Source organism: Perca flavescens, chromosome 5, assembly GCF_004354835.1.
Source record: "Perca flavescens isolate YP-PL-M2 chromosome 5, PFLA_1.0, whole genome shotgun sequence".
Lineage (NCBI taxonomy): Eukaryota > Metazoa > Chordata > Actinopteri > Perciformes > Percidae > Perca > Perca flavescens.
In genome coordinates, this window is record NC_041335.1 from 37,884,706 (window position 1) to 37,949,705 (window position 65,000).

The window sequence follows — 65,000 nt, forward strand, 5'->3', positions numbered from 1 at the left end:
CGGTAACTGTGCTACGGGAGGGTGTTTGATCTCGGTCTCAGTCGATATCTGCTCCGTGCTTTACACCGTGGACATACAGGGGGGAGGGTACTTTGGGGAACTGTTCTCGGGTAAATCAAAAGCAATATTTGACCAATACGGAGAGGAGGAAGAGACCTGAATATAGGAACGGTAATGTAATGTCATGTAAGTATGTTATATGTATTCTATATTTAAGTTGTGTAAGTGTTGTGTGAGCTACACTGCTGTGTATGCATAGCTGTTTGTTTTTTTATGTATTAATAAGATATTGTGAAGTATGTTTATCTGTGTTTTGTTTGCCCCCCCAACGGTGCACACACAGTGTTGTTGACTGACCCCACTCATTAGGTGTACTGGCTGGCTGGCTTGTTGTTAAAATTCTTGTTAGAAATGGGCTGTTTGCAGGTTAAAAATTCTCCTGTGAGTTTAAAAAGCAATCGCTGCTTTTTAAAAAAAAAAAAAAAAAGTTTTAAATCCAAGTAAAAAGGTTGCCATCGAAGGTTTTTTAAAAGAAGTTTAAAAGCTGAGCTCTTTTCTACGTTTTGCCATAAACAATGGCTTCCTCAGGACAGAATCCAAGGTTAGGGTTAGGTGCTTTGTGTATGTTTTGGATGTATTAATAAGATATTGTGAAGTATATAAGCGTTATGCTTCTGCCTGCTCCTTCTCAAACGTATCTGTTGATTAGCTCTTTGGTCAAATCGGTTGGTTGGTTGGTTGGTTGATTTCTGTTTGTGTTATCTCTGTGTTTTGGTTTTTGATTTTCTTCTTTAATATGCTAGAATTAGAATTTAAAAAAAAATACAAATCCAATTAAAATCTGTTAATTTCCTCCATGCTGATTGGCTAGAAGACTTTGGAACTGCTTTGATTCAATACTTAACTGTGATTTTTATATATATATATATATACACCGTTTTGTTATAAATGAGCTGCTAAAAGTAAGAAGTTAATTTGCCTCAAGTCTTGAGTTCTCTATTTATGTTGCTGTCACTTTAAGTTTTTACGTGAGCGGTAGTTAGGAAGTAAACTAACGCTACAAACTAAAGGTTCAGTGATTCATGGTTGTAGTGTAGCAAGCCAACTACAGCTACATTTGCCTACATTTATGCCTAGAGTAGCATCGTTGGTATGTATTCATTGACTGTTTTTTAAATAATTACATAGGTTCATAGATCATTAGTTTGATGTCAGTGTTATTTTGTGTTAAGTCTATATTACAAATGTCCGTGATCGCTGGCTTTGGTGCTGTGACTAGCGTTGCATGGTTGCTAGGCAACTATAAGTCACAGGACAGGCTACACTCGTACGAATGAACGTAATATTGTTTACATGTAAAAATATCTTTGTACGGCATAATCACTATCAGTTTAATAGTTATGAATTATATTGTGTAACGGTAGAAAGGAAATATTTGAATTGATTAAATTGCATTCTGAACAGAGGCTATATAGTATGTTAAAAGCTAGCGTAGAATTGATTAGTCTGTTTTTGTATGTTAGGCTACAGTTTCACACTTTCCTTGAAACGTCAATAAACCTGTGGACGTGGAAACGTCTTCTTCAGAGTGTTGATGTTAGGAGAGAGTTTAGCTGGCTGTCAGTATAGAGCAATACCGAAGACGGCACAAACGTGAAGGCAAAAAAAACAGCCAACAAACAGCATATTACACTAAGCAGTCTCTCCAGAAAAACGTGATTATGCGATCGCATAATTCAACGCATAATCAGCCAAAGTCCGCATATTTAAGCGTAATTTTTTTCAAATATGCCGCACTTTAGCCGCATAAATTGCCGATTTCTGCGCAAAATACGCGGGTTTTGCATGATTTCATAATCCCTGCATTTTCGCTGCAAAAAAGTCCCATAATATATCTTAGCAGAAAGTTGAAAAATGTTGCGTTTACTTCACACAAGAGCTGCCATTTTCCCCTGTTGTTGTTTTGCAAGTTCCCGAAATTTCATCGCATAACATTGCATAAATATCCCGCATATTCCATCGCATTTTTAAGAAAACGTGCCGCACAATCAAGGATTTTTTTCCCCGCAACAATCACAAAAAAACACTGCATTTTTCTGGAAGGACTGACTAAGAGATGGTTACTTCCCTTAACCCTTGTGCTGTCTTCCCATCAACCTCAGTCTGTTTTATCATTTTTTGGGGCATTTTAGGCCTTTTATTTATACAGGACAGCTGAAGACATGAAACATGTGAGAGAGAGAGAGGGGAGAATGACATGCAGAAAAGGGCCGTAGGGCGGAGTCGAACCTGTGGCTGCTGCGTCGAGGAGTACACCTCTATATATGTGCACCTGCTCTACCAGCTGAGCTACCCGGGCGCCCGACCCGGTCTGTTTTGCCTGTTTTAAAGCACAGTGTAAATTATCACCCAATTCGGTGTTACATCTTCTTGGCTACCTTCATTCCAACTCATCACTGCTAGTTTTATATGGTCAATAAACCTAATTCGTATTAAATAATGCCTAATTTTTTTAGTTACAAACTCCTGATATTATGAATTATTTTAGCTAATAGTTAAGATCAGTTAAGATTATGTTGATTCATACTTACAGCCTGTTTTGTGTATGTTATTTTTGGAGCAATTTAGTTGAAAGAAACCCGTGTTGCTGATATGTGCTTTGGTCAAATCGATTGATGGATTGATGATTTTGTTAGAAATTTGAATTAGAAAAATAGAAATCCAATCAAAATCGGTTAATTTCCTCCGTGTTGATTGGCTAGAAGACTTTGGAACAGCTTTTATTCAATAGGCCTACTTAAAGGGCTACGCCACAGTTTGTTGAAATAGGGCTTATCACGGTCTCCCCTAGCTGTAGATAGGTGGGGTCTCCTCTAGCTGTAGATAGGTGGGGTCTCCCCTAGCTGTAGATAGGTGGGGTCTCCTCTAGCTGTAGATAGGTGGGGTCTCCCCTAGCTGTAGATAGGTGGGGTCTCCTCTAGCTGTAGATAGGTGGGGTCTCCCCTAGCTGTAGATAGGTGGGGTCTCCTCCAGCTGTAGATAGGTGGGGTCTCCTCTAGCTGTAGATAGGTGGGGTCTCCCCTAGCTGTAGATAGGTGGGGTCTCCCCTAGCTGTAGATAGGTGGGGTCTCTCCTCTAGCTGTAGATAGGTGGGGTCTCCTCTAGCTGGAGATAGGTGGGGTCTCCCCTAGCTGTAGATAGGTGGGGTCTCTCCTCTAGCTGTAGATAGGTGGGGTCTCCTCTAGCTGGAGATAGGTGGGGTCTCCTCTAGCTGGAGATAGGTGGGGTCTCCCCTAGCTGGAGATAGGTGGGGTCTCCCCTAGCTGTAGATAGGTGGGGTCTCCTCTAGCTGTAGATAGGTGAGGTCTCCTCTAGCTGTAGATAGGTGGGGTCTCCCCTAGCTGTAGATAGGTGGGGTCTCTCCTCTAGCTGGAGATAGGTGGGGTCTCTCCTCTAGCTGTAGATAGGTGGGGTCTCCCCTAGCTGTAGATAGGTGGGGTCTCCTCTAGCTGGAGATAGGTGGGGTCTCCTCTAGCTGTAGATAGGTGGGGTCTCCCCTAGCTGTAGATAGGTGGGGTCTCCTCTAGCTGTAGATAGGTGGGGTCTCCCCTAGCTGTAGATAGGTGGGGTCTCTCCTCTAGCTGGAGATAGGTGGGGTCTCCTCTAGCTGTAGATAGGTGGGGTCTCTCCTCTAGCTGTAGATAGGTGGGGTCTCTCCTCTAGCTGGAGATAGGTGGGGTCTCTCCTCTAGCTGTAGATAGGTGGGGTCTCCCCTAGCTGTAGATAGGTGGGGTCTCCCCTCTAGCTGGAGATAGGTGGGGTCTCCCCTAGCTGTAGATAGGTGGGGTCTCCCCTAGCTGTAGATAGGTGGGGTCTCCTCTAGCTGTAGATAGGTTGGGTCTCCCCTAGCTGTAGATAGGTGGGGTCTCTCCTCTAGCTGGAGATAGGTGGGGTCTCCCCTAGCTGTAGATAGGTGGGGTCTCCTCTAGCTGTAGATAGGTGGGGTCTCCCCTAGCTGTAGATAGGTGGGGTCTCTCCTCTAGCTGTAGATAGGTGGGGTCTCTCCTCTAGCTGTAGATAGGTGGGGTCTCTCCTCTAGCTGTAGATAGGTGGGGTCTCCTCTAGCTGGAGATAGGTGGGGTCTCCTCTAGCTGGAGATAGGTGGGGTCTCCCCTAGCTGGAGATAGGTGGGGTCTCTCCTCTAGCTGGAGATAGGTGGGGTCTCCTCTAGCTGGAGATAGGTGGGGTCTCCTCTAGCTGGAGATAGGTGGGGTCTCCTCTAGCTGTAGATCGGTGGGGTTTCCTAGCTGTAGATAGGTGGGGTCTCCTCTAGCTGTAGATAGGTGGGGTCTCCCCTAGCTGTAGATAGGTGGGGTCTCCTCTAGCTGTAGATAGGTGGGGTCTCCTCCAGCTGTAGATAGGTGGGGTCTCCTCTAGCTGTAGATAGGTGGGGTCTCCTCTAGCTGTAGATCGGTGGGGTTTCCCCTAGCTGTAGATAAGTGGGGTCTCCTCTAGCTGTAGATAGGTGGGGTCTCCTCTAGCTGTAGATAGGTGGGGTCTCCTCTAGCTGTAGATCGGTGGGGTTTCCCCTAGCTGTAGATAGGTGGGGTCTCCTCTAGCTGTAGATAGGTGGGGTCTCCCCTAGCTGTAGATAGGTGGGGTCTCCTCTAGCTGTAGATAGGTGGGGTCTCCTCCAGCTGTAGATAGGTGGGGTCTCCTCTAGCTGTAGATAGGTGGGGTCTCCCCTAGCTGTAGATAGGTGGGGTCTCCTCTAGCTGTAGATAGGTGGGGTCTCCTCTAGCTGTAGATAGGTGGGGTCTCCCCTAGCTGTAGATAGGTGGGGTCTCCTCTAGCTGTAGATAGGTGGGGTCTCCTCTAGCTGTAGATAGGTGGGGTCTCTCCTCTAGCTGGAGATAGGTGGGGTCTCCTCTAGCTGGAGATAGGTGGGGTCTCCCCTAGCTGGAGATAGGTGGGGTCTCCCCTAGCTGTAGATAGGTGGGGTCTCCTCTAGCTGTAGATAGGTGGGGTCTCCTCTAGCTGTAGATAGGTGGGGTCTCCTCTAGTTGTAGATAGGTGGGGTCTCCTCCAGCTGTAGATAGGTGGGGTCTCCTCTAGCTGTAGATAGGTGGGGTCTCCTCTAGCTGGAGATAGGTGGGGTCTCCCCTAGCTGTAGATAGGTGGGGTCTCCCCTAGCTGTAGATAGGTGGGGTCTCCTCTAGCTGTAGATAGGTGGGGTCTCCTCCAGCTGTAGATAGGTGGGGTCTCCCCTAGCTGTAGATAGGTGGGGTCTCCTCTAGCTGTAGATAGGTGGGGTCTCTCCTCTAGCTGGAGATAGGTGGGGTCTCCCCTAGCTGTAGATAGGTGGGGTCTCCCCTAGCTGTAGATAGGTGGGGTCTCCTCTAGCTGTAGATAGGTGGGGTCTCCTCTAGTTGTAGATAGGTGGGGTCTCCTCCAGCTGTAGATAGGTGGGGTCTCCTCTAGCTGTAGATAGGTGGGGTCTCCTCTAGCTGTAGATGGGTGGGGTTTCCCCTAGCTGTAGATAGGTGGGGTCTCCTCTAGCTGTAGATAGGTGGGGTCTCCCCTAGCTGTAGATAGGTGGGGTCTCCTCTAGCTGTAGATAGGTGGGGTCTCCTCTAGTTGTAGATAGGTGGGGTCTCCTCCAGCTGTAGATAGGTGGGGTCTCCTCTAGCTGTAGATAGGTGGGGTCTCCTCTAGCTGTAGATCGGTGGGGTTTCCCCTAGCTGTAGATAGGTGGGGTCTCCTCTAGCTGTAGATAGGTGGGGTCTCCCCTAGCTGTAGATAGGTGGGGTCTCCTCTAGCTGTAGATAGGTGGGGTCTCCCCTAGCTGTAGATAGGTGGGGTCTCCTCTAGCTGTAGATAGGTGGGGTCTCCTCCAGCTGTAGATAGGTGGGGTCTCCTCTAGCTGTAGATAGGTGGGGTCTCCCCTAGCTGTAGATAGGTGGGGTCTCTCCTCTAGCTGTAGATAGGTGGGGTCTCCTCTAGCTGTAGATAGGTGGGGTCTCTCCTCTAGCTGTAGATAGGTGGGGTCTCTCCTCTAGCTGGAGATAGGTGGGGTCTCCTCTAGCTGTAGATAGGTGGGGTCTCTCCTCTAGCTGTAGATAGGTGGGGTCTCCTCTAGCTGGAGATAGGTGGGGTCTCCCCTAGCTGGAGATAGGTGGGGTCTCTCCTCTAGCTGGAGATAGGTGGGGTCTCCTCTAGCTGGAGATAGGTGGGGTCTCCTCTAGCTGTAGATAGGTGGGGTCTCCTCCAGCTGTAGATAGGTGGGGTCTCCTCCAGCTGTAGATAGGTGGGGTCTCCTCTAGCTGTAGATAGGTGGGGTCTCCTCTAGCTGTAGATCGGTGGGGTTTCCCCTAGCTGTAGATAGGTGGGGTCTCCTCTAGCTGTAGATAGGTGGGGTCTCCTCTAGCTGTAGATAGGTGGGGTCTCTCCTCTAGCTGTAGGTAGGTGGGGTCTCCCCTAGCTGTAGATAGGTGGGGTCTCTCCTCTAGCTGTAGATAGGTGGGGTCTCCTCTAGCTGTAGATAGGTGGGGTCTCCTCTAGCTGTAGATCGGTGGGGTTTCCCCTAGCTGTAGGTAGGTGGGGTCTCCCCTAGCTGTAGATAGGTGGGGTCTCCCCTAGCTGTAGATAGGTGGGGTCTCCTCTAGCTGTAGATAGGTGGGGTCTCTCCTCTAGCTGTAGATAGGTGGGGTCTCCTCTAGCTGTAGATAGGTGGGGTCTCTCCTCTAGCTGGAGATAGGTGGGGTCTCCCCTAACCCTAACCCCTAAAAAGACTACTGTCAATGTTAGGGAGTAGGAGAGTGTTTTCTTTCTTGCTGTTGACAAGATTCATTTATTTGTCAATTACTTTGTGACATGACTAAAATCTACATATCTGAGATGGGAAAATGTGTTTTATTAATTTTACCATTTTGTAAAGAATTTTACCATGAATGCCTGTTAGTTAATTTGCATCATACCTAAATTTATATCTATTCTATATAAGCTATAGACAAATTAACAATCTCAACTTAATTTAGCATCAGCTTGGAGCCAGAAACACACATAATTCTTTTTATATAATTGTGAATAAATTCAGGCGTCACGGGGTTAAACTAAATCCCTTTTTGTTTGAGCAGCAGGTGCACAGAAGACTTGAAGTCCCATTAGATCAGCCCCGGGGGGATTCAGATCTGGGATCAGCTGTTGCTCCTGGCTCCTCCTCTGCTCCTCCTCTGCTCCTCCTCTGCTCTCGGGGGCTGAGACACTCGAGGAGGCAGAAACCACCGGGACCTCAGGGCTTCGTGACGGGCTCCAACACCAACCGAGGTACCCTCTCTTTGACTCTATGAATTATTATTATTATTATTATTATTATTATTATTATTATTATTATTACGGTCATACACTCTGGGAGTCTTTATCACACGCACTAAGCTCTGCTCCAACCATAGCTGTATGCTATATGCTATAATCAGAAATGGGCTTTTTACCCAAGTTTATGATGCTATTTTTTGAGGTTGATGTTGCTTTTTTTGAGGGTTTTTGGCCATTTGTGTGTGTGACTGTGTTGTTCTGAGTGTGTGTGTGTGTCTGTGAGAGAGTCTGTGTGTGTGTGTGTGTGTTTGTGTGTGTGTGTGTGTGTGAGAGTCTGTGTGTATGTGAGTGTGTGCGTGTGACTGTGTGTCTGAGTGAGGGATTGAGTGTGTGAGTGAGATTCTGTGTGAGTCTGTGTGTGTGTGTGTGTGTGTGTGTGTGTGTGTGTGTGTGTGTGTGTGTGTGTGTGTGTGTGTTTGTAGTGTTTTGTCAACATTTCTGTTGCTTTTTATTTTTTTTTTTTTTTTTTTTTTGTCGCCTTATTCCAGTTTCTTTTTGACACTTTTTTTCCGTGTTTTGGTCGCATTTGTGGAAGTTATTTTTTTTTTTAAGTTTTAGTTTTTTTGTAGCCTGTTTTAACAATTATTTTTGATAGTTTTTTTTTTTTTTTTTTAAACGTTTCTGTTGCTTTTTATCTGATTTTTGGAGTCAGCTTTTCCTTTTCTCAACACATGGGACATCCCGTGACCTCCCGAGATAGTTGGAGACCTCCAGACGTGATGAAAGGTGAATGCTGAAGATGCTAACAGTCCGTATAGTTATTGTTTTTGCCTCCTCCGTCTACATCAACAGAGCAGATCGATACTGGACCCACTTAGAGATATTTATGGATCAATTATTAATCGTGGTCTTAGGACAACGCAGCCTCATAGAAACAAATCAATGTGCACCTCTCTCGTAAATACACTTAAACATAATTAATAATACATAAAGCGCTAAGCCTGGCAACAAAGAACATGGCATGTTTTTATGTTTTGTTATTTCACTGTCAAACTTTTCACTGTAAATGTACAGTAATATATAAGGCAGCTTCCCCAGTAAACTACTGTTTTTTTCATATGTGTGACTGTGTGTGTGACTGTGTGTGTGTGTGTGTGTGTATGTGTGTGTGTGTGTGTGTGTGTGTGTGTCTGTGTGTGTGTGTGTGTGTGTGTGTGTGTGTGTGTGTGTGTGTGTGTCTGTGTGTGTGTGTGTTTGTCTGTCTGTCTGTGTGTGTGTGTCTGTGTGTCTGTCTGTGTGTGTGTGTGTGTGTGTGTGTGTGTGTGTGTGTGTGTGTTTCTGTCTGTGTTTGTGTCCATGTGTTTCTGTCTGTGTGTGTTTGTGTGTGTGTGTGTGTGTGTCTGTCTGTGTGTGTGTCTGTCTGTGTGTGTGTTTCTGTGTGTGTGTGTGTGTGTGTGTGTGTGTGTGTGTGTGTGTGTGTGTGTGTGTTTCTGTCTGTGTTTGTGTGTGTCCATGTGTTTCTGTCTGTGTGTGTGTGTGTGTGTGTGTGTGTGTGTGTATGTGTCCGTGTGTTTCTGTCTGTGTGTGTGTATGTGTGTATATGTGTGTGTGTGTGTGTTTTCCTGCCTTTTCCTTTATTTTCCCAAGATGCATTGGTGTTAACATAAACACCTATAATCTGTAACATTTGCAGATAGCGCTGTAATGTTATTATTTTCTCCCAGAATGCATTGCCATTTACAGAACGATCCTGTATAACATGAAAACAGTAAGATACTGTGAGATTTAAGCTGCACATTTACAACAAAGGTTACAGAGTTACAGTTACATGTTTTAAGAAACCTAATAAATGTCGTGTGTGTTTAGCAGAATGGGTCGAGGTGAAGACACGGGACACTTGACTCGGCCCGTCCGCAGGCAGAAGACGCAGCAGGAGCCTCTGGAAGTGGAACCCCTGTTCCTTCGCTTCCTCCGGACGTTCAAGGAAATCCTTAAATTTGTTCTCTTCAGCTACACGGTGCTGTTTGGGGCTCTGCTCCTGGCCAGATGGACCACTTACTTCATGGTGGGAAAGTGACAAGAAACGGACTGTTGTCGGACTTTGGAGAGCTCGTTCATAGGCGTAGATTTCAGGGATGGTGCAGGGGATATGTCCCCCTCAATATTTAGTAGAGGTAGATTTGTGTCTCCTCCCCCACCATCAAAAGATATGAAAGACAACCCACTCGCCAAAAGAAGAAGAAATAACCAATCAAGGGGCTCAAAACGTATGTTGTGTGCACAAATGTACAGAAATCTAGAACGGTGTCCCATTCAGGGGGCTTAAAGGTCTCATGGCATGAAAATTTCACTTTATGAGGTTTTTTTTAACATTAATATGAGTTCCCCCAGCCTGCCTATGGTCCCCCAGTGGCTAGAAATGGTGATAGGTGTAAACCGAGCCCTGGGTATCCTGCTCTGCCTTTTGAGAAAATGAAAGCGCAGATGGGCCAATCAGGAATCTTCTCCTTATGAGGTCATAAGGGGAAAGGTTACCTCCCCTTTCTCTGCATTGCCCGCCCAGAGAATTTGCCCCCCCATGAGAGAGAGAGAGAGACATCATGGCTTTCAAATGAGCAAAGTGGCAGTTGGTCAAGACCACACCCCCCCACCCTCCACCTTGCCCCCCCTCTCTCTCCTCCAGAAATGGTACATCCTAAGGAAAGCTCATTGTGGGACTGGCTCTAGTGGCTGTAATTCTACACCAAGGCTGAATTTCGGGAAAGAGACTTCAGATACAGTATTAGGGGACCACTAAGGTCTATATAAAAGAGACTTCAGATACAGTATTAGGGGACCACTAAGGTCTATATAAAAGAGACTTCAGATACAGTATTAGAGGACCACTAAGGTCTATATAAAAGAGACTTCAGATACAGTATTAGGGGACCTCTAAGGTCTATATAAAAGAGACTTCAGATACAGTATTAGAGGACCACTAAGGTCTATATAAAAGAGACTTCAGATAAAGTATTAGGGGACCACTAAGGTCTATATAAAAGAGACTTCAGATACAGTATTAGGGGACCACTAAGGCCTATTTAAAAGAGACTTCAGATACAGTATTAGGGGACCACTAAGGTCTATATAAAAGAGACTTCAGATACAGTATTAGGGGACCACTAAAGTCTATATAAAAGAGACCAGATACAGTATTAGGGGACCAGTAAGGCCTATATAAAAGAGACTTCAGATACAGTATTAGGGGACCACTAAGGTCTATATAAAAGAGACCAGATACAGTATTAGGGGACCACTAAGGTCTATATAAAAGAAACTTCAGATACAGTATTAGGGGACCACTAAGGTCTATATAAAAGAGACTTCAGATACAGTATTAGGGGACCACTAAGGCCTATATAAAAGCATCCAAAGAGCACCACGTCATGGGACCTTTAAAACGTGTACGGTAAACAAGAACTGTGTCCCATTCAGGGGGCCAGGGGCGGACTGGAACAAAAACTCGTCCCTCTGCACTTTCGTCCGTTACCGGCCCAATTTCAGACGGGGACATTATTCGCTTTATAATTGGAAAAACCACGCTCACATGAGATTATGGCAGCGGCAGCATGAGGCGAACTTACAGGCTTTCATAATTACATAATACACACACTGAAGCAATTCATAACTACCATGGCACCATCTTATAATAGATGGACATGCTTGCATATTTAAAACATATTACTACATACTTAAACACCCAAAACACCAAAGTAAAAAGACATAGAGAAGCAGACGCAAGCTTTTATTTTGAAAAGTAGAAGCCTGAGGGCACCAGACTGGAGGATCCAGGCTGCAGCCGTACAGTCTTGCATATTTCTGTCAAACTAGTGTTTTTTATTTTTTCCAGCGGCCCAAATTGGCCCCGTGAGTTCATCGGCCCTTCTGGTATTTGCCAGAACTGCCATATTGCCAGTCTGCCTATACGGAAATCTAGAACTGTGTCTAGTTTTGTGCTACACCAGCGGCGTTAAAGAACACAACAGGGGCCAGAAAAATAAAGATAGATTTATGTAGATTTAAATTTTTGGAGCTTCTGGCTTTAACAAGGTCTCCTTCGCTAACAGATTTGTTGTTGAGATGTTCATGATTCCTAAAAAAGAAATCCCTAAACACATGATGTCCTGAACATGCAGAACGTTTTGAATAGTACAGGATCAAAATCATTTCCTTTGTGTAAATAAAGACAGTTAACACAATAAATTGTTGCAGAAAAACTCACCAGAAGGCATGAATGAATTGAAGTGTTTTACGCTCCAAATTTTGGTAATAATTTGTAACCCCCAATATTGAAACCAAACCTACGCGCTAGAGCTCGTTAATGATGTTGATCAGGCAGACCGTGTCTGGATTTATGGGCAAAGCAGTTACTCTATTATTAATGTCTCGGCACACAACAATAAGAGCTGGATCGGTTATTTACGGCTAGATTTAACTGTAAACAACGCTACACTTAAAGGGGCCCTGCCACACAAAACCATTTTTACTTGCATTTATTGAAATCTGTCAGGTCCATATGTGTGTTTGTGTTATGTTGTGAATGTAAAATTTAACTGCTACCTCCTCTGTCAGCTCTAGCCACTGAACAGAAATAAGCAGAGAAATCAGACCAATCACAACAGCTGGTCAGTCTGAAATCATGCTGCCTGAGCTCATTACTATTCATTAGCTCGCCCAGTTGGGCTGGGTAAAGGATTCTGACAGCCAGGCTCTCGTTGGCTAGCTGTTAGCCAATCAGATTCAAACAGCTTAGCTTGTTGAATTTTAATGAGAACTGGCAGGAATCGAGCCGAGTCTTCCTGCAGACTTTCTATACCACGCTAGAATGGCTTGAAACAAGGTTACCAAGGTTACAGAGTCCATGGTAGACCTTCAGACATCACCACAAAGTCAGGAAATACGTGTGGCAGGGCACCTTTAACTGTCATGTTACCGGCCGGTGGGAGCCTAATTTCTTTGGATATTATACGAATAGGTGTGCATAAGTTTTTGTACAATATCATACAAACCAATTCACGAGAATGTGATTTAGATTTCCCCCCATATACAGCAGCTATATGCACTATTTCAAGCCAATTGATAATAAAAAAATGCCTAAAATCTGTACATCATTTGGGGAAAAAACATTATTATTGGCGAGGAATAGAATCATCCTGTAGATCCGACATCCTGTTTTGTATTTTAATGTTCTCCAATTGTCTTTATCAACCTTAAACCCAGCAAATATTAAGGAGTTTCACTGCTGACACAATCACATCTGTAGTTTGGCTCATTTTGTCCGGGCCAAAGGCAAAACCAGGAATGCACCTAATCCAGGACACGGAGAAGCAGCGTTGAGTTTTTATGCTCCACATATCTGGAGCAAATTCCCAGAAAACTACAGGTCCGCTGCAACTCTCAGTTCTTTTAAATCAAGGCTGAACTGTAACTTTTGTTCTTGTATTTCATACTTGTCCTATTCTATGTTCGCTTGTTTTCATTTTCTATTCTCTTTGACAAATGTTTTTAATTGTTTTAACTGCTCTTTCATGTTTTATGTAAAGCAAGTGAACAGTGTACTGTCCAATTGGATTCTGTCATTGGTTTTGGTGGAAGGAGTGTCTCCATTGATGTGTTGATGTTGTGTGTCCTGTGTATGTGTTTTAGACATTCTGCTGCACCTGAAATTTCCTTTTCCAAGGATAAATAAAGTGAAACTTGAACTTGAACTTAGATGCTAAAATGTGCTTTACAAAATAAAGCTGCCTTAAAGGTCCCATGGCATGAACATTTCATTTTATGAGGTTTTTTAACATTAATATGAGTTCCCCCAGCCTGCCTATGGTCCCCCAGTGGCTAGAAATGGTGATAGGTGTAGCCCGAGCCCTGTCCTGCTCTGCCTTTGAGGAAATGAAAGCTCAGATGGACCAATCAGGAATCTTCTCCTTATGAGGTCATAAGGGGAAAGGTTACCTCCCCTTTCTCTGCTTTGTCCACAGAGAGGGCCTATAAAAAAAGAGACTTCAGATACAGTATTAGGGGACCACTAAGGCCTATATAAAAGAGACTTCAGATACAGTATTAGGAGACCACTAAGGTCTATATAAAAGAGACTTCAGATACAGTATTAGGGGACCACTAAGGTCTATATAAAAGAGACTTCAGATACAGTATTAGGGGACCACTAAGGTCTATATAAAAGAGACTTCAGATACAGTATTAGGGGACCACTAAGGCCTATATAAAAGCATCCAAAAAGCAGCATGTCATAAGACATTTAAAAGAAACAGTAACATCTGCATAATTACTTAATCTTGATTCCCTGTCTTGTAGAGCTAAAATGTATAAGGCCTTTATTATTTCAATGTGCATACGGTGCATATTCCTAAATAAATTTGGGCAGCCCCCAGTGCAGGTTTATGTGCCTGAACTTCAGTTTGAATGGGAGCAGTTAGTTTGTCATTCACTTTTACTGTTAGTAAACTAAGTACACTTAGGAGAGGTCCTGGTATTAAACCATTACTGATGGCTGCATTCCACTTAGGAGAGGTCCTGGTATTAAACCATTACTGATGGCTGCATTCCACTTAGGAGAGACCCTGGTATTAAACCATTAATGATGGCTGCATTCCACTTAGGAGAGACCCTGGTATTAAACCATTACTGATGGCTGCATTCCACTTAGGAGAGACCCTGGTATTAAACCATTAATAATGGCTGCATTCCACTTAGGAGAGACCCTGGTATTAAACCATTAATGATGGCTGCATTCCACTTAGGAGAGACCCTGGTATTAAACCATTAATGATGGCTGCATTCCACTTAGGAGAGGTCCTGGTATTAAACCATTACTGATGGCTGCATTCCACTTAGGAGAGACCCTGGTATTAAACCATTAATGATGGCTGCATTCCACTTAGGAGAGGTCCTGGTATTAAACCATTACTGATGGCTGCATTCCATTTTGGAGAGGTCCTGGTATTAAACCATTAATAATGGCTGCATTCCACTTAGGAGAGACCCTGGTATTAAACCATTAATGATGACTGCATTCCACTTAGGAGAGGTCCTGGTATTAAACCATTAATAATGGCTGCATTCCACTTAGGAGAGACCCTGGTATTAAACCATTAATGATGACTGCATTCCACTTAGGAGAGGTCCTGGTATTGTGCATGCTGACTCACTGAAATATCTTACTGGAACACTTGATGGAACTGAGCCATCGTTAAGGTTATCAATTTCAGCTGTGCTTTTCCTACTATGACAAGTCAACATGTCTGCTGTGGAAAAGGTCTATAGTATTGTAAAGGTAGGCTTACAGTCTATGATTGGAACCCAGGGTGAAAAAAAAGTAGTTTATTTAAAAGTTAGTTAACTTTAATTATTGACATAACATGTTATTATTATTATTAATATTTGAAGTATTTATGGTTGATTTTAATCTATTAAATATGAAAAGTAAGTCTATATTTTCTGAATTAAACTTCATAACAAATGAGACGAAAAAAACTAACTCTGGGTGCGGGGGTTTGTTCGTTTTCTAGCACCGCAACAATCCACATGGGCGGAGTTTAGGCATTACAGGGTTTTCTAAAAAAAAAAAAAAAAAAAAAAGAAATACATATAATTATAAAGTCCTTATAACTTTTAATTTCAAATAAAACGCGATATTGATCAGTTAACTGTGTGGACTCCGGGGACTGCAAAAAAAATCCAGATTAATGTCACGGTGGCGGTGCACTATCACCGCCCCTCTGTTCGATGAATGCTGACAGTGAACGCCGCCCGCCTTGCGCCATTTTGAAACGCTGGGAGAGGCAGAGGCGAGGGAAATCTCAAAGTAGAGAGCAAAGTCTAACTGAAGGTTGTAGTTTACTTTCTTTGGGTGAATCTGGTTCGTGTCTTTCTTTATCAACTAGGCCGACGACTTGTACGGCCTTTGTCGGAGTTTCCATAGCAACAGCCCCTTGGTTTGTCCCTTCCAACGGCTTCCAACTGCTCCCCGGTCAGAACCAACTGCCGACCCGGGTCAGTTGCTCCAGTCCGGGCCCCGAGCCCGCTACAGAGATACCCTCATGGCAGGTAAACTACTGAGAAAAGACTATCAGATGAATTGTTATTCAGCAGTTAACATCTGCGCCGGTCAATATATGTTAATAAGTACGAAGTAGCGTGCGGCCTTGTTGTTGAATTACTGATTTTTAGCGTCAGTTAGCTAAGTTAGCATCGTGCTAACGCGTGTGAAGTTGTCTTGTTGTTATGGTGGTGTGTTTTGGTAAAAACTTGGATTTGTGTTCCGTGCAGGAGCCGGTGGTGGGACCAGTGATGTGCAGTGGTGCTTCTCCCAAGTCAAAGGAGCGATAGATGATGATGTCGCTGAAGGTAAGTGCATGTTGTGGTCCCTGAACAGTAGCTAGCTAACCTGCTACTGTCTGACTGGCGTCCTGTACCAGTTGTTTTGACGTTAGCTTCAATGCTACTGCTACACTTTTTTGTTTGGGGTTTCGTGCAATGAGTCGTCGCTATTTCAGAGCATTAATTTACCTGTTTGCAATACACACACCTACACACACACACAGACACTCTCTCTCTCTCTCTCTCTCTCTCTCTCTCTCTCTCTCTCTCTCTCGCTCACACAGACACACGCACACACACCTGCAAACACGCACACACACACACACACCTACACACACATAGACGCACACTCGGCACTGAAGGAACGCACTGAAGGAACGAGAAAGGGGTAATTGTGGCACATACTTGCAATTGAGTGAGTAAACGTTAAGTTAACGTTAACAATATTCATCTATGTTTTGGCATAAGTGCTGCAAAATTGTCAGCAGTTATGAAAGCCGCTTTGCGCCAGCCTGATGTAATAAAAGATCCTTTAAGTCACCTATAATGAGAACGTTTCTCAAAATAATGAGGAACTTTAACAAAATGTACTTTTACTACGTTGTTATTTTGAGGAACAAACTCATTAGTTTGATATGCTACATCATTGTTCTGAGATACAGGACAAATTTCATTAAAACTCCTTTTCTACCAAACAGTAGTTACAACTGGAAACCACGGATGACAGTGATGTCTGTGCTTTGCATGGCTAGATACTGGTTGTAAGTGAGAATAATAACACAGGAGATGGGAATAATTGCTTCTTATATGAACAGGAACAGAAGAAAAAAACAGTGGTGGATTGTAACCGCCCTTTTTCCCATTGTACTGGGAATTAAACATGTATGTTAACAGTATGTGATGGACTTATTTGCGTGTAACAGGCTAACGCTCTTTAAATTCTGTCTGAGAACAAGTATAAATGCGAGCCTTCCTTTTGTCAATGCATAGCCCCTCTTTTGCCCTATGTGAGAGTTTGTATGGAGTCAGATCGTATCAGGCCCTCTGTGTGCTGCGTTAGCGCCAGAGTCTATATTAAGGATTGCAGTCGCTCAGAATAGTGCCAGTCTGTAAACAGGGATCGATTGTTGTGTTGTAGGATGTGATGAGTGTCTTTGAAAAGTGCCGAATAGCTGCAAATGGAAATTTTGTCTTCCGAGATCTTTCCGGAGACTTGAGTTCACACTGCCGTGTGTGTGTGTGTGTGTGTGTGTGTGTGTGTGTGTGTGTGTGTGTGTGTGTGTGTGTGTGTGTGTGTGTGTGTGTGTGTGTGTGTGTGTGTGTGTGTGTGTGTGTGTGTGTGTGTGTGTGTCACAGCTCTGTTGTGTTGTCAACTCTGAAAGATGGACAAAATGGGAGCAAACGTACGATTTGTTTAACGCTGCTGGAAGTAAGTTGTGCATCACTGGGAGGAAACGTTTCGTCAAACCTGAAAAGCGAACACACCTCAAGTTTAAACAATAGGCTCCCTGATGCAGCAACAGCAGTATAAAAACTTTTACTTGACTTCTAATGACACTCCTTTATCCACAGCCGACATCATTTCTACTGTTGAATTCAACCACTCTGGGGAGCTGCTGGCTACGGGGGACAAGGGGGGTCGAGTTGTCATCTTTCAGCAGGAGCCAGAGGTAAGATTTGGGTGACTTATCTCACTAAGCTAAGGCCTTGTTCAGACTGCAGGCCCAAACCCATTTTTGGCGTATCTAGATTGATTTTTTTTTTTTTTTTTTAGAAAGTCTGGACAGCATAAAAAAACATGAAATGTGATTCAAAGCACATTTGGAGTAGCCTGACCAGTAGGGGTGGGAATCAACAGAGGCCTCACGATACGATCATCATCACGCTACTTATGCCACGATACGATATTATTGCGATTTTAAACATATTGTATTACCTTTTCTCAAACTTCAAATTTTTCCCAATTTCAAATGATGTCCCCAAACAAAAATATTGTCAACATCTGTTTTATGAAAAAAGATACATTTCTCTGTTCGTTCCTCTCACTTCAATGTTATTGCTGCAAAATGGGGATTGTCAAGCAGACAAACACATATCATAATAGATCCATACTTGGCGTCTGTGTATCGATACACTATTGCCATGAAAAAAATCGATACTATCCTGTATCGATTTTTTATTTTTTTATTTTTTTCCCCACCCCTACTGACCAGCCAGACCCACATCCAGATGTTTGGTCTGGGAACTCCCCATTGGCTGGGCTCAATCCGAGGGGCGGGGTAAACTGTTGTCTTTCAAATTCCCTCTGCACGTAATAGGATAGCGCTACAACCAATCAGAGCAACAAAGCTAGCTGATAGATTAAACTTTAAACTCCGAACACATCTTCCTTTTTTTAAGAATGACTCAGTGCCGTTCTGTTCTTTTCTCAAAGAAAAGCTGAACTCCAAGTCTTCCAGAAGACCTCTGTTCACCAGCAGCAGCAGCCATCTTCTTTGTTTTTAAGTAGCAACTCTGCCGTCATTATGTTAAGCCCCGCCCAACGACTATACACGATGTGATTGGCCCGACTAGAGTTTGTTTTTTCCAGCTCGCAAGCCAACGGAGAGTTGCTAGACAACCCTGGCTGCAAATTACATTTCTTGCCAATCGGGTGGTCTAGATTTATAGGCTACATTTGGAGTGGTTTGAAATGCGATTCCAGTTGGATTTCTACATATGCGACTCAGTGCGGAAGCTCTGGCTGCTCATATCGGATTTCAAAATGTCTTTTGAGTCTCTTGTGTGGCCGAGAATTAGGCGCTTATACTTAAGTAGATGGTGAAATTAGAAACACAGAGGCTCCGTTGTCCGAGCCAGCGTATTACTTGCTTCCACGACGTCAGTCGCAGCGCAGCTTTACTCCTGGTTTTACCTTTCACAATACAAGCCCAACTTATATTCTCGCCGAGCATTTCGCCAAAGAGGCAACTCAACAAAATGCTTAATGTTGACGATGTCAGAGTGACGGAAGTGCCGAGCAGATGTTGCTGCAAGCAGAGCGCTATCGAGAACAACAACAACTTCCCGTTGATTTGATAGACCTCCATTTCTCAAGCGTCCACATAGCTACACTGACGCCTACGCCGTTGCCACAACAACCCATGGATCGATTGGTGATGTCTGGACACACAAATCCGATCTCATCACTTGCAAATAAGTGTGCGGACAATCTTTCTTAAAGGAACACGCCGACTTATTGGGACTTTAGCTTCTTCACCGTAACCCCCAGAGTTAGACTAGTCCATACATACCCTTCTCATCTCCGTGTGTGCTGTAAGGCTGTCTGTCGCTGCCAGGGCATCAGGCCATCACAGATCCTGCAGGTGAATGGTTCCAGTAATCCTACTGCTCCCAATAAGTAACAAAATAACGCCAACATGTTCCTATTTACATGTTGTGATTTATAGAGTCACAGCGTGTACAAAAAACAACGTAACATGAGACACAGCCGTCTTCTAACTGTAAACAAACCTGGAACTATATTCTCAGGCGGAAGAATATAGTACTTGGGCGGTGTGATATGCTCGCAGCAAGCCTGTCTGAGAATATAGTTCCCGGTTTGTTTACTGTTAGAAGATGGCTGTGTCTCATGTTAGGTTGTTTTTTTTGTACACGCCAGATTTACAAATCACAACATGTAAATAGGAACATGTTGGTGTTATTTTGTCACTTTTGTCACAATTGGGAGCAGTAGGCTAGTTGGAACCAGTTACCTGCAGGATCTGTGCTAGGCTAAGCTAATGCTGGAGCCGTCAGACAGCGTTACAGCACGCACGGAGATGAGAAGGGTATGTATGGACTTGTCTTACTCTGGGGGTTACGGTGAATAAGCTAAATTCCCAATAAGTCGGCGTGTTCCTTTTAAGATCCAATTTGAGAAACAAATCAGAAATGCCTGCAGTCTGAACGTAGACATTGTTTTATTTTTCTTCTCACATTAAGTAAGAGAAACTGATCTGCCGTCTGTCGTTGTTCAGAGTAAGAATCAGCCGCAGTGCAGAGGAGAGTACAACGTTTACAGCACCTTCCAGAGCCACGAGCCGGAGTTTGACTACCTGAAAAGCCTCGAGATCGAGGAGAAGATCAACAAGATCCGATGGCTGCCTCAGAAAAACGCAGCACAGTTCCTTCTGTCTACAAACGGTTAGTAATCCGGTTTATTCTACTGTGTAGTCCACTGGTTCTCAAGCTTTTTCCAATAATGTTCCCCCTTTGAACAGTGTTTTATTAAGCCTTGTACCCCCTAACCAGCGAGAATAATTTTTGGTAGAAAAATTAAGTCTCTATAAAGAGGAACAGGGATGTCAGCGATAGATTTACTAAACAACAGCCTTGGACCTGGAAAACCATTAAATGATGATGGTAAAAGAGGGTAGAAAGAAGGAAGGGAGGAAGGCAAGAATAGGGCGACACAAGTGACAACAGATTCAAATAAGCGACAAACTTTGAAAAAAAAAAAAAAGACACAAACTTTGAAGAAAAAAAGTCAGTAGAAAAAAGTCAGGAAGAAAGGCAAGAATAGGTCAAAACAAACGACAAAACCTTAAAAAAAAAAAAAAAAAAAAAAAAGGTGACACAAAACTTGTGACAGACTTGGAGAATAAAAAGACGGTAGAAGTTAACTACAGACTTGGAACTGAAAAACACATGTTGCAAAAAATGTCCTCCAGAGTACCCCTAGTGGGACACGTACCCCCTGCAGTCCTCCAGAGTACCTCTAGGGGGACACATACCCCCTGTAGTCCTCCAGAGTACCCCTAGTGGGTCACCCCCGTAGTCCTCACTGTGCAGTCCTCCTACCCCAGAGTGGGTCCCCTCAGTGGGACCCATAGTGGGACACATACCCCCTGTAGTCCTCCAGAGTACCCCTACGGGGACACGTACCCCCATTTGAGAAACACTGCTGTAGCCAGTAAGAGTTGGTAATATTTAGTCCCTTTTACACTGAAACTTTTTCATATGTCCTCTGGAGTCAGTCATCTAAATGAATGCATGTTATTGAAGATGACTTTTTCTTGATCTCTGCTCTTTCTCGTTGGCAGACAAAACCATAAAGCTGTGGAAAATCAGTGAGCGGGACAAGAGACCAGAAGGCTACAATTTGAAGGAGGAAGACGGACGGTACAGAGATCTCAATACTGTCACAACACTACGGGTGTGTATAAAATTAAAATGTTATCACTGTGCCAATAATGTTGACCATGTACTGTATGTATTGCCAATTATGCTTTCATTAGCTGTGTTTTATTACTTGTTATGAGATATTATATCGATTCTGACAGTTTGACTCCACATGTTCCTCCCTGGTCATCATGTGCATCCTTCAGTTTGGGACACACTGATCTATATTTATTGAGTAGTTTCTAAATATAGACTCAGTTTACCAGACTATCCGCTAACACATTTAACAGGCTAGACCCTTTAAGGACCATTAACTCTTGCCGTTTGTCACTGACTACGTTTTAAATGCACCTAATTTTCCAGTTTTTGCTCTTATTCTGAAAAATACAATATTCTGACTAAGCTGTTAACACGGCTATAAAGGAAAAGGGGAAAATTTTTTGATTTTCCCTGAAATGAAAGTTTCTACCCCCGCTCCTCTCCCCAGGTTCCAGTATTCAGGCCCATGGACCTGATGGTGGAAGCGAGCCCCAGACGAGTGTTTGCGAACGCTCACACCTACCACGTCAACTCCATCTCCGTCAACAGCGACTGTGAGACGTACCTGTCGGCAGACGACCTGCGCATTAACCTGTGGAACCTGGAGATCACCGATCGCAGCTTCAGTATCCTTTCCTCCTTTAAATCCATGCAGCTCCATCCTCTTCTGTAGCCCCTGATATCATTGTTCTCGTATTTCGTTAGACTAAGAGCCCTGACACACCTTTCTCGTTCTGTGCCGATAACCGTGACTTTGGTACCGGTTCCTGAACGACTACTTTTTACAATATCTATTCTATAAAGCAAAAATAAATAACATTACACATTACTGCACAAAACATTTTATCTATGTTTCAGCTCCTACTACGTGTAACGTAGAGATTTGTCCTGCGTGTAACGTTAGACAGTCAATCACAAACATTATTAAAGCTTGGTAGAAGCATGCTGCGTGCTGATTGGCTCACTGACGCTGATGAGATTTACTCCTTGGGTAATAGTCTGGCTATCACCAGACCAAGACTTAAGATTGACCATTGGTCTGGGGAGTGTGCTCTGTATTTTCTACTGCACAAGAGGCGTGATCAACGGGCATAGTTCAAATGACTCTGGAGGCGATTGGAGCCAATCAATGATCAGCGGTTTGCAGAAGCAGCAATGGCATCGAGCGATTTTTCCAGATTGTGCAAAAAAAAAAAACATGAAAGCGATATATGGTATTTACACCCACTCGAGCGACAGCGGCATCAACGGTGGTTGCTGCGCTTCAGTGGCCACCATGTTGAATGTAAACAAGAAGCTGCTTCATCGTGTTAAACCAGCCAATAGCGCGCCAGGTGGATGAGCCGGTTTGTGATTGGTCCCCGCAGATTTGTAACGGAAGCAGGATAGATAAACGTACAGGTTTCCAGCCTGAGCTGCAGGCAGATCGGGCTGAGGTTACCCGGTAAGGCTGGGAAAAAAATCTATTTGATTTAAAAATCGAGTTGGTAGGTCAAATCGATGCATATTTTCAAAAAATCGATTTTTTTTTAGATCTTTTTTAATCCAAATACAGTATAAATAATTTGGATGTTTAACAATCTTTTGTTGCACACTGCACAGTGACTTTTCACTTAGAGAAAGGGTTTGCCTTTGCAATTTTGTTTATGTTGATGCACTTTAATTAAATAATTAATTAAATTAAAATGGAAGAGGAAGGGGGGGAAGCGAATCATAAATTGAGTTTTTATAAAAAAAAATCTCATATTTTTTTTAGGGAAACAAATCGCCCAGCTCTAGGGTGTAACAACACATCAGTCTGGATCGATATGCAAATATTAGTGGTGTGAATCTTCACTGGTGTCGTGATTTTGAGAATTGTTTCAATATCGCGATGCGTCGCCTCCTCAATGTTATTAATTTGCGATAGATGCATGCATGCATGCTTGATTAAAGTGATGGTTCGGAGTTATTTCACCCTGTGGACCAGTCAGACCTTCCTCCACAGCGCTGTGTTGTTTGCTGCATGTTGTCCCCCTCTCTCTCTCCCCCCTGTCCTGTCTTCATGCTATCCTGTCAATAAAAGCCCCAAAAAATAATCTTAAAAACAAATATCTTTTGCTACGTTTACACTTCATGTCCACACTCTGCCTGCGTTTCCAATCCCCTCAAACAAAGACATTTGCCAGCAGGTGAAATAGGAAATAGGTGACACCTAACTAATTTTGGTAACTATGTCAAGCTCTGAAAGCCTATATTTGCTGAACAATAGCCAAAGCGAAACCTTTTGGGCCACTGGGTCAATGGCAGGCTAAGTTTGTTCTAGATTTTAAGTTGTGGAAAATGTATGTTTATCCCTTGGCCCTTAACCTCACGCCTTCAGATATTGTTGACATTAAGCCAGCCAACATGGAGGAGCTGACGGAGGTGATCACAGCGGTGGAGTTCCACCCGAACCAGTGCAACACTTTCGTCTACAGCAGCAGCAAGGGCACCATCCGCCTGTGTGACATGAGGGCCTCGGCGCTGTGTGACAAGCACGCCAAACGTAAGCCCGAAACATTAAAGACTGTAGGTTGTCTTTTCAGTCAGACTGATCTCAATAAATGTATGAAACGCCAATTTGTATGCCATTTTGGTGCGTTATCAAGACACATAATCGCCTTTTTAGAGTGTTTATCGACGCCGTTTGGTCTCCATTGACTTACATTACCTTGCGTGTGTGGAAATCCGCGTAGGGAGGTTGGACAGGGTGGAGGATGGGTCAAACACAGGACTTCCACCTAGGAGACTGGGGATCGTGTCCCGCTTTGTTCTTTTCCTAAACCCAATTGTTTTTTTTTTTAATGTTTATCTAGATAGGGACAGTGCATATTAATGGACATCAGTACAAGTACACAATGTAAATATGCTACAGTTAGCACCATAGCTAGTTTTCATCTATTGTCCCCAGGCAGATAAAACATAAAAACAGTGACAAACATGCAACACCCCTCATAATTTGAGAGGCAAGACAAACCCTAACAACAACAGTCCAGACAAAATACAACAGAACATGTAAATGTCACACACGATGAAATGTGTCTCGATAACACGCAAAAATATGAATTCGGCTCTTATTGAGATCAGTCTGCGTACACGCAGATTGCTGGAAATGCACACGCCACTTGGCTTTAAGAAGTGGCGTGTATGTTTACTCAAAGTCATCATGTCCCGTTGTTTCAGTTAACGGCAGCCAGGGTGAACTAATGACTTGCGTCTTTTTGTTTTCTCTTTTTAAAGAGTTTGAGGAGCCAGAGGATCCAAACAACCGTTCGTTCTTTTCTGAAATCATCTCGTCCATCTCTGATGTAAAGTTCAGCCACAGCGGACGGTACATGATGACCCGCGACTACCTGTCCGTCAAGATCTGGGATCTCAACATGGAGTCCCGCCCAGTAGAGACCTATCAGGTAGGGGGGTGTAATAGGGCTGGGGAAAAAATTGATTTGATTTAAAAATCGAGTTGGTAGGTCAAATCGATTCATATTTTCAAAAAATCGATTTTTTTAATCCAAATACAGTATAAATAAATCAAATGTCTGTAGCGGAGCGCTTCCCGGACTCAAAAAATTAGCTTGAGGTGCTCTTAAAAAGCCTTTATTTATGGCTTAGTCATCATAAATCTTAAAGTACTCCGACGCATTTCGGCATACAAGCCTTCGTCAGGGAGTCAATCAATTTCCCAAACAGGAAGAGACCTTCTTATACGCTTTCAAACAGACCAATCAAGAAACACAGCCAATGAAAAGCCTTAATTTTGGTATAGGAGGGTTATTAAAGTTGTAGGGTTATAGAATGACCAATATATGTCCTCATTGGTCATAAATAGACCAGTGTATTTGACTACAAGTCAAGGTAAAATTCAAAACATGTACAACACAAATACAAATAGAAATGGACCCAATTGAAAAATAAACAATATGGTTTTAAAGAAAAACACTGAGATCAAGTTCTTCATTTAAGCCTGGATAACTAGTAGCCTGCAGTTTATCAATCCAGAAACTTTCTCTCTGGTTTAGTTGTTTTTGTCTGTCCCCTTTCCTCCGTGACAATGGAATATGATCAATTCCACAGATCTGTACGGTCGATGGATCACTATTATGGTGTTCCCTGTAGTGCCTCTACAGTATAAATAATTTGGATGTTTAACAATCTTTTGTCGCACACTGCAAAGTGACTTTTCTGTTAGAGAAAGGGTTAGCCTTTGCAATTTTGTTTATGTTGATGCACTTTAATTAAATACAATAAATATATTTACAGTTCGCAGTTATTTTGTTTTAAATGGAAGAGGGGGGGAAAATCGAATCGTAAATCGAGTTTTTTATAAAAAAAAAAAATCGCATATTTTATTTTAGGGAAACAAATCGCCCAGCTCTAGGGTGTAACAACACATCAGTCTGGATCGATATGTAAACATTAGGGGTGTGAATCTTCACTGGTGTCGCGATTTTGAGAATTGTTTCAATACTGCGATGCGTCGCCTCCTCAATTTTATTAATTTGCGATAGATGCATGCATGCTTGCTTAAAGTGATGGTTCGGAGTTATTTCACCCTAGGGTCCTTTGCACCATGACCTCGAGCCAAACACCCCCAGAAGCTTTTTTCACCTGGGTCTAACATTGGGAGAGTTAGCGTAGCAGCGTTATCATCTGAATAGCTTAGCGCAGGGGCTAATGGATCCAGGGTTGTATCTTGTAAGTTACCCCACTAATAATGCCCAAAATGATACCAAACTTCTACACTAGTACAAATAGGTTATGTACTCATAAAACGATTGATTGGAAAGTTTGTAAGTACACCAGAAGTTTATGTAAATAACACTTGCCTGTTGGCCATACGCGGAGTACGCAGAGTTTGAAAATAAATATAATTTAATATGTTTTTACATGTTAATTCATACTGAAAACATTACCGTCCCAGATATTTTATAAATACTGTAAATAACACAAAACAACTAAATGTACATACAGTTGTCACAAGCCTAGAGCACCCTCTTGCGGCTGTGGACGGTAATGTTTTCAGTATGAATTAACATTTAAAAACATGTTAAATTATATATATTTTAATATATAAGTCGCACCTGACTATAAGTCGCAGGACCAGCAAAAGTAGGAAAAAAAAAAGTGCAACTTATAGTCCGGAAAATACGATATATAAATGTAACTGATTGTGTTAAATGGGCTGACGTATCGCCTCGTATCGGTCGCAGGCCCCTGAATATGAATCTAATCCTACCGTGGCAGACTTTTTGAGATCAAATATGTATCGTTGTCCAAATAATCAATATATCATATTGTGAAATAACGTGTGATTTACACCCCTACTGTCAGGTCAGTAAGTTTTGCTAAGACGGATTGTGAAAGGCCTGACATTTATACAAGTATTCTTGTCATCTCTTGCACAACTGTCGATTGTAACTACAACACCCTGTCATCACTTTCTTTAAACAGGTGCATGAGTATCTCCGGAGTAAATTGTGTTCCCTCTATGAGAACGACTGCATCTTCGACAAGTTTGAGTGCTGCTGGAATGGCAACGACAGGTGCGTATCGACCCCTCTATTATACATCTATTTACAGCTGCAGAGATTAATCAATTAGCCAACCATTCAGTAATCTTTTCTCTGATTCCAGCGTGTTAAATGTGAATATTGTTCTAGTGTCTTCTCTCCTCGGTGACAGTAAACTGAATATTTTTGAGTTGTAGATAAAACGAGACATTTGAGGACATCATCTTGGGCTTTTGGGGAAACACTGATCCACGTTTATTTTTATTTGTTTTTACCATTTTCTGACTTAATAGACTAAACAACTGATCCATTCATCCAGAAGATAATTTTTTTTTTTTTTATTTATTTAAGGACAATGCACATTTAATGAACATGTACAGCAGTACATGTAAAAGTGCCAGATTGTAGCCCATAGGCTAATTTCCATCTGTAGTCCCAATTGGCTGATATAAATTACAATAACAGGACATAAGATAAACACACTATTAACATCTGCTATATAAAACAGGATAAAACAGGATGAAAAAAACAAAAATTATTAATAAATGTTATAACAGAGGCTCAACATACATATGTTTCACTAAACTAATACGGTACGACATACGAGTAGGAGTGACCCATACGTGGTTAGTTTTAAGACAAAATATATACAGTAATAACATTTGTTATGTGAAACAAGGAAAAATAAACAAACAAAAAACCGACCGATTAGTTGCAGCTCTAGATCTATTATATCAGGGTCAAAAGATGCCTTTTGTAGAACTGTTAATACTCTTGTAGATGTCACAGTTTTGAAAGCAAAATGTGCATCTTTGGTTTCTTTATCGAACTCCACACTTCCAGTATACATGACGCATGCACATGTTTTGGGCTGACTCTTATTTGATGCAACGGTCCAACAACACTGGCCTTATCAATTACTGTGGTTATCTGCTCAGCGCAGAGCATCAGACTGCGTTCACGTATGAAGGCAAGGCAGCTTTATTTGTACAGCACATTTCAGCAACAGAAAGGGCAACTCAAAGTGCTTTACTTCAAACATTAAAGAGCAGTTAAGAGCAGAGTTTGTTCCAGATATGTGGAGCATAAAAACTGAATGCTGCTTTTTCTCCATGTTTAGTTCTGACTCTGGGGACAACAAGCAGACCTGTCCCAGACCACCTGAGAGGTCTGGGTGGGTCATAGTGTAGGAGACCTGTCCCGGACCACCTGAGAGGTCTGGGTGGGTCATAGTGTAGGAGACCTGTCCCGGACCACCTGAGAGGTCTGGGTGGGTCATAGTGTAGCAGACCTGTCCCGGACCACCTGAGAGGTCTGGGTGGGTCATAGTGTAGCAGACCTGTCCCGGACCACCTGAGAGGTCTGGGTGGGTCATAGTGTAGGAGACCTGTCCCGGACCACCTGAGAGGTCTGGGTGGGTCATAGTGTAGGAGACCTGTCCCAGACCACCTGAGAGGTCTGGGTGGGTCATAGTGTAGGAGACCTGTCCCGGACCACCTGAGAGGTCTGGGTGGGTCATAGTGTAGGAGACCTGTCCCGGACCACCTGAGAGGTCTGGGTGGGTCATAGTGTAGGAGACCTGTCCCGGACCACCTGAGAGGTCTGGGTGGGTCATAGTGTAGCAGACCTGTCCCGGACCACCTGAGAGGTCTGGGTGGGTCATAGTGTAGCCACCTGAGAGGTCTGGGTGGGTCATAGTGTAGGAGACCTGTCCCAGACCACCTGAGAGGTCTGGGTGGGTCATAGTGTAGCAGACCTGTCCCAGACCACCTGAGAGGTCTGGGTGGGTCATAGTGTAGGAGACCTGTCCCAGACCACCTGAGAGGTCTGGGTGGGTCATAGTGTAGCAGACCTGTCCCAGACCACCTGAGAGGTCTGGGTGGGTCATAGTGTAGGAGACCTGTCCCAGACCACCTGAGAGGTCTGGGGGGGTCATAGTGTAGGAGACCTGTCCCGGACCACCTGAGAGGTCTGGGTGGGTCATAGTGTAGGAGACCTGTCCCAGACCACCTGAGAGGTCTGGGTGGGTCATAGTGTAGGAGACCTGTCCCAGACCACCTGAGAGGTCTGGGTGGGTCATAGTGTAGGAGACCTGTAAAGACACCGTTACAGTAGTCAAGTCTACTGAAGATAAAAGCATGGACAAGTTGTTCCAAATCCTGCTGAGACATAAGTCCTTTAACTAGAGATGGCCCGATACCATTTTTTGCTTCCCGATACCGAGTACCGATCCAATACCATTGTGTCATATATTTTATGTTTTAACAGCTGTATACTACTATCTGTATAGATGTGATATGATGTATAACAGCTGTATACTACTATCTGTATGGATGTGATATGATATATAACAGCTGTATACTACTATCTCTGTATGGATGTGATATGATGTATAACAGCTGTATACTACTATCTCTGTATGGATGTGATATGATGTATAACAGCTGTATACTACTATCCCTGTATGGATGTGATATGATGTATAACAGCTGTATACTACTATCCCTGTATGGATGTGATATGATATATAACAGCTGTATACTACTATCTCTGTATAGATGTGATATGATGTATAACAGCTGTATACTACTATCCCTGTATGGATGTGATATGATGTATAACAGCTGTATACTACTATCTGTATAGATGTGATATGATGTATAACAGCTGTATACTACTATCTGTATAGATGTGATATGATGTATAACAGCTGTATACTACTATCTCTGTATGGATGTGATATGATGTATAACAGCTGTATACTACTATCTCTGTATGGATGTGATATGATGTATAACAGCTGTATACTACTATCCCTGTATGGATGTGATATGATGTATAACAGCTGTATACTACTATCTCTGTATGGATGTGATATGATGTATAACAGCTGTATACTACTATCTCTGTATGGATGTGATATGATGTATAACAGCTGTATACTACTATCTCTGTATGGATGTGATATGATATATAACAGCTGTATACTACTATCTCTGTATGGATGTGATATGATGTATAACAGCTGTATACTACTATCCCTGTATGGATGTGATATGATATATAACAGCTGTATACTACTATCCCTGTATGGATGTGATATGATGTATAACAGCTGTATACTACTATCTGTATGGATGTGATATGATATATAACAGCTGTATACTACTATCTCTGTATGGATGTGATATGATGTATAACAGCTGTATACTACTATCTCTGTATGGATGTGATATGATGTATAACAGCTGTATACTACTATCCCTGTATGGATGTGATATGATGTATAACAGCTGTATACTACTATCTGTATAGATGTGATATGATGTATAACAGCTGTATACTACTATCTCTGTATGGATGTGATATGATGTATAACAGCTGTATACTACTATCTCTGTATGGATGTGATATGATGTATAACAGCTGTATACTACTATCTCTGTATGGATGTGATATGATATATAACAGCTGTATACTACTATCTGTATAGATGTGATATGATGTATAACAGCTGTATACTACTATCTCTGTATGGATGTGATATGATATATAACAGCTGTATACTACTATCTCTGTATGGATGTGATATGATATATAACAGCTGTATACTACTATCTCTGTATGGATGTGATATGATGTATAACAGCTGTATACTACTATCCCTGTATGGATGTGATATGATTTATAACTTTGTATACTACTGTCTGTATAGATGTGAAATCTTTGTATAAAGCTGTAACAAACACAAATGGATGATATGATGTAGAACAGCTTTTGTATACTCTAGTTTGACAGATGTGTTATGATGTATAAAATAACATAAATGTAAATGACTTTAACTGTATAGATTTTCTTTAGGGCTTTATAACGTGGTATACGGATATCTGCATAAACTCCAGTATGGATGTGATATGATGTATAACAGCTGTATACTACTACTATCTCTGTATGGATGTGATAGACAGTATCTGGATGTGATATGATGTATAACAGCCACTACTATCTCTGTATGGATGTGAAGATAACAGCCCTTGATGTATTCTTGGATGTGATATGATAATAGGTGTACTACTATCTCTGTATGGAGACTTTGTAATTACTATCTTAATGTGGCTGATATGAAAATAACAGTCTTCCCATTCCTTTTTCAGAAAATGGAGGGTAGTGTGTTTAGGCTGAGTTGTGTTTAGGCTGAGTTGTGTACGGCGAAAAGTGAGACAGATTCAACTTTTGGATAAACTCAACCCTGTGTCTAACGAGCCCTTTAATCGAAAGTTAGGATTGTCAGTGAAACGGTTAATAATTAACATCCCCAGTTTAGGCAACAAACTGAGTGAAGTTGACATTGGTTATTTTCAAATGGCACCCGAACCCCCTTTTTGCTTCATTATAACAACAACGTGGCGTATCGTGACTCCGAACCTTTTTGTCTCTCCGCAGCGTTGTGATGACCGGCTCCTACAACAACTTCTTCCGGATGTTATGACACCGAGGCTACCGCGACTGTACTTCCGATACCAGCGTTTTAAAGGATTGTCTTAATGTGTTTCTTCCATTCCTTTTTCAGAAAATGGAGGGTAGTGTGTTTAGGCTGAGTTGTGTTTAGGCTGAGTTGTGTGAAAAGTGAACCCTCAACCCTGTGTCTAACGAGGAATAATTAACATCCCCAGTTTAGGCAACAAACTGAGTGGAAGTTGACATTGGGAGAACAGCAAGCTCCGCAGCGTTGTGATGGTCGGTCCTGAAACCTCGTAACCCTGGAGGCAAAGCGGGAGAAAGCACGGGTGGGAAGCGCAAAAAGGACGAGATCAGTGTAGACAGTCTGGACTTTAACAAGAAGATCCTCCACACTGCCTGGCATCCTCTGGACAACATCATCGCTGTGGCAACCACCAACAATCTGTACATATTCCAGGAAAAACTGAACTAGCGTTTGTTGCTGAACTGCTCTGATACACGCATACAAACAACATCTGTCCTCCTTTTGGCTAAATCCCCCGATCTGCCGTCAGTGACTTTAGTTTTGAAAGGGACGAGACTCACTCTGTCAACTGTAAACAGTGGCATTGACGCAGTGCATCCAGGCAACGCATTCTCGTGAACGTATGAAAACTTATGCACCACAATTCGTATGATATCCCACAAAAGTGCACCCACTGCTGGCTTAACTTTCGCGTGACAGCTGGTCACCAAAACGGTTAATTTTAGCGCTCTTTATACTCAACCCTCCTGTTGTACTCGGGTCAAATTTGACAAGTTTCTATATCGGAAATGTTGGGTTCCTTTCAACCGAATTGCCCCGAAATAACACGGATGGTTCCGTACAACGCTCAGATCTCTACTTTCGTTGTATTTTGGGTGTTGGATTTGAATTTCATAGCATTATCCTGACTAAACTTTGACATATCTGTGATTATCCGTTACCTTCATTCCTCTGATCTTAACCATCAGTCCAAATCATTCATCATTTCTTACACAAAAATGAAGTATAATTTCAAATAAATGAGGTTTATTATTGACCATTAATTCTTAAAAAAATAAGTGTAAAACTAGTGTGAATGAGTGGGTTCTAGTGGTGAAGATACTGTCTAAAAGAGTGTTACTTTTGACCCAAGAGGACAACACAAGGGTTAAATTTAGCCAAGAAAAGGTGACGGGGGCAGGCTTGTATCCAACTCTGTGTTGCAGCTGATGTTGTTAGCAGGACCACGACTTCCTCTGATGTCTTTTAGGGCTGGATGCATTAGGCCTCCGCATTCCCTTCTTATCCTATCCTAGCCTAGCTTAGCACAGATCCTGGAGGTAACAGGCTCCATCTAGCCTAGCTTAGCACAGATCCTGGAGGTAAAAGGCTCCATCTAGCCTTCTGCTCCCAATAAGTGACAAAATAACGCCAACATGTTCCTATTTACATGTTGGGATTTGTAGGTCAGAAGACAAGTCAAGCCATGTGTTTATCGGAGGAATTTTAACTGGCTGTCTAGCTTTGCACAAGAAAATGTGCAGCAAGGGCAGTACAGGAAGGACTTACCATTAACAAAACCCTGAGCAATAATTATGCCACAGAAACAGTGGCTAAAAAAACAAAAAATTTCACTTTCAATTAAAACATTAAAGATGGCTCAGATTTATCAAGTGTCCCAGTAAGCTTTTCCGTTCAGCCAGCACGTTCATACCAGGGCATCTGCTAAGTGGTATAATTATTTTTATTTAAAACACTTGTGCTTTTCCTACTCGGTGACATAATATTATAAAATAATGAATCCCTCATTAATTCAAATGGGTCGTTTGTCATTCAGTGCGATTGTTCATCACCGCTGGTTTCGCTGTGATCCGAGCAGTTTGCTTGTGGTAGATCGGCTCAGCTCTAAGGAAGAATAGCTCGTCTGAAAGCTGGTTGGCCGGCTCGGAGTGCAAGTACTGTCCAGACCGGTTAGCCATACTTGCATGGTGCTGGCACACGAATGGTGCCCGGCCAGTTCCAGTACAAATCTGGCGAATGTAATGTGCCATTAAAAAGCAATCTGTCCAGTCATGCTGAGTAAAGGTGGTCCAGACCAGCTTGGGCTCATAGCTGGGGAAAGTCTCAAAGCATTCGATCAACTGTGGGATCTAATACTGCTCCACCATCTTTGACACACCATCCCGATACACCACGATCTTCTCTGGCAAGTTGTGGTTCACCTCGTAGTACGTTGACAGTCCATAGCTCTCCTCCTAACTTGCTGTTTTTATCAGCAGGAGTATCTTTTGGGGCGACACTTCTTAACTTCTGTGGCTGGGATATGGTGCGGACATTGATGACCTGGGATGGGACTTGTGACACAGCAGAGCTTCTCGATGGCACAGTAGAGATCTTCTCTGTTGCCAACCAAGATGCACACTACGAGCTGCATATTGGGCTCACTGGTCAGCTGGGAGTGGATGCTCTTGAAGCAAGTCTCCGTGCAATAGGTCCGGTTCAGCCTGCTCTGCACAGCGGCGAGGGTAGAAGATCGTAGTTCAATGGGATAGAGCTGATTAGGGTTGCGCATCGAGAACCGATTTTTACTTGGAATGGTTTCAAAAATTACGACATTTTTCTGTTTTTCCCAAATGTCCGTTTCTGCTTAGAAAATTGAACTGATGAGCGTTACACTGACCCACCAGCTTCAGCCCGATGATTTTCATCACCCTCCTGAGCCCCACGTTGTTGAATGAAACGCGTAGATCGGAGCTGGGTGGCAAAATCTTTGTCATCTGGATTTGTAGATTTGCTCACAGGCTTCAGAAACGGACTCAACACGACCAGGAGAACGAGGTAGCTGGCGTGATTTGCTCGCAGCACCTGAGGAGCAACAGAGTTCGCTCAGAGTTGGAGTAATATCCCTACGCCCAGGTAGCAGTGCTTTGCCTCCTGAGAATATAGTTCCCAGTATGTATACAGTTAGAAGACGGCTGTGTGTCATGTGACCTTGTTATTTATACACGCTGTGACTGCTTGTCACTTAATGTGAGCAGTAGGCTAGATGGAGCTGTTACCTCCAGGATCTGTGCTAAGCTAGGCTAGATAGAGCCGGTTACCTCCAGGATCTGTGCTAAGTTAGGCTAGATAGAGCCGGTTACCTCCAGGATCTGTGCTAAGCTGATGTGTAACAGATGTGAGGCTATCATAGGCCACCATGTTAGGTCGAAAAACATGCTTAAATACACGTTAAAACAAGCACAGTTTCACATATAGTAAAAAAGCTGATGCATTTAAGATGCTTGCTCCTTCACATAAATTCTCTAACATCTAAACATGCATTACATTTTCCTATGGGGACAAAAATACAGAGCAGCACTTAAACTCACAAAGATAAACACACATTTAACTAGGGAAAGAAGAACAGTACAAACATGAATATGAAGTGCCATAGGTACATGGTAAAACCTTGGCCTAATTTAGGGAAACTAAACTCAAAAATCTTTGGGACCAAGCAAAGCACTTGTGTGTTGTGTAATTCCTGGCCTGCCATTCACAGAGGGTAATTTTGGTTCCAATCCGTCTTTGCCGTCCTGCGTGTTAGGTCAGAGGGATATTGCCAATATTGGCCACCTTTTTTGAAGGAATATCCCCAAAGGAAAACCCCTAACCTCAAGCCTTTTTCATCAGTCTGACAACTGAATGAAAATACAGCCCTTTTTCTAGAACATTGGCAAAGCTGTGCCCACACCGTGCCAATGTGTGGGGCACAAACAGTTTCTGCCTGCCCAAATATAAAACTTATTAAATCACACAACCGCAAAGGCGTGTTGACTGTGAGGTCAATGTAGGGCTGTGCTCGATTGAAGAAATTCTTAGTCGACTAACACACTCATTCAACTGTACCGACTAATCGATTAGTTGATTTAAATCGACAGATCTGTAAATCTGAGTTTCTCCTCAAAGAGTCGTGCTAAAAGCACCACTTTAATTCTCGTGTTTACCAGAGATGTGCTCGTACGTTTCTTGGAAATAAGTCATTCAGCATGAAAAAAAAAAGCATCAAACATGACTAATGGACTAAAGAGATCTAAGTTGACTAAGACCAAAACCACCGATTAGTCGACTAATCGACTAAGAGGGAGCAGCCCTAGTCATAAAAATAAGTAATCCAATATTTCTATCAGTTTCCTCGATTTGGAGTTAAATGTGCACTAATGTGTATTTACGTGAATATCTAGAGGTTGTGTGCATGGTTGGACTAAAACCTCTTGGTTCCAAGCTGTCTTTGCCGGTCCTGCGTGTTAGGTCGGAGGGATTTTGCCAATATTGGCCACCTTTTGGAGGAATATCCCCCCCACCCCCTCCCAAACCTCAAGCCTCTTTCATCCGTCTGCTAACTGAATGAAAATAAAGCCCTTTTAAATACAGCCCCGTAATTCCTGGCCTGCCTTTTTAAGTAATACTCACACTGACACCTGTTTCCTGGGTGAAAGTCTGGTGTTTTCTCCTTAACTTCTTCCGGGACATGAACTCCGCTCTTGTGTTTTATGACCCGTAGCACTTTTATACCGCGGCAGTCATTGTGGTGCATAGGGTAATAAATACGTGGTATACATACGAAATTTCAGAGTATTTGTTTTCATAGCTTTTATGTATGAACGCTTCATGAGAACTGCCCTGTTCCAAGCCGGCCATCGCAACAACATTTCCTGTGTTGTATGATTAAAAATAAGAGTCCATAATTTGGGATTTAGTGCTCAATTAGCCAAGCTACAGTTTGCAACTCCACTACATCCCAAACCAAAGGGAACTTGTGTTTAAATACACACATTTGTCTAGTTTCATTATTGTTTTTGTGCCATTGTGACATGACTGATTTTGTATGTCAGAGCTACAGATTCTGTAGTGTACCATGTTTTTTTTTTTATTTTGGAATAGGAAATTCTTTCTGCTGTTTTATACGTCTTTCTGTCACCAATTTCTTTTTCTTGCTGCCCTGAAACATTGCTATTACGAGCTGTCAACACTCCATATTTGCCCCCGAGTATTTGTCAAGCTGCCAACTTCACTCACCGCTTCTTTACTAATGTAATTTTGGTATTTTTCCAACCTGGACCCTATTTCCCCCCATGCATTGGTGTCTTAAGTGACTGATGTGATCTAAAATCTTTGAAATTGGTCCAGTATTAAACAAGAACGCTGTAGCCGTCAGCCGCAAACCGGGCTGAAATGTAACCCTATAGTCAGTCAGAGTCCACCAAAAGTTCTGTTTCTGCCGCTGACAGACTCAGATTATTATGCTAAGTGTCTGACAACATTATGGGATGGATCCCTACAGAGATAGACCTTTTAGTTAAAGAGTAAGATCCTTTTGGTTTAACATGAAACAGCCCCAAAATCACCATCACCAAACTACACCAGACTCCATGTAACTTTTAGCGACTTTTAGCGTATATAGAGCCAACACATCTCCACATGTAAATGGGTGAATTAAGGGTTTATTTCAACCAAACCAGAGTGGTGATTGTTGGAACAGTGGAAAGATGAACCAAGACGGCTTTTGGTAGTTTTATTTAGTTTCTGTCCACTTTAAATGAAATGTGTTTTACGTTGATAAAAGTCCTGATTATTTAAATGGAGTCTGGTGGAATTTGGTGATAGTGATTGAAGCTGCACCTTTTCCCATTAACATTACACTGCAGCTTGTTTCTCTCGCTTAATACTCAACCAATTTCAAAGATTATTGTTCCCATCAGTCACTTGGGCACAAAAACATAAGAACATATGCTTACAAAATACCAAAAGTTACCCTTTTAAAGGACCACAGTATAAAGCTCAGGACAAAAGCTAGCCTAATTCTCTCGTGGTAACTCTCCACCAAACAACCACTGCCAGCTTCCCCACAAAGCCTGTTGTGTTTCAGTTTGATCGCTCGCTTTAATCCCTGGATCTAGTTTCTGTTTGTAGAGGTTTTTTTAATGATGTTTTGTACTGTACCTGACGATAACAGAAGAATTATCACTATAGCTGATTTATTTTTGTATGAATAAGGCAATAGGATTACAGTCTGATCACTGTAGTTTCTTTAGCTGTCTATGTCGGACCCGATGTGGGGAAACCTTTTTTTTTTTTTTGTCACGACTTTGGGACATTTTGTTCATTTTGGCGGGTATTTCTTAAAAAAAAATGTCTTTTTTTTTTTTTTTTTTTTTGTGACATCGGAGGAAGGTGTTTCTCACGTGGGATGTCCAAAGAAAACTACTTTCAGGTGTCAGCACCTCTGTTAGTCACATAAGTTTATTTTTTTTAATTTGGCTGACTGTAACTGATGTGTATGTAGAACTTATTTTGGATTTGTCAGAGTTAATTTGGATCTTAATGACCTGTTTTTGTGCCATGTTTTTATTTTTAATTTTTGGATCATATTGTTCGCTGTGAAAGAATATAGGCCCCTGTGGGTCTACATGGGAAAGAGATTTTAATCAAAATGTAATGATAAAACTGTTTAAAAAATCAAGTTCACTAAAGTTTGTGACTGAAGTCAGTTGAGTTACTGATTTTGAACTATTGTAGGACATGTCTTCTCTCGCCTGGGATGCAGGAAAATACAGACTTTATTTAAAAAAAAAAAAGTAAGTAAACGATGACTATTTTAATACTTAAAAAAAAAAAAGATGACTTAGCTGTTTCTCTGCTACGCTACACTCGAGATGCACGCTGCCGATTCTCTTCTGGAATAAACCGGTTGATTCAACTTCATTAAAATCACGTTTTGATGGCAGATTTAGCCATTGAATCAGGGCATGAAGATAATTAGTCCACTGGATCATATTTATTTTCACTACCACCTTTTTCCAACTGATGTCCAATCACTATGATGCCACCGAAATAACGGCCCATCTTCATACAGTGTTGTAATAATGTAATTCTGGAATTTTTCACCCTATTTTCCGATGCATTGGTGTCTAAGTGACCACCAGAGAAATACCTTTTTTTGTTAAAGAGTAAGCTCCTTTTTGTTTAACATGTAACGATGCCCCGATGGCCAAACTCCACCAGACTCCATGTAAATAATCAGGACTTTTAGCGTGTATAGAGCCAGCATATCTCCACCAGACTCCATGTAAATAATCAGGACATTTCGCGTGTATAGAGCCAGAATATCTCCACCAGACTCCATGTAAATAATCAGGACTTTTAGCGTGTATAGAGCCAGCATATCTCCACCAGACTCCATGTAAATAATCAGGACTTTTAGCGTGTATAGAGCCAGCATATCTCCACCAGACTCCATGTAAATAATCAGGACTTTTAGCGTGTATAGAGCCAGCATATCTCCACCAGACTCCATGTAAATAATCAGGACTTTTTAGCGTGTATAAATCCACCAGACTCCATGTAAATAATCAGGACTTTTTAGCGTGTATAAAGCCAGCATATCTCCACCAGACTCCATGTAAATAATCAGGACTTTTAGCGTGTATAGAGCCAGCATATCTCCACATGTAAATGGGTGAATTAAGGGTTTATTTTAACCAAACCAGAGTGGTGATTGTTGGAACAGTGGAAAGATGAACCAAGACGGCTTTTGGTAGTTTTATTTAGTTTCTGTCCACTTTGAATGAAGTGTGTTTTCCTTTGATAAAAGTCCTGATTATTTACATGGAGTCTGGTGGAGATATGCTGGCTCTATACACGCTAAAAGTCCTGATTATTTACATGGAGTCTGGTGGAGATATCTGGTAAAAGTCTTGATTATTTACATGGAGTCTGGTGGAGTTTGGTGATGGTGATTTCGGGGCTGTTTCATGTTAAACTAAAAGGATCTTACTCTTTAACTAAAAGGTCTATCTCTGTAGGGATCCATCCCATAATGTTGTCAGACACTTAGAATAATAATCTGAGTCTGTCAGCGGCAGCAACACAATTTTAGTGGACTCTGACTGATTTAATACTGGACCAATTTTAAAGACTTGTTCCCATCAGTCACTTAGACACAAAAACATGGGATAATAAGGTCCAGGTTGTTGAGTTATCCTTAAAGCTACTATCAAGGGTCCCCTAGTAATGACACACTAATTGCCACATCATATATTGCCGCTGTCGGGTGAAACCCTTGTATGGTTTTCAGGGAATTAAACATTTTTTTGAGCAACTTACCTAAGATGTAATCAGACGAAGTCCCCTCGTCACTGTTAAAAGGGGAACTATGCAGGTTTTTTATCTTAATTTACCTTAACTGAACAGCTTCGGAGTTATTGGAATGGTTATGTGACTTTTTTCGGGTTGAATGGTGTAGGGGGGCTCTATAGAGAAACCTGCCAGCAAAATGTGAGAAAACAGCGAAGAAATGGCCACAATTGCATAGCGCCCCTTTAAGATATTTATAAAAATCCATAAAAAGACGAAATGTATTGATCCAAAGGAAGCATTTCCTCACTCAGTTATTGGTTAATAACTATTGCTCTAACTGCCTTGTGAGGAATGTCCTGCGGCAGAGGTAGTCATCACACACCGGATGAGTTTCGGAGCATTAAATGAACACGAAATAACCAATAATCTTTATTTACTTTCTCCCCTCAGATTGTCTTCACGGCTATTTGTTTCGAGGCTATAAAGAGGCGAAGTCGGCCTCCTTCAGAGATACTACCGCGGGACTTTATTTAGGAAAAGAAATCTGTCCGGTAGTGAACGGGGAGAGAGACAAATAATTCTTTGCTTCTTTTTTAATCACGGAAGACTTGTATCATGTGACGCGCTGACAATGACTACGTTTACAAGCACCCTAACCATAACCCGTTCAAAACCGGAATATTAGTAATTAGCAATAACCTGGTCGCGCACGGCCATGTAAACACCGGCAAAAACACGAATGTGCTCATATTCCTGTTTTTAAAAACCCGAATATGCTACCTGGGTTACCCCTTTTCTTACCCGAAATTTTGGTCATGTAAACGCGTATCGGCATATCCCCGTCAAAAGGAACATTGATTTGTGTTCTACGCATGCTCTATTCGCAAGGAATATCTTGGTCTTTTGAGTAGAGGAACTTCTTGTATGCGCCAGAAAACCTGCGCGCAGTATACCGAAGTAAACAAGAAGTAAACAAGAAGTAAACAAGAAGTAAACCAGAAGTAGAGGTAAACGTGGCGATACCCAGCACAGCACCACACTTTTGGAGCGAGGAGGAAACCAATTTCTTTATTAGTGTGGTGAAAAACTAACCTGACTCCCACCAGATGGATCGCTTCACATTAGCTCGGCATATCCATCTGGGAACTTTCCGTTGAAGAACTTTTGGGAAGGGGGCGAAAATCCTGGTTAGCTGATTGGATAAACCATCTGTCAATCACCACCTATAGTTGTACTGTACACTGTACAGGAGTAACTCTCTCTGCTCACGCATGTAAACGGGTTATTCCGAATGTTTCAGAAACCCGAATAGTGACCTTAACCCGACCATAACCCCAAAATTGACAGCTTGTAAACGTAGTCACTGTTGTTGTCATTACTTAAAATTCCTCATTTCGTTTTATCCAGCGTTTTTTATCCGCTGGGAAGACAGAGAAGGAGCCAAACACACTTTTCGTGTAACGTAACGTAACTTTCCGACACTTTTTAAAATTTAAATGGTTTTTGAACATGAACATTGGGTCAGGGAAACTTCCCGTACGTAAGGAGGATCATGAAATCTCAAGGAGCAGCATTGCTGTGTGTGTGTGTGTCTGTGTGTGTCTGTGTGTGTGTGTGTGTGTGTGTGTGTGTGTGTGTGTGTGTGTGTGTGTGTGTGTGTGTGTCTGTGTCTGTGTGTGTGCGTGTGTCAAACACATACACTTACCCTCACACACCCATACACACACATTCTCTCTCACAACAACAAGCACTTTTTATTTTTGTGAATTTCATTAATTTCTATGTTTTAAATCTTAATTTCTTTTTAAGGGTCCCTCGAGTAAAGACTGTAGGAGAGTTTTGGGGATCTGTTTGGGGGGTGAAGCAACGTTTGTCTTTGTCAAATGGACTAAAGTACAATTTTAGATGAAAAGTAATAAAGAATTTCAACCTGAATTCAGAATAAAATGCTTGTTGGGGTCACTTTGTGGTGACACTGCTGTTGTTTTGTTCAAGGTATTTTTCAATGTTGACATTTTAGCTTTTTTCCGATGTTTTTTTTTTTTGCTCCTTTTTTTACATCCTGTTTTGTGTCTTAATTGTTCTCGAACGTCACCCTGACGAGCCAGACTCGCAGCAGTTAAGTTTAACGTCTATATTCACATGTGATTACAGAAGGCCTAAAAATCTGTACGTCATTTGGGAACACATACTTGTGACAATGAAAGGCTCTATCTGGACAAAAGAATTTATTTTTTTTTCAAATATGCTGCACTTGTGCCGCATAAATTGCAAATTGTTGCACAAAATATGCGGGGCTTTGCATGATTTCATAGTCCCCGCATTTTAGTTGCAAAAAAGTCCTATAATATATCTCAGCAGAAAGTTGAAAAATGTTGCGTTTACTTCACACAAGAGCAGCCATTTTCCCTTGTTGCCATGGGAACGTTATAAAGTGACGTAATTACGTGAGGGGGGGATGACTTTTTTTTTCTCTGTTTTTCATCAAACTGCAGTTTTTGCAAGTTCCCGCAATTTCATTGCATAAAATTGCATAAATATATAGCATATATGCAACAATCACAAAAAAACTCCGCATTTTTCTGGAAAGACTGACTACCATCACGGTCATATTCTTGCTAAATATGGCATGCTAAATCTTGAAAATTTTATATTTCACTCAAATGTTTGCTTCATTTTTAAAATAATTCATAATTCTGCATTTTTGCAGTAGGTAAGTTGTTTGTTTGCCACTCTGCCTTGTCTCTTTGTGGTTTTGTCGCTTTCTTAAATTTTTTCTTTTGCTTTTTTGCTATTTTCAATCCTTTTTTGATTTTTTTTGTTTCTTATTTTTTCTTAATTTTTTTACATCCTGTTTTGTATTTAACAGTTGTTGTTTTTTTAAACCGTATTCATCATTTTGAAACAAGAACACAAGAAATGTTGAGGACGACTCACAAACTGAACTGAAGACATTTTAAAACATCGGAAAAAGTGAGCTAAAAAAAAGCCACAAAAGTGTCCAAAAAGACGACAAAAAAATTGGAGAGAGAAAGGGGACAGTATCGATGCATATATTCCCCTGAGGACGACTCACAAACTGAAGTTATTTTAAAACCTTTTAAAGATTTGCCCCCCCCCCCCGCTTATTTTTTTGGCCCATTTCAGCCTTCTTCAGTCTCTTATCGGTCTGTCTGGAACATGGATGTGTTATATTGATGCTCTGGAAGCTGGACAGATGTAGCGCATGCGCACATCGCAGTTGGCTTGCGTGTCATGTTGATGAATGCTGAAACTGGAAAGTCAATATGTCCACCGCTGCTGCTCACCGAAACAATAACGAGGAGCCCGGGCTTCACGGTACGTACCGAGCTCCGAGTCACAGAAACCACTTCAGCTGCTGTGACCGAGCGTGTGTTGTAACCGGGAACGTAGCTGTAACGAAGTTTTTTTTGGGAAAAGTTACCGTCGGCTTCGGTATTTCCTCTTCTCCTGCCCAAGGGTTGGAGGCGGAGAGAGAGCTGTTGTTTTGACGTCACCGCGAATTGAGCCAATAGCGTAGCGACAAATGTTTGGCAGATGTAAGCGCAGCCAATCACGTACACCAGTCGGCGCTGGGGGCGGGCTCAAGCCTAAATGACAACAAGTTTGGGACAAAAGATGAAATAAATGTTGCCTTTTTTGTTGTTGCTATTTGATGCTATAAAAACAACGGGACATATTACTCTCACTGTTCATGTAGTCGTGTCGCTTTAATATTTAACTGGCCACAGTATTTCCTAACTAAACTAACCGTAAAGAAAGACAATAGTAGGATGTTAGGCATACGTGCCTGCAGACAAACGGCTCCGAAATGACATTTAAAACACTAAACAGGCGACATGTGTGTCCAGTGTGAATCCATAAAGAATATTTCATATTTATATAGAACATTATAACGTTTGCTTGGACAGAAAAGCGATTAATATCTGAAAACAGCGACATGCCTGGGCATACTGTCTCCTACAGTTATGCAATACCTCACATGATCGCAGCTTTGTTGACATATACTCGTCTGTAGATGTGCAATCAGTCATGCATGCGTTTAAATACACATTATATATTTTTAGCGAGGCTTAAACGGGTAAGAAAGGTGGCTCGTGCTATAAAAAGGTGTGCATTGTTTGCCAACACGAGCCCGCTGCTCATTACAGAGATTACATAACCCCTCCTGTCTGGAAAACAAAATGTGCACGCGGTTTTTGGGGCAGTAGCACAAAGAAATGCACGTTAGTATGGATGCTGTGCACAGCCAGAGTTCATCTGAATGCACAGGGACAGCGCTGCATGAAATGTAGGTCAGCTTTTCCACCATTTAAACACTCGTGTTGTCCTCGGGTCCAATTTGACCCGTTTTAAAAAATTCTAAATCAGAAATATGTGTAGTTTTTAAAGACCCAGTGTGTAACGTGTTTAGTTGATTATTATCAAAATCTGTGTTGCCCGTTCACAAACTTGTCCTTTTTCATGAATATTTACCTCCACCATCAATTCCAAGTATTCCTATTGGCTTGAAATTTAACATTTGCATTTGCATGAACTGGGGTAGATGTAGAGCTGGGCAATATCTCGATATTATATCGTGATATAAGACTAGACTCGTCTTAGATTTAGGATATCGTAATATCTTTAATATATAAGTGTCTTTTCCTGGTTTTAAAGGCTGCATTACAGTAAAGTGATGTACTTTTTGAACTTACCAGACTGTTGTAGCTGTTCTATTATTTGCCTTTTCCCCACTTAGTCATTATATCCACATTACTGATGATTATTTATCTCAAATCTTAAGTGTGAAGATATTTTGTTAAAGCACCAATTGTAGGCTAGACCAGATTTCACGCACCTCTGTTTTGCTGTTAGCCACAGAATAATGAGATAGGTACATTACATAGCAGTCATTTATTATTTAGCGTAAGGCATCACATTTTCACGGCATGATCCCTGATGTCAGTTCTAGATTAGAAGCTGAAGTAGTCTACAAGAACCTGCTAACGAGAGACTTCTGTAATGTCTGTAGTAGTCTACAAGAACCTGCTAACGAGAGACTTCTGTAATGTCAATACAATAAAAATGGACCTACATAACAAAGTTGGTTGAACAGGAGTCTTCTTCGCCCAGAACAAAAAAGAAAGGAGATTGAAAAGAGGAAGAGACCGGCTTTTTAAAGCGTGAAGGCTACCGTAGCTGTAATACGTACTTTGAACTGCGTGGCGCGAGAAAGTTGATGGCAATATATGATCTCAATGCTCGATGGGAGAAATTCCAAAACATTGGACATTTAATGGTCCCATAACATAGTGCTCTTTGGATAGACCTTTTTATACTGTATCTGAACCTTAGTGGTCCCCTTTTATATAATAGTGGTCCCTGTATCTGAAGTCTCTTTTATATAGACCTTAGTGGTCCCCTAATACTGTATCTGAAGTCTCTTTTATATAGACCTTAGTGGTCCCCTAATACTGTATCTGAAGTCTCTTTTATATAGACCTTAGTGGTCCCCTCAGGTGTGCATATTTAGTGGAGGGTTTAGGGGTCTTTCCTCAAGAAAATGTGATGCATTTTGGGCCATTAATAGATCAGATTTAGGCCTGCACGATAAATCGTTATAAAATCACGATCTCGATTCACCCCTGTTCACAATTTAACTTTTAAATGACTTTGATTTCTTAATGTTTTTAATTATGTAAAGACATGTCCAAGGTGTTCAGGTAGAGCCTGTATCAGGGCCATGTTTAGTCCAGATAGAGCCTGTATCAGGGCCATATTTAGTCCAGATAGAGCCTGTATCAGGGCCATATTTAGTCCAGATAGAGCCTGTATCAGGGCCATATTTAGTCCAGATAGAGCCTGTATCAGGGCCATATTTAGTCCAGATAGAGCCTGTATCAGGGCCATATTTAGTCCAGATAGAGCCTGTATCAGGGCCATATTTAGTTCAGATAGAGCCTGTATCAGGGCCATATTTAGTCCAGATAGAGCCTGTATCAGGGCCATATTTAGTCCAGATAGAGCCTGTATCAGGGCCATATTTAGTTCAGATAGAGCCTGTATCAGGGCCATGTTTAGTCCAGATAGAGCCTGTATCAGGGCCATATTTAGTCCAGATAGAGCCTGTATCAGGGCCATGTTTAGTCCAGATAGAGCCTGTATCAGGGCCATGTTTAGTTCAGATAGAGCCTGTATCAGGGCCATATTTAGTTCAGATAGAGCCTGTATCAGGGCCATATTTAGTTCAGATAGAGCCTGTATCAGGGCCATATTTAGTTCAGATAGAGCCTGTATCAGGGCCATATTTAGTCCAGATAGAGCCTGTATCAGGGCCATATTTAGTCCAGATAGAGCCTGTATCAGGGCCATATTTAGTCCAGATAGAGCCTGTATCAGAGCCATATTTAGTCCAGATAGAGCCTGTATCAGGGCCATATTTAGTCCAGATAGAGCCTGTATCAGGGCCATGTTTAGTTCAGATAGAGCCTGTATCAGGGCCATGTTTAGTCCAGATAGAGCCTGTATCAGGGCCATGTTTAGTCCAGATAGAGCCTGTATCAGGGCCATGTTTAGTCCAGATAGAGCCTGTATCAGGGCCATATTTAGTTCAGATAGAGCCTGTATCAGAGCCATATTTAGTTCAGATAGAGCCTGTATCAGGGCCATATTTAGTTCAGATAGAGCCTGTATCAGGGCCATATTTAGTTCAGATAGAGCCTGTATCAGGGTCATATTTAGTTCAGATAGAGCCTGTATCAGAGCCATATTTAGTCCAGATAGAGCCTGTATCAGGGCCATATTTAGTCCAGATAGAGCCTGTATCAGGGCCATATTTAGTCCAGATAGAGCCTGTATCAGGGCCATATTTAGTTCAGATAGAGTCTGTATCAGAGCCATATTTAGTCCAGATAGAGCCTGTATCAGGGCCATATTTAGTCCAGATAGAGCCTGTATCAGGGCCATATTTAGTTCAGATAGAGTCTGTATCAGAGCCATATTTAGTCCAGATAGAGCCTGTATCAGAGCCATATTTAGTTCAGATAGAGCCTGTATCAGAGCCATATTTAGTTCAGATAGAGCCTGTATCAGGGCCATATTTAGTCCAGATAGAGCCTGTATCAGAGCCATATTTAGTTCAGATAGAGCCTGTATCAGGGCCATATTTAGTTCAGATAGAGTCTGTATCAGAGCCATATTTAGTCCAGATAGAGCCTGTATCAGGGCCATATTTAGTTCAGATAGAGCCTGTATCAGGGCCATATTTAGTCCAGATACAGGACAAGAAATCTAGTGCAGTGTTAACAGTAATGTACAGCTGGTTAACAGAAGGAGGTTTAGAGTAATATAAATTAAATATAAATATGTGCAGTGTATTAGCAGTTACCTTTATAAGCAGGCTTCAAAATTAACTTTTTCATCCACCAGCCAAATGGCGAATAGTGAATGTTCAAATACTACCAGCCACTCAACAGATTACCATCGGGGTTTTTTTTGGCTGGTAAGTGAAACAAATCTACCAGCAACTTGCATATTTCACCAGCATTTGGCTGGTGAACGGTGCTAATTTTGAACCCTGCTTATAAGAGCATATAAATATGGCTATGTAATATGAACAATGCATGAACAACATGTACAGATATGTGCAATGTAGTAGCAGTAAAATTATAATAGTAGTAAGAATAATATAGATATATTCAGTGTGTTATTAACACCATATCTGTGTCTAGAACTTCGGAAAAGCTAGAGGTGATAATAAATAAATAAATAACACGAAAAAAAGCCTAAAGATTAGACTTGTTAAAGAAGTCCAACTACAATCAGTGGGTCTGAGTTTGATGCTTTTTTTCAATGATTTTGCAGCTTTTCTTGCTGTTTTTGGCTTTTTTTGTTGTTGCTGCATTTCACATTTATTCAGCTTTAAGGTCCCATGGCATGAAAATATCACTTTATGAGGTTTTTTTAACATTAATATGAGTTCCCCCAGCCTGCCTATGGTCCCCCTGTGGCTAGAAATGGTGATAGGTGTAGCCCGAGCCCTGGGTATCCTGCTCTGCCTTTGAGAAAATGAAAGCTCAGATGGACCAATCAGGAATCTTCTCCTTATGAGGTCATAAGGAGCAAGGTTACCTCCCCTTTCTCTGCTTTGCCCGCCCAGAGAATTTGGCCCACCCATGAGAGAGAGAGAGACATCATGGCTTTCAAACGAGCAAAGTGGCAGTTGGTCAAGACCTATATGGGTTAGGTCTATATAAAAGAGACTTCAGATACAGTATTAGGGGACCACTAAGGTCTATGTAAAAGAGACTTCAGATACAGTATTAGGGGACCACTAAGGTCTATATAAAAGAGACTTCAGATACAGTATTAGGGGACCACTAAGGTCTATATAAAGAGACTTCAGATACAGTATTAGGGGACCACTAAGGTTTATGTAAAAGAGACTTCAGATACAGTATTAGAGGACCACTAAGGTCTATATAAAAGAGACTTCAGATACAGTATTAGAGGACCACTAAGGTCTATATAAAAGAGACTTCAGATACAGTATTAGGGGACCACTAAGGTCTATATAAAAGAGACTTCAGATACAGTATTAGGGGACCACTAAGGTCTATGTAAAAGAGACTTCAGATACAGTATTAGGGGACCACTAAGGTCTATATAAAAGAGACTTCAGATACAGTATTAGGGGACCACTAAGGTCTATATAAAGAGACTTCAGATACAGTATTAGGGGACCACTAAGGTTTATGTAAAAGAGACTTCAGATACAGTATTAGAGGACCACTAAGGTCTATATAAAAGAGACTTCAGATACAGTATTAGAGGACCACTAAGGTCTATATAAAAGAGACTTCAGATACAGTATTAGGGGACCACTAAGGTCTATATAAAAGAGACTTCAGATACAGTATTAGAGGACCACTAAGGTCTATATAAAAGAGACTTCAGATACAGTATTAGGGGACCACTAAGGTCTAAAAGAGACTTCAGATACAGTATTAGGGGACCACTAAGGTCTATATAAAAGAGACTTCCGATACAGTATTAGAGGACCACTAAGGTCTATATAAAAGAGACTTCAGATACAGTATTAGGGGACCACTAAGGTCTAAAAGAGACTTCAGATACAGTATTAGGGGACCACTAAGGTCTATATAAAAGAGACTTCAGATACAGTATTAGGGGACCACTAAGGTCTATATAAAAGAGACTTCAGATACAGTATTAGGGGACCACTAAGGTCTAAAAGAGACTTCAGATACAGTATTAGGGGACCACTAAGGTCTATATAAAAGAGACTTCAGATACAGTATTAGGGGACCACTAAGGTCTAAAAGAGACTTCAGATACAGTATTAGGGGACCACTAAGGTCTATATAAAAGAGACTTCAGATACAGTATTAGGGGACCACTAAGGTCTATATAAAAGAGACTTCAGATACAGTATTAGGGGACCACTAAGGTCTATATAAAAGAGACTTCAGATACAGTATTTGGGGACCACTAAGGTCTATATAAAAGAGACTTCAGATAGAGTATTAGGGGACCACTAAGGTCTATATAAAAGAGACTTCAGATACAGTATTAGGGACCACTAAGGTCTATATAAAAGAGACTTCAGATACAGTATTAGGGGACCACTAAGGTCTATATAAAAGAGACTTCAGATACAGTATTAGGGGACCACTAAGGTCTATATAAAAGAGACTTCAGATACAGTATTAGGGGACCACTAAGGCCTATATAAAAGAGACTTCAGATACAGTATTAGGGGACCACTAAGGTCTATATAAAAGAGACTTCAGATACAGTATTAGGGGACCACTAAGGTCTATATAAAAGAGACTTCAGATACAGTATTAGGGGACCACTAAGGTCTATATAAAAGAGACTTCAGATACAGTATTAGGGGACCACTAAGGTCTATATAAAAGAGACTTCAGATACAGTATTAGGGGACCACTAAGGTCTATATAAAAGAGACTTCAGATACAGTATTAGGGGACCACTAAGGTCTATATAAAAGAGACTTCAGATACAGTATTAGGGGACCACTAAGGTCTATATAAAAGAGACTTCAGATACAGTATTAGGGGACCACTAAGGCCTATATAAAAGAGACTTCAGATACAGTATTAAGGGACCACTAAGGCCTATATAAAAGAGACTTCAGATACAGTATTAGGGGACCACTAAGGTCTATATAAAAGAGACTTCAGATACAGTATTAGGGGACCACTAAGGCCTATATAAAAGAGACTTCAGATACAGTATTAGGGGACCACTAAGGTCTATATAAAAGAGACTTCAGATACAGTATTAGGGGACCACTAAGGTCTATATAAAAGAGACTTCAGATACAGTATTAGGGACCACTAAGGTCTATATAAAAGAGACTTCAGATACAGTATTAGGGGACCACTAAGGCCTATATAAAAGAGACTTCAGATACAGTATTAGGGGACCACTAAGGTCTATATAAAAGAGACTTCAGATACAGTATTAGGGGACCACTAAGGTCTATATAAAAGAGACTTCAGATACAGTATTAGGGGACCACTAAGGTCTATATAAAAGAGACTTCAGATACAGTATTAGGGGACCACTAAGGTCTATATAAAAGAGACTTCAGATACAGTATTAGGGGACCACTAAGGTCTATATAAAAGAGACTTCAGATACAGTATTAGGGGACCACTAAGGTCTATATAAAAGAGACTTCAGATACAGTATTAGGGGACCACTAAGGTCTATATAAAAGAGACTTCAGATTCAGTATTAGGGGACCACTAAGGTCTATATAAAAGAGACTTCAGATACAGTATTAGGGGACCACTAAGGCCTATATAAAAGAGACTTCAGATACAGTATTAGGGGACCACTAAGGTCTATATAAAAGAGACTTCAGATTCAGTATTAGGGGACCACTAAGGTCTATATAAAAGAGACTTCAGATACAGTATTAGGGGACCACTAAGGTCTATATAAAAGAGACTTCAGATACAGTATTAGGGACCACTAAGGTCTATATAAAAGAGACTTCAGATACAGTATTAGGGGACCACTAAGGCCTATATAAAAGAGACTTCAGATACAGTATTAGGGGACCACTAAGGTCTATATAAAAGAGACTTCAGATACAGTATTAGGGGACCACTAAGGTCTATATAAAAGAGACTTCAGATACAGTATTAGGGGACCACTAAGGTCTATACAAAAGAGACTTCAGATACAGTATTAGGGGACCACTAAGGCCTATATAAAAGAGACTTCAGATACAGTATTAGGGGACCACTAAGGTCTATATAAAAGAGACTTCAGATACAGTATTAGGGACCACTAAGGTCTATATAAAAGAGACTTCAGATACAGTATTAGGGGACCACTAAGGTCTATATAAAAGAGACTTCAGATACAGTATTAGGGGACCACTAAGGTCTATATAAAAGAGACTTCAGATACAGTATTTGGGGACCACTAAGGTCTATATAAAAGAGACTTCAGATAGAGTATTAGGGGACCACTAAGGTCTATATAAAAGAGACTTCAGATACAGTATTAGGGACCACTAAGGTCTATATAAAAGAGACTTCAGATACAGTATTAGGGGACCACTAAGGTCTATATAAAAGAGACTTCAGATACAGTATTAGGGGACCACTAAGGTCTATATAAAAGAGACTTCAGATACAGTATTAGGGGACCACTAAGGCCTATATAAAAGAGACTTCAGATACAGTATTAGGGGACCACTAAGGTCTATATAAAAGAGACTTCAGATACAGTATTAGGGGACCACTAAGGTCTATATAAAAGAGACTTCAGATACAGTATTAGGGGACCACTAAGGTCTATATAAAAGAGACTTCAGATACAGTATTAGGGGACCACTAAGGTCTATATAAAAGAGACTTCAGATACAGTATTAGGGGACCACTAAGGTCTATATAAAAGAGACTTCAGATACAGTATTAGGGGACCACTAAGGTCTATATAAAAGAGACTTCAGATACAGTATTAGGGGACCACTAAGGTCTATATAAAAGAGACTTCAGATACAGTATTAGGGGACCACTAAGGCCTATATAAAAGAGACTTCAGATACAGTATTAAGGGACCACTAAGGCCTATATAAAAGAGACTTCAGATACAGTATTAGGGGACCACTAAGGTCTATATAAAAGAGACTTCAGATACAGTATTAGGGGACCACTAAGGCCTATATAAAAGAGACTTCAGATACAGTATTAGGGGACCACTAAGGTCTATATAAAAGAGACTTCAGATACAGTATTAGGGGACCACTAAGGTCTATATAAAAGAGACTTCAGATACAGTATTAGGGACCACTAAGGTCTATATAAAAGAGACTTCAGATACAGTATTAGGGGACCACTAAGGCCTATATAAAAGAGACTTCAGATACAGTATTAGGGGACCACTAAGGTCTATATAAAAGAGACTTCAGATACAGTATTAGGGGACCACTAAGGTCTATATAAAAGAGACTTCAGATACAGTATTAGGGGACCACTAAGGTCTATATAAAAGAGACTTCAGATACAGTATTAGGGGACCACTAAGGTCTATATAAAAGAGACTTCAGATACAGTATTAGGGGACCACTAAGGTCTATATAAAAGAGACTTCAGATACAGTATTAGGGGACCACTAAGGTCTATATAAAAGAGACTTCAGATACAGTATTAGGGGACCACTAAGGTCTATATAAAAGAGACTTCAGATTCAGTATTAGGGGACCACTAAGGTCTATATAAAAGAGACTTCAGATACAGTATTAGGGGACCACTAAGGCCTATATAAAAGAGACTTCAGATACAGTATTAGGGGACCACTAAGGTCTATATAAAAGAGACTTCAGATTCAGTATTAGGGGACCACTAAGGTCTATATAAAAGAGACTTCAGATACAGTATTAGGGGACCACTAAGGTCTATATAAAAGAGACTTCAGATACAGTATTAGGGACCACTAAGGTCTATATAAAAGAGACTTCAGATACAGTATTAGGGGACCACTAAGGCCTATATAAAAGAGACTTCAGATACAGTATTAGGGGACCACTAAGGTCTATATAAAAGAGACTTCAGATACAGTATTAGGGGACCACTAAGGTCTATATAAAAGAGACTTCAGATACAGTATTAGGGGACCACTAAGGTCTATATAAAAGAGACTTCAGATACAGTATTAGGGGACCACTAAGGTCTATATAAAAGAGACTTCAGATACAGTATTAGGGGACCACTAAGGTCTATATAAAAGAGACTCCAGATACAGTATTAGGGGGACCACTAAGGTCTATATAAAAGAGACTTCAGATACAGTATTAGGGGACCACTAAGGTCTATATAAAAGAGACTTCAGATACAGTATTAGGGGACCACTAAGGTCTATATAAAAGAGACTTCAGATACAGTATTAGGGGACCACTAAGGCCTATATAAAAGAGACTTCAGATACAGTATTAGGGGACCACTAAGGTCTATATAAAAGAGACTTCAGATACAGTATTAGGGGACCACTAAGGTCTATATAAAAGCATCCAAAGAGAACCATGTCATGGGACCTAAAATACCTAGAATGGAAAAACCTGATGTTGACACAACAAGCTAACCCTCCTCGTTGACCTGTTGTGTTGCTAAAAGGCTCTTGGGTAGAACTGGAGCTGAACGGGAACACAGGGGCCCACGGTGCCCAGACCAGCCCGCCGCCAGCGGCGCCCGCCGCAGACCAAATAAACGCCAACGCCGGCATGAGTGCGACTCTGCAGAGCCTGGAGGTGGTTCCTGAGAGCGACGAGACCCTGATCGGAGGTCTGGAACATGTCCCGTCCTCGTCCTCCATCCACAACGGAGACATGGAGAAGATCCTGCTGGACGCACAGCACGAGTCCAGCCAGAGCAGCTCCTCTTGTGATAGGTAGGAGCCATGAATGTAGTGGAGTAACTAAAGTAACTAGTAACTAAAGTAACTAGTAACTAAAGCTGTAACAGATTAATGTAGCGGAGTAACTAAAGTAACTAGTAACTAAAGCTGTAACAGATGAATGTAGCGGAGTAACTAAAGTAACTAGTAACTAAAGCTGGAACAGATGAATGTAGCGGAGTAACTAAAGTAACTAAAGTAACTAGTAACTAAAGTTGGAACAGATGAATGTAGCGGAGTAACTAAAGTAACTAGTAACTAAAGCTGGAACAGATGAATGTAGCAGAGTAACTAAAGTAACTAGTAACTAAAGCTGTAACAGAAGAATGTAGCAGAGTAACTAAAGTAACTAGTAACTAAAGCTGTAACAGAAGAATGTAGCGGAGTAACTAAAGTAACTAGTAACTAAAGCTGTAACAGATGAATGTAGCGGAGTAACTAAAGTAACTAGTAACTAAAGCTGTAACAGATGAATGTAGCGGAGTAACTAAAGTAACTAGTAACTAAAGCTGGAACAGATGAATGTAGCGGAGTAACTAAAGTAACTAGTAACTAAACCTGTACAGGTGAATGTAGCAGAGTAACTAAAGTAACTAGTAACTAAAGCTGTAACAGATGAGTGTAGCGGAGTAACTAAAGTAACTAGTAACTAAAGCTGGAACAGATGAATGTAGCGGAGTAACTAAAGTAACTAGTAACTAAAGTAACTAGTAAGATGAATGTAGCGGAGTAACTTAAGTAACTAGTAACTAAAGCTGGAACAGATGAATGTAGCAGAGTAACTAAAGTAACTAGTAACTAAAGCTGTAACAGATGAATGTAGCGAAGTAACTGAAGTAACTAGTAACTAAAGCTGTAACAGATGAATGTAGCGGAGTAACTAAAGTAACTAGTAACTAAAGCTGGAACAGATGAATGTAGCGGAGTAACTAAAGTAACTAGTAACTAAAGCTGGAACAGATGAATGTAGTGGAGTAACTAAAGTAACTAGTAACTAAAGCTGGAACAGATGAATGTAGCGGAGTAACTAAAGTAACTAGTAACTAAAGCTGTAACAGATGAACGTAGCGGAGTAACTAAAGTAACTAGTAACTAAAGCTGTAACAGATGAATGTAGCGGAGTAACTAAAGTAACTAGTAACTAAAGCTGTAACAGATTAATGTAGCGGAGTAACTAAAGTAACTCAAGTTAAAGTACAAGTACCTCAACATTTGGACTTAAAGTACAGTACTGGAGTACATGTCCTTAGTTACATTACAACACTTGTAATAATAAAGGCTTTAAAGCTCAGACAAGCGTTTGTTGTTGTTGTTGTTGTTGTTTTCATCCCGATGTGTTGACTCAGTCCTCACAGGCCACCGAGTCCAGACCAGGACGAAGGTCAGATAACGTTCGACGTGGAGATGTCCAGCCTCAAAGACAGTCAGGTAAAGTTTAAATGTCAGTCATTTTCAACCTGGACCCTATTCCCCCATTCATTGCTGTCTATTATAAGTGACTAATGTTAACAAAAATGTTTGAGACTGGTCCAGTATTGAGCCCCGAAATCACCATCACCAAACTCCACCAGACTCCATGTAAATAATCAGGACTTTTAGCGTGTATAGAGCCAGCATATCTCCACCAGATTCCATGTAAATAATCAGGACTTTTAGTGTGTATAGAGCCAGCATATCTCCACCAGACTCCATGTAAATAATCAGGACTTTTAGCGTGTATAGAGCCAGCATATCTCCACCAGACTCCATGTAAATAATCAGGACTTTTAGCATGCATAGAGCCAGCTTATTTCCACCAGACTCCATGTAAATAATCAGGACTTTTAGCGTGTATAGAGCCAGTATATCTCCACCAGACTCCATGTAAATAATCAGGACTTTTAGCATGTATATAGCCAGCATATCTCCACCAGACTCCATGTAAATAATCAGGACTTTTAGCGTGTATAGAGCCAGCATATCTCCACCAGACTCCATGTAAATAATCAGGACTTTTAGTGTGTATAGAGCCAGCATATCTCCACCAGACTCCATGTAAATAATCAGGACTTTTAGCGTGTATATAGCCAGCATATCTCCACCAGACTCCATGTAAATAATAAGGACTTTTAGCGTGTATAGAGCCAGCTTATCTCCACCAGACTCCATGTAAATAATCAGGACTTTTAGCGTGTATAGAGCCAGCATATCTCCACATGTAAATGGGTGAATTAAGGGTTTATTTCAACAAAACCAGAGTGGTGATTGTTGGAACAGTGGAAAGATGAACCAAGATGGCTTTTGGTAGTTTTATTTAGTTTCTGTCCACTTTAAATGTTAATGTTTTACAATGATAAAATCACTGAATATTGACATGGAGTCTGGTATAGTTTGGTGATGGTGATTTCGTGGCTGTTTCATGTTAAACTAAAAGGATCTTCCTCTTTAACTAAAAGGTCTATCTCTGTAGGGATCCATCCCATAATGTTGTCAGACACTTAGAATAATAATCTGAGTCTGTCAGCAGCAACAACACAACCTTTAGTGGACGCAAATTGAAGGTGCGCAATTGCCCGTTAACGTTACATTGCAGCCTGTTTGGCGTAACGCTGGACCGATTTCAAAGATTGTTTTTCCCATCAGTCACTTAGACACAAAAACATGGGAAAATAGGTTGACAAAAAACAAAGTTACCCCTTAACTGTACCCTAAAACTTGCTCCCTTTAATGTCCACGTGTGCAGTCAGAGGACGATGGTCCAGAGAAGGACAGAGAAGAAGACATCCTGATGAACAAAGAAGTAGACTGGGTCTCTGATTGGTCCAGCCGGCCGGAAAACGTCCCACCAAAGTAAGCAGACTCTGCCCTCCAGAATCATCCACTAACTGGGGTTCAGGATTTAGTTTACTTTAACTAGTTTTTAGCTTTTACCCTCATGTTGTCTTCCCGTTGAACTGCAAATTTGGATTTTTCTGGGTCGAAATTTCAACATTTTTTTTGTTATTTTTTTTTTTACACTTTTCTCAACGTTTTTGTCGATTTTATTCTTTTTTTTTTTTTTATTGTTTTTGGCAATTTTTTTAACCTGTTTTTTGTCGCATTTGGCGATGTTTTTCATGTTTTTTTTTGTCACTTTTTCCAATTTTTTTGTCGCATTTTTAACATGTTTTTGTCACATTTGGCAATGTTTTTGATGGTTTTTTTGTCACTTTTTCCGATGTATTTTTTTCACTTTATTTTCAATTATTTTGTCACTTTTTTGGCGTTTTTTAATTATGTTTTTGCCAATTGTTTTGACTTTTTTTTAACAAGTTTTTGTCACTTTTGGCAATGTTTTTGGGTCACTTTTCTTTCTTGCGTTTTTGTAACTTTTTCCAACATTTGTGACTTTTTTCAACGTTCTTTTGTCATAGTTCTGATATAGAAAGTTTATGTAAAAAGGGTTAGGGTTAATCGGTTTGATTATTCCTCACAGGGTGTTCCACTTCAGGCACCCCCGGCGTTCAGTATCTCTCAGTATGAGAAAGAGTGGAGTCATGAAGAAAGGTGGCATCTTTTCTGCCGAATTCCTCAAAGTCTTCATCCCTTCTTTACTCCTCTCACACATCCTTGCTCTCGGCATCGGGTAAGTCTGAATCCATGCAGCTCTATCTTCATTCAGGGATGTGCTGCAAGGTTAAAGGTCCTATTTTCTCTTATTACTAGGGAAGCACCGAAATCCAGATTTTTCGGGTTCGGCCGAATTAAGATTCTGCTGAATCCTCCTCCCATCCTCAGTCCATGAACACAGTAAACACATTAAAGTGATGGTTCGGAGTAATTTCCCTCTAGGGTGCTTTGCACCTTGACCTCGACCAAAACCCCCCATAAGCTTTTTACCCATTGTTATAACGTTTCTCAAGTTAGCGTTATCAGCTGGTTAGCTTAGCGCAGGCGCTAATGGACCCACGTTTGTATGTCGTAAATAACACCACTAATAATGCCCGGATTGATACCAAATGTCCTCACTAGTACAAATATGTATTTATAATTGAATTGAATTGAATTGGAAAAACTGGTTTGCCACCAACCATACAGCAATCGAACACAATACACAACTAACAAACAAATAAATAATTCTGCATTAGGAGACTAATAGACCCTGATAAAGAGACATAATTTTAAGAAAAATTCAATTTCACAATACATAAATGTAAAAAACAAACCCTATAGAAGACAAGAATAATATCCTTCTCATGCGCTCACTAGAGCACCGAGGCATTACCAATCGCTCACTGAAAGAGCTTCTGAGTCCTTTGAACAGAGTGTGTAATGGATGGCCTTCAAAAAGCAGGACAATTTTTAGTTTTGAACTAATCCTCTTCTCTACAGTAACCTCCAGTACATCCGGGTTAAGACCGGGTTATAAAACGAGGCATTAGAAAGTTTGTAACTACACAGGAAGTATATTTAAATAAAAGTTGCCTGATTGATACTCCTCTTGGCTGCTATCGCGGGAGATCCCGTGCGATCACGCACAGAGCACAACACCTATTGCCGGAAAAGACTCCTGGAGAAGAAGATCCGAGGAGCGAGTGAACAGCAGAAGCAGCTACTGCAGCGTGAGGCGATAGGACAAGATGCCACACAGTTGTATATATCCCGTCTGCGGTTTAAAAGCCGGGATATATACAGGTAACCTTGCTCCTTATGACCTCATAAGGAGAAGATTCCTGATTGGCCCATCTGAGCTTTCATTTTCTCAAAGGCAGAGCAGGATACCCAGGGCTCGGTTTACACCAATCACCATTTCTAGCCACTGGGTGACCATAGGCAGGCTGGGGGAACTCATATTAATGTTAAAAAAAACCTCATAAAGTGTAATTTTCATGCCATGGGACCTTTAAACAGTGTGATCATCCCCTAAACTTTTTTTTAAGTTCAATAATTGCAACATCTTTCCAGAAGTCGACGAGTGATCGTGTTAAATTATCGCGATTTCAGTATTGACCGAAATAATCGTGATTATATTTTTTTTCCCCATAATCAAGCAGCCCCATTGCCTGTGTTGTTTTTTACTGTAATGGACCTGACAGAACTGCATTTTGTTTTGTCTCCAGGGTGTACATTGGGAAGAGAATCGCCACAGCCTCCACCAGCTCCTACTGAGCCGAAGATGAAGCAGTGCCTGGATGTTTCCCCATCTCCGAGTGTCCCATCCATCCTCTCTGTAGTCCAGCTGTCTCTCCGCATCTGTTACACGCACACATTCAGCCTTTTCCGGTCGGCATTCAATCCTGTCACATTGTAGATTAGCTAGAGAGTTATACACATGCCGCGGTTGCACTCCATCGTATTCTGACACAGGGGCAGCTTTCACCGACTTGAATCCTGAAGATGACAGACCCCGATGCCCCTAAATTCCACCAGGCGCGTGCGTCTGTGCTGCGTTCAAAGTCCAGGGCTTTAAATTGACACCTGCCAACCTGCCAGATGCAGGTAAAAAAATTTACTTTGGCAGGTAACATTTTAAAGTTACGAGCCAGTTTGGCCGGTGATGAACGAAGCAGATAACTGTGCGTGTGTTTGAATCGGCCAGCTGCAGAAACGAAGCAACAAGTCAGAAATTTGGGCGGTTTTGTGTGTGTGTTTAGTTTGGGAACGTTATCTTTATCCAGCGACGCTGCTTGTAGTCCTAATCCTACATTTCCCATGACGAACAGAACGGCGCGAAACAAACCAGAGTAGCTGAAATTAACGTAAAACGTGTGGCTAGTGGAAAATCTGATTGGCTGGTAACTTTGAAAAATCTACTAGCCATGTTGGCTGGTGATCAAACAAGTTAATTTAAAGTCCTGATTGCAGCAACTCAAGACTAGGGTTGGGTACCAAAACCTACGCAACTGGTTGCAATCTGACCGGATTAGAGCGCTAATTTAATTTCATTTCATTTGTAAAAATATCACACTTACTCTGTAGTCTACCGTTAGTTAGCTACCGTAAATGTAGGCTACTTTTAAAATGCCATATTTTCCCCTCTAGGCTCACCAAAACGAACGTAAAAATATCACCCTTTCTCAAAACTAACCTCCGGTGGATTTGTGAGGACTATGGTTAACTGCTCCTCAGATCTCTGCAGGGTAAATCCAGACAGCTAGCTAGACTATCTGTCCAATCTGAGTTTTCTTGTTCACGACTAAAACTACTTTTGAACGTCCACATGTTCCACCAAAACAAGTTCTTTCCCGAGACTATTTAGCAGAGGCACCGTGGCTCCGTCCGGAGCTTAGCCCCGCCCCCAAGACGGATTGTGATTGGTTACAAGAAATGCCAATAAACCAGAGCACGTTTTCCTCCCATCCCAGAATGCTGTGTGGACTAGTTCAGACCTTCTTCCGCAGCGCTGTGGAGGAAGGTCTGGCAAAGCGAGATTATAACGGGACTAAATGGAAGAAACCATTTAGCTGCGGTATGTAGACTACTTACTTATGTGGTAAAAGCACAAATATCCAGGAAAAATGACCAAAACAACAGTTTCTGTGAGTCCGCGCTGGCAAGACGCTCCGCTACGACGCGTGACGCTCCGCTACGACGCGTGACGCTCCGCTACGACGCGTGACGCTCCGCTACGACGCGTGACGCTCCGCTACGACGCGTGACGCTCCGCTACGACGCGTTGGCAGACGACCGAACAAAACCACGGCACTGCCGAAATGCAGCGCGTCTGCGTCTGGTGGAATTCTGGAGTTAGAGCTGCAAAAACATCAGGCTGCATCTACACTACTACGTTGAAAACTAAATATCTTTTGCTACGTTTCTCTTGTGTGGGCCGAGATCGTTGCGGGCTCAAAATGCCGCTTGAAAATGAAAACGGAGTCGTGTAGATGTAGCTTCAGCCGTTTAAAGGAACACGCCGACTTATTGGGAATTTAGCTTATTCACCGTAACCCCCAGAGTTAGACTAGTCCATACATACCCTTCTCATCTCCGTGAGTGCTGTAACGCTGCCTGACGGCTCCAGCATTAGCTTAGCCTAGCACAGATCATGCAGGTGACTGGTTCCAACTAGCCTACTGCTCCCAATTGTGACAAAAGTAACAAAATAACTCCAACATGTTCCTATTTACATGTTGTGATTTGTAGAGTCACAGCGTGTACAAAAAACAACCTAACATGAGACACAGCCGTCTTCTAACAGTAAACAAACCGGGAACTATATTCTCAGACAGGCTTGCTGCGAGCATATCACTCCGCCCAAGTACTATATTCTTCCACCTGAGAATATAGTTCCCGGTTTGTTTACAGTTAGAGGACGGCTGTGTCTCATGTTACGTTGTTTTTTGTACACGCTGTGACTCTATAAATCACAACATGTAAATAGGAACATGTTGGTGTTATTTTGTCACTTATTGGGAGCAGTAGGATTACTGGAACCATTCACCTGCGTGTTCTGTGCTGGCCTGATGCCGCTGGAGCCATCAGACAGCCTTACAGCACGCACGGAGATGAGAAGGGTATGTATGGACTAGTCTAACTCTGGGGGTTACGGTGAATAAGCTAAATTCCCAATAAGTCGGCGTGTTCCTTTTAAAGCCTGGTTCACACGAGACGATTTTAAAATTGTCGTCCGATTTTTTTTCCAATCCTGAGAGACCCAGAAACAGTTTCGGTGGTACAGCGTGTGGTGGCGCAGCACACGGCAACATCAACACATCACACACACGATCCGATTTGACTCCCGAGCATTCCCGGGTGCTTTCCTCGCCGCCTCGTCACCTGGCTTTCTGATTGGCTACACGCCACAGTCCACAGGCTGCGTGCTTTTTTGTGCCCGGGGGGGACACCACATACGAGGAGAAATCGGGCCAAAAAAATCCAACATGTTGGATACCCCCGATTTGAGATGGGAGAGGTCCCGATGTCCTTCCGAGCAGACGAGTGCAGTCTTAACACACCACACACGGCAGGAATATCTGATCAGATTATTTTACCATAATCGGAGCATCCTTAAGATTGTTGGAAGGGGTGAATCGGGGCTAAAATCGGCTTAATTATCCTGCCGTGGGAACCAGGCTTAACTCCAAAATATGTGACAAGGATTAGATGTGCGGTGGATTCAGGGTTGAAGTCTTCTCTACTTGTTTTGAAGTTGTCATGTCATGATGAAATCTGACCTTCTCCCAAGATGCATCTCTCCACTGGTGCCACAGTTGGCAGAGTGTGTACGAACCAAAAATTAAACGCGCCAAATCTGCAATATACAAACTAACTGAATTGGCTCTGGGAACAGAGGGGTGGGGGGGCTTTTATCGCCTTAATGTTTTTTTAAAGCTAAACACTCAAGGTGCAGTTATCGGCGAGGACAGACGATGCTGCACAGTGGGATTCCTTTTTTTAAATCTCACACATGAAGTTTTATCATGTGAACTCCTGAGGGTTTCTTTTTAAAATCTTGGGTTTTTATTCTAGGGATGCACCGAATCCAGATTTTTAGGATTCGGCCAAATACCGAATCCATCGTCTGGTTTTTACACAAGTTTTTTACCAATTTTGCCGCAATTTAACTGCATGAAAAGGAAATAAAGTATGCCGAAATAACATCATGATCCCGATTTGTTAAAAAAAATAAAAGTGTGAGTTTATACTTCATCAGGCCTGTCCGCAAGAGCAAGCAATGTTTAAAATGCTTGTTTTCTGAATGGAGTTTGGTTTTATCAGGGCTTTACGAACATCGTAGCTGCGTCATCAGAACAACAACATTCAGACATTTTCGGAATATACCAGCTAGTCTTACTTCCACGCGTACTTTTCCAAAAGAAATCTCTTTTTTTTTTTTGTCCTCTCTCGGTCCAAATAATGAGTCGCTACAGCGCTGTGGGTGCCACAGACGGATACAGTAATGTGTTTCTCCATTTCTGATTCAGGATATTTTAGGAGAATGTGAACAACTTGTTGGCTTTCAAGACGCGGCTTAATTCCATCTTTGCGTTGACTTTGTATGTAAACGCACGGCTTAAAAAAAACGCGCCATCGCAGAGTCTGCTTTAGTTTTTAGTTTTTTTTTTTTTTCGGAGTTGCACAAAATCAGGAATATAGAGGAAATAGGAAATAGTCACAGGTCGGATTCGAACCCTGGACCTCTGCGTTGAGGCATAAACCTCCAATGTGCGCCTGCTCTACCCGCTGAGCCAACCTGGCTCTTGGACTTCTTTTGAATAGGGCTGCTCCCTCTTAGTCGATTAGTCGACTAACCGGTGGTTTTGGTCTTAGTCAACTTAGATCTCTTTAGTCCATTAGTCATGTCTGATGCTTTTTTCATGCTGAATGACTTATTTTCAAGAAACGTACGAGCACATCTCTGGTAAACACAAGAATTAAAGTGGTGCTTTTAGCACGACTCTTTGTGGAGAAACTCAGATTTACAGATCTGTCGATTTAAATCAACTAATGGATTAGTAGGTGCAGTTGAATGAGTGTTAGTCGACTAATAATTTCTTCAATCGAGCACAGCCCTAGTAGCTGGACTTGAATGGTCTTCTTTTGACTGAAAGTTCTGCCAAACAACAACTTTTTCTGCTCACAAGATCCATGTCCACTTTCTCACAGCCTACTGCTCACCAGATCCATGTCCACTTTCTCACAGCCTGCTGCGTTGAACGCTCCACCTACGTAAACACCTTCCCGTCTTCAACGGCGCCGTCATTACGGCGACCAGCGTAGCGCGCCGAGTGCAAGCGTAGGGTTCGGTTCGCTGGGAAAAAAAATTCTAAGGTTCGGCAGAAACCAGAACACGTCAAAAAGCCCCAATAATCAGCCCAATCTGAAGCCCAATCCTGGATTCGGTGCATCCCTGGTTTTTTTTGAAGGGTGGAAACCTTAAACAAGGATCTAGTATTTAGTTTTTAAACTTGACAAGTGGGGTTCTTTGAAGTTTTTATGATTGAATCTAGGGCGGATGGCAATGTACCAGGCCATATGCTATTTATATATAACTTTCTGCCTACATATCTTCTTCTTTAACATAACATAGCAGCAATGGCAAAAAAAAAGTGCCAAATTTGTATCTTTCACCACTGCACATCGGTGATTTATCTTAGACTGTTGTTTTATTTTCTGACATGTTTAGATGTATGAAGATGTACATGAAAATAATTTAAGCTGTGATCTGCCCCATGTTATAGACACATTTTGACATTGTCTACTTTGTTTATGAATTGATATTAAAGGGTCATTTTTTTTAATTTTTCCAATCTGGACCCCAATTCCCCATGCATTGGTGTCTAATGTGGACAAAAATCTTTTATATTGGTCCAGTACTGAGCGAGAACGCTGTAACCAGCAGCTGTGAAACAGGCTGTAATGTAACCCTACAGGACAGATGTTCAACATCAGTTTAGCCTCCACTAAAAGTTCTGTTATTGCTGCTGACAGACTCAGATTATTATTCTTAGTGTCTGACAACATTATGGAAAGGATCCCTACACAGATAGACCTTTTAGTTAAAGAGTAAGATCCTTTTAGTTTAACATGAAACAGCCCCGAAATCACCATCACCAAACTCCACCAGACTCCATGTAAATAATCAGGACTTTTAGTGTGTATAGAGCCAGCATATCTCCACCAGACTCCATGTAAATAATCAGGACTTTTAGCGTGTATAGAGCCAGCATATCTCCACCAGACTCCATGTAAATAATCAGGACTTTTAGTGTGTATAGAGCCAGCATATCTCCACCAGACTCCATGTAAATAATCAGGACTTTTAGCGTGTATAGAGCCAGCATATCTCCACATGTAAATGGGTGAATTAAGAGTTTATTTCAAACCAAAACCAGAGTGGTGATTGTTGGAACAGTGGAAAGATGAACCAAGATGGCCTTTGGTAGTTTTATTTAGATTCTGTCCACTTTGAATGAAGTGTGTTTTACGATGATAAAAGTCCTGATTATTTACATGGAGTCTGGTGGAGTTTGGTGATGGTAACTTCGGGGCTGTTTCATGTTAAACTAAAAGGATCTTACTCTTTAACTAAAAGGTCTATCTCTGTAGGGATCCATCCCATAATGTTGTCACACACTTAGAATAATAATCTGAGTCTGTCAGCGGCAACAACAGAACTTTTAGTGGACGTTTACGGAGGGTTTTTGCCCGTTAATGTTACATTGCAGCTTGTTTTTTGCTTAATACTGGACTAATTTAAAAAAAAATTGCTGATTCCATCAGTCACTTAAGCACAAAATCATGGGAAAATAGGGTTCAGGTCGAAAAAAACAAAAACGATGTTACCCTTTAATTCATATTATATATAATATAATATTATATTTAATATAATAATAATATTACATAATTCTCATAGCACTGTGGCAGTTTGTAGCCTATGTAAACGTGTCTTTGCTGTCGTTTAATTGCTGAAGCATTGGTGGCCGAAACCACCACAGAAGAAAGTATTCCCAGGTTTCTCATTTAAGATTGTTTTCAGACTTTTATGTAGATTACACTGTGCAATCATTTCACATATTATGAAACAATAAACAGTGTACATTGTGTGTAGAACTAGAACAGCTAGATAAAACTAGAGCATGTGTATACTGATGCTGATTGGATGACTGGATGATTCTTCTGTGTCAGTGTTTGTGAATGGCTGGCAGTCACATTTTAGAATCAAATGAAAAATCATTCCCATAATGTACAGTATTGGTTTTGAAGGCGCTCAACATGCATTCAGGCTTTAATGCATTATTATGTAATAAGTGTGCAATACAGAACATTTTGTATGAAATATGTACTGTATAAAGTGGCTGAGATATAAACAAAGACAAGAGTGGATAGAACTGAATATTTAATGCTTTAGTTAAGTCATAATAACTAATAAAAAGGCATATCGTCATCATTTTTGGGCTCTTGAACAGATTAATAAGCAGCAATGAGCATTGTAAACTTGTATGCAGAGGATGAAATAATACAAATGTATAATTTATTTAAATTATTTACATCTTATAAGCACAGAAGATATAATAAGTATGAAAGAATCTGTGTGTGTGTGTGTGTGTGTGTGTGTGTGTGTGTGTGTGTGTGTG

General features: G+C 41.5%; 2 protein-coding genes across 2 annotated transcripts; both read left to right on the top strand.

The window, feature by feature from the left end:
- The first annotated feature begins 15,117 nt into the window (after nt 1-15,117).
- On the top strand, nt 15,118-30,921 carry ppp2r2aa (protein phosphatase 2, regulatory subunit B, alpha a). Its single transcript, XM_028577675.1, has 10 exons — nt 15,118-15,417; nt 15,640-15,717; nt 17,263-17,360; nt 19,710-19,875; nt 20,775-20,887; nt 21,341-21,518; nt 23,255-23,419; nt 24,154-24,323; nt 26,365-26,456; nt 30,867-30,921. The coding sequence occupies exons 1-10, from the start codon at nt 15,411-15,413 to the stop codon at nt 30,910-30,912; spliced, it is 1,113 nt and encodes a 370-aa protein (XP_028433476.1). The 5' UTR covers nt 15,118-15,410; the 3' UTR covers nt 30,913-30,921.
- An 11,331-nt stretch (nt 30,922-42,252) lies between these two features.
- Nucleotides 42,253-59,053, top strand: bnip3la (BCL2 interacting protein 3 like a). Its single transcript, XM_028578791.1, has 6 exons — nt 42,253-42,345; nt 52,686-52,959; nt 54,312-54,393; nt 55,688-55,794; nt 56,420-56,569; nt 58,044-59,053. The coding sequence occupies exons 1-6, from the start codon at nt 42,294-42,296 to the stop codon at nt 58,090-58,092; spliced, it is 714 nt and encodes a 237-aa protein (XP_028434592.1). The 5' UTR covers nt 42,253-42,293; the 3' UTR covers nt 58,093-59,053.
- The last annotated feature ends 5,947 nt before the right edge of the window (nt 59,054-65,000 follow it).

What these genes read in the sequence shown, in the direction of transcription:
- bnip3la (XM_028578791.1), top strand. Translation starts at nt 42,294, where the DNA reads ATGTCCACCGCTGCTGCTCACCGAAACAATAACGAGGAGCCCGGGCTT. An exon ending in AGCAGCTCCTCTTGTGATAG is followed by an intron (nt 52,960 to 54,311) that starts GTAGGAGCCATG and finishes GTGTTGACTCAG; the next exon opens with TCCTCACAGGCCACCGAGTC. An exon ending in ATCCTTGCTCTCGGCATCGG is followed by an intron (nt 56,570 to 58,043) that starts GTAAGTCTGAAT and finishes TTTTGTCTCCAG; the next exon opens with GGTGTACATTGGGAAGAGAA.
- ppp2r2aa (XM_028577675.1), top strand. An exon ending in TCTTTCAGCAGGAGCCAGAG is followed by an intron (nt 17,361 to 19,709) that starts GTAAGATTTGGG and finishes GTCGTTGTTCAG; the next exon opens with AGTAAGAATCAGCCGCAGTG. An exon ending in GTGTGACAAGCACGCCAAAC is followed by an intron (nt 23,420 to 24,153) that starts GTAAGCCCGAAA and finishes CTCTTTTTAAAG; the next exon opens with AGTTTGAGGAGCCAGAGGAT.